The sequence below is a fragment of the Mesoplodon densirostris genome, chromosome 11, assembly GCF_025265405.1.
Source record: "Mesoplodon densirostris isolate mMesDen1 chromosome 11, mMesDen1 primary haplotype, whole genome shotgun sequence".
NCBI lineage: Eukaryota > Metazoa > Chordata > Mammalia > Artiodactyla > Ziphiidae > Mesoplodon > Mesoplodon densirostris.
In genome coordinates, this window is record NC_082671.1 from 27420062 (window position 1) to 27492150 (window position 72089).

Consider the following 72089-nt stretch of genomic DNA (forward strand, 5'->3'; position numbering starts at 1 on the left):
AGGCACTATTGCTAGTCGACTTAGAAAGTCAATCTCCAAGAGTCCCAATTTTCTTATCCCCTAGAAAAGCATCTACCTCACCAGGACCATTGTGAAGATCAAATAAGATTACACAAATGAGAGTACTCTTTAAATTATGAAGTGAAATGCAAATATTAGTGAAAGGTGAAAGGTTTTTACGGTAACTCTTCCATGTGTTATCCCGGGCTTAATGATAATTAAAGCAGACCCTCAAGCTCTAGCCAAGGAAAGACAAAGCAGGGTAAGTACCATAGCAATCTACCATTTTATCTTTAAAATTTTTAACAAAAAGTAATATGTACATTTAAAGTTCTATAGTAATATGCAGAATGAAAAATACCTACTACAACCCCTTTTCCTTAAAGCCAACACTATCAAGTTTTGTATATACTACCAGGAAAAAAAAATAATTCAAGGAATCACATATATGTGCTTTTAGGAATTTTTACACAAATGATATTTTGCACACACTGATCTATATTCTTCTGTTCTGACTTAACCAATTTCCTACTGAGGGGCATCTAGGTTGTTTCTCCAGTTTTTGCTGTTATAATTAATGCTATACACAATCTCTCTATGCATGTACCTTGGCAGAATTCCAAAACTACTTGTAAATTCCTAGCAGTGCAATTTCTGGGTTAGAAAGCATATACTTTCTCTCTCCAAAAAGTACTAATTTTATTACCATCTACACTATGAGTGCCCCTTTTCCCACATGCTTGCCAAAATACGCACTTTAAGACTTTACATATGCTTACTGATTTTTTTTTTTATATATAAGCACATATGAACTGTTTCTTCACTTCTGTGGCTCCTTTTTTGGGCCATCTTTTTGTTGATTTTCTCCCACTGCAGGCAGCCATTTGTCTTTTGACATTATGTCCCCTAACAAGTTTTAGGGGAAAAAATTCTATGTGTCAAATTTATCCATCTTTTATGGCTTCTGGGTTTTGTGCCCCAATTAGAAAGCTCTTCCCTACTTCCACATTGGTGCTCTCCCCACAAAAATCATGCTACTACAAACCCCAAAATCAACAAGCCCCACCTCTGCATTCAAAGCTTCCAATCATATTTAGGTGCCACATTCTTAAATATCAACAGTCAACAAATAATCACAAGATTCTGAGCAAATACAACAATACAGATATGAGACTAGGACAAACGAAGTACAGAAATAGACTACAGAGGGAAGAAAACTTTAAGAAAACCAACTATCCTTAGACAATAGTGCAATCACAAGAATGGAATACACATGTAAGGAACATTCAAGATAACTGATGTGTACTTATAAATTTTAAACGTAGCAGAAATCTAAACTCTGTAAAAAGGTCAGAAGACAAAATCAAGGAAATCTTCCAGAAAGTGAAAACTTAGAAACAAGAGAAAAGATGAGATTAAATAACTTGTCCAAGGAGGTTTAGCTTCTGAATAGTAAGATTTCCAGATATAGAACAGAAAAAAACAGAAGTGTAATAGAAATCAGAGAAATAACTCAAGAGATTTGCTCTCAGCAGATGAAATGGATAAAATTGATATACTTGATGTGTCTGAACATTCATCTTTGTAGCCCGTGAGCCAGGTACAAATCAGATAGATAACCCACCTATTTGGGTTTTATGGTAAATTAAAACCCACCTAAATTAATGATTTATTTCAACATATAAGGCCCTTGAAATAAAATGAGTAAAAGAATAATGCTTGGGGCTTCCCTGGTGGCACAGTGGTTGAGAGTCCGCCTGCCGATGCAGGGGACACAGGTTCGTGCCCCGGTCTGGGAAGATCTCACATGCCGCGGAGCGGCTGGGCCCTTGAGCCATGGCCGCTGGGCCTGCGCGTCCGGAGCCTGTGCTCCACAACGGGAGAGGCCACAACAGTGAGAGGCCCGCGTACCACAAAAAAAAAAAAAAAAGAAAAAAGAATAATGCTTAAGAAACTTACAATTAGTGAGCCTAAGGCCTCTTGATATTGATAATGGGTAACAATATTTTATCATCTGGCATTCAGCGTCTTGCACTGGTAGCAAGTGAGCTGTACCTATCACTTTGTCAACAATTGCCCAAAAGCTGAAAAATAAGGACAAAGATATCAGCCTAATCATTAAAGTGGCAATTAAGAATACCCCTGAGTGGGCTTCCCTGGTGGCGCAGTGGTTGAGAGTCTGCCGGCCGATGCAGGGGACACGGGTTCATGCCCCGGTCCGGGAAGATCCCACATGCCGTGGAGCAGCTAGGCCTGTGAGCCATGGCCGCTGAGCCTGTGCATCTTGGAGCCTGTGCTCCACAACGGGAGAGGCCACAGCAGTGAGAGGCCCGCGTACAGCAAAAAAAGAAAAAGAATACTTCTGAGATAACATTAGCAAGTGGAGAACCTGGAGAGACAACTCAAAATTTTTTCATCAAAATGAAGTGTTTGCTGTGGGAGCAGAGTGGAATTCATATGGAAAGACTTTAACGTCTATATGCCAAGAATTATTTGGCATATAAAATACTTTATATGCCTTGTAAAATACATAAAATATCATCCTAGTTATCACAAGGATCACAACAGAACATCAGTCAATAAAGGAATAAAACTTTGCAAACAGGGAAGACTGAAGTATAAAAACGCAGTATGTGATGTCAAAGCACTGTAAAATTGTAGCTATTATGGAGTTTAGAAAGTTTCAATTTAAAAATGGAATGGTTGGGCCTCCCTGGTGGCGCAAGTAGTTGAGAGTCCGCCTGCCGATGCAGGGGATACGGGTTCGTGCCCCGGTCTGGGAGGATCCCATATGCCGTGGAGCGGCTGGGCCCGTGAGCCATGGCCGCTGAGCCTGCGCGTCCGGAGCCTGCGCGTCCGGAGCCTGTGCTCCGCAACGGGGGAGGCCACAGCAGTGAGAGGCCCGCATACCGCAAAAAAAAAAAAAAAAAAATGGAATGGTTGACAAGAAAGGTACTTGGTATGGGAGGCAAGTGAGCAAACCTCTCAAAATTATTTCCTGCTTTAAATACCTGCATTTACTCACTAAATAACTTTAGAGGAGGTAAGAGTCAGTTGCTCACAATTCTTAAGGAAGAATTCATTTAACAAAAGACTAAAAGATTTAAAGTGAAAGGAAACTCAGAGGTGAATTTATAGAAAATCTATCTATAGAAAATAGAAAAACTTACTTTATCTCCACCTCCAGTAAGACAACTAAGAATCTATATATTCAGAGATACATAGTAATTTTATGGAATGCCTTTCCACTTCAGTCATAGCTACAAGATCCTCTCAGTAAAATATAAGTTCCTTATTCAAGGTCCCTAAATGTGCTTTACCTACCTATGGATCCCCATTACATCTCTTGCAAAGGTATCTAAAATCTGCATGTGTACATCTTTCTGTAAAGACATCTGGACTTTTACTAAAAGCTTCCAGAAGAACTGTGTCTTCAAAAGTTACACTGCTTCAGAATGAAAGATCTTGTCCATTCATTCCTTAAGTCTAAGAATAATTTTCGAGTTTATTGTCTTTACACTTAAGAGAAATAGTATTTCATTTAAAATACTCTCCTAAAACATGAGTTTATCATGAGGGGATACTCTAGTTAATGAATCTCTTCTTGTTGGACACTTACCTTAAAAAATATAAAGAGTCATTCACAATATTTTTTCAATAAATGTCGATCATGTGCAGGACAAAAGACTAAGCTGAAGACCCTAATGCAGAAAACAGTGGCTAAAAAAGACTAAGGCCTCATTGAACTTGATCAACAACTGTTCTTAAACATCAAGTTTTCCCCTCAAGCATTTCATCATATTTCTGCTTTCCTGCATACTTTTCATTTTGTGTTCTGGACATAAAAGCCATGAACTAATTTATAATATCCCTAACTCACAAAGTACTTACCATGAATTGAAAAAGTTCTGTTAAATAGTGAATCACATTACATCCTCTGTCTTGAGAGCACTGTACTAACACTTAACACCACAGAATTAAACATGGCTTAAGGATTTAATTGCTGAACCCACACCTAGCTCAAAAATATTAACCATAATAATTTAATGCTCTTACATCTTCCTGAGATTATTTAACAACACAGAGTGAGCGGAGGATCAAAACAAGAACTTTCTGTCTCAGCAAGTGACTTGCTTGGTTGCAGGCTAAGAATGCCCTTTCTCCAACCCTTAATAAACTCTGGAATATTCAATCAAAATGTTTATTTTGAATTACTATTCTTTAAAGTAATTGAGAAACATATTATTAAGTTCTTAGTAGTAAGAATCATATACAAACTTAAATTGAGACGTGAGGATGTATGTCTAGAATGGATACTAAACTCTGGCATTGCCTGATACACTGCATACAAGACAGTATATACACACACAGCACCCTAAAATATTCCGAATGAGAAAAACACAATTACAGCATCTAACATTTATTAAATGCTTATGTGCCAGGCACTGTGTAAAGCCTTTTAGATAAATTCTTAGTTGAACTTCACAACTGCCCTGAGGCTGTTCTATCATGCCCATTTTGCATTTCAGGAAATGGTCTTTAAAAAAATCTTTGAGGTATAATAACTTGCCCAAGATCAGTTACTAAGTGGCAAAATCAGCACTCAAATACAGCATTGCCTGACCACAGACCTATGCTTTTTGATGACTAAATATTTTACCTACTCAAATTAAGAATCCACTAGAAAGCATAAGCCTTACTGATGGTGGACCAGTAGTATTACCCATGTATCGCGTACTCTATCTTGTATTATTATTCATATAGTAGGTACTTGAAGATAGCTAACTAAAGGATAAAACACCCTACTGCAAAACAGCTTCAAGGAGAATATGTGATTTGGCCAGTGGAAAACAGATGAAATCTTTTGATGGATGATATGTATAACAACAGATAAAAGTAACTCTAAAAGGAGCTGTTATATATAAAAGGCTTATTTTAAAATAACAGTATGAACTCATGAATAGATTCCCATTCAAGAGTTACCAGTGCGAACACTAAAAATTAAACATTTTGCTTCTTAACTAAATGTTTAATCAAGTAAGAACACTGAAGGTGCATGTAACTTTTTTATTGAGGCACAACAAGGCATTATAACTTGCCTGAACTTGAGGCAGTTAGTTTAGTAAGCTGAACGTTAATACAGTTAAGGATTAAGTGCAAACAATATACATTCACAGCTTGACTAGCGAGGCTACATCACAATTTATAAAGTGCCAGATTAGTGCTAATTGTCATTCAGCTTGAAATTTTTCACCATGGGGAGGAAAACAAAAAAGTAAGGACCTCCTCCTTCCTCTAGGAATGAAAACATTTTCCTAAACCAATCTGTCAGAAGGGCAAGGACTACTTTTCCTTTATTCCCACTAATCAGAACACCATATCCTTTTATTGTCAATTCTGTACTGACTTTCAATCTTGGTAAAGAAGATAGCCTGAAAACGTAGAATATTTCCAACTACTTCCATAAATTGCTCCTCTGTGCAAACGTAACCATATCTGGTCTCCCTGGAAGAGCTGAAGAATTGCATGATTGCTAGCAGTTTCATGGTCTGGAGCACCATCATTGGCATAGGCAGATACCAAGACCTCTTCATTCTTCATGAGGTTGACATACAGTGGCACATTCACTGCCAGCTTTAGCATGTGAAAAATGAAAACATAAGTGCCATTCACTGGGCAATTAAATCTACCAAGCTGAAGATCAAAAGTTTCTCCCAAGTTGTTCAGAAGAAGATCAAACACAATAGGTTGGTCTAAAGTTCCAGGGGCAAGATTGGAGGTTCTGGCTGCTGAGAAGGCAACTCGCATCTGCTGAGGCAGGGGATACACGTGTACTGGCAGTATGGTGGCTGCTGGGTTTGTCACTGGCACATCCACAGGGGTCATGCTACGGGAGTCTCCTTGTCCAGAGTCACCACTGTTAAAGGTTTCGTTGTCTCTTTCTGGGCTGCTCACCTGAGAAGAATCACTCCACCCTGCTGTTTTATTAGCAACAGTGAGTTTCTCATAATGAAGCAGTTAGCTTTGAACACAATATTTAACATTAGTCGGCTACTGAAATACAGATAAAAATACATTTTATAGTAAATTTTTTTTAAAAAGCAATAAAGTATAGCTACAGTATACTCTTCTAGATTTCTCTGACAATAGGCTTTTCTACTACTATTCTAAAAGCCAGAAAGGACCTGGATGATTCTGTCCAGCAACCTCATTTTTTTTAATATTAAAAAAATGAGGCCCCCAACGGTTGGATAACTTAACAGTAATTATGGTTAGCAGAGTCTAAAACCCAGGTGTGAACACTCTTTAATTCTCTACCTTTCTCCCATAATTCTGAGTTCTTAATTCCTTAGTGATAAATCTACTCTAAGTATCTAACGGAGGAGGACTCAAGAAAACTGAGATTACATAAAAGTAGCAACTTCTGGAACTACTAGCCTACTAGACATTCAAACATATTTTGTTATGGTACTAAGCCCCATAATAAATGCTTGTTCGTTATTTCTAAGTTAATGTGGTATCATAAAATTTTAATGTTTTCAGTATTGTACAAAAACACTGCTCAGATAGAAGGCAAAGATAATGTGAATAGTGGCTACCTTCTTAAAAGGAAAAGTTTCTCTTTTCTTGTGAATAGTGGCTACTTTCTTAAAAGGAAAAGTTTCTCTTTTCTTGTGACAAAGTTAATCTTCAGTAATTCTTGATTTTCTCAGTTACACTGAACCTTTTAATAGTACCTTCACATTTTAAGAAGTATTAAAAGTATCCTGCTTTTGTTCAAGTCATTGTGTCTTAATTGTTGTTTATTCCTATCTATCAATGTACTAAGGAGCACTAGAGTATCTAAAAGTGCCCATTATTCCAAAACCACCGTCCTGAAATATCACCCGAAACTATATCAAGTCAGCATAGTGAATATGTATTGAAGGTTAAATTATGCTCTGGTGTCAAGCAAATTTAAAACACACACACACTTAAATTGACAAATGATTTCCACAGCCTTTCTAGTAGTCTAATATCTCCCTCAGATCTTCAGTACAACATTTAAGCAAACTGAAAACCTCAAAAGATAAATGCTAATACACTTTGGGGAGAACTTGACAAAGGATGAAGAAAGATCTAGAGGTGTGTTTTGGGTAAATAAACTCCTCAATTAATTATCCTTACCTCTCGAATTTGCCCGAGGACCACTAGATGTTCCTCCTCGCTTGTAACACTGCTGGAAATTATCCTAAAATGGACACATAATATTTACCTTAGCACCAAAAATGCAAAACAGTCATTAGTTATTATTGGCAGATAAATTTGTAAGACTAAGTCCTCCTAGCCCTTGATCTAGCCTTCTCCAGCAACCAAAGGGGCTCAGTTGACACCAAGAAAAACAAATAAAGCAAGAGTCACAGTAGCAATGTTTGCTTCATCAGTTAATTAACCTGACAAATTAGATATGTTAATACTTGCAAAAACAAGAAAGCACTTAGCGAACACTACATAAAAGACACAATGCTAGGTAATGAGGGAAATTCAGAAATATGTCCTGGTCCTCTGTGCCTCATCTCAATACAAAAGGAGATGATAAAGCAAGAATACAGACAGTTTCAGTCTTGCTCTATTTATAAACCAAAGGGTGAAGACAATTACAAACTATGTTAGGGTTTGGTTTTGTTTTGACAGGGAAATTGATAAGAATTTAATGTATGAACTTATTATTGCCTGGAATCTTTAAGAAAAAATGTTCACGAGGCAACATTTCAAACTGACTCCCAAGTATGGTGAAAGTCAGCCCCCATGCAAGTCATGAAAAGAATAATTAATGGTGTAATCAGATTAGTATCAATCCATGTAATAAAAAATTTAAACAGGACGAGAATGTATACAGTAAAAAGAATCATAAATTTTCCTACCCCAAAGGCCTAATCCTCTTCCCAATAGCACTACTATCATTGATACATTATGTTTCCTCAGGAAGAAATTTAAAGCAGCACACAAAAATACTAGAATACTGGTATTAAGAACAGAGAGCTCCATTACTGAAAGACCGCATTAATCAAAGTTTTCCCTGCACACACAGTACGTGACAATCAAGTAATAACAGTTAATATTTGCATCCTTGATATATGCAAAGCACTTATGTATGTATATGACTTCATTTAATCCTCAGAATCTCTCATAGTGTAATCCCCAACACTTCAGAGTAAGATAAGTAACTCAAACAGATGAGTCTTCACCTAACAGATAAGGAACTAAAGCTCCGAAAGTTTACGTAACAGGCCCAAGGTCACACAAAGAGGAAACTGGTGAGATCAGGGGTCAAACCCAAGTCATTTAGGTGACCTGGTGTGTTCTTCAATATTGCCTCTGTATAGACATCTATCTGACCTCACGTAACCATGAGGTCCTTTGTATATTAACAACAGAACTCAGTAAAATACCATATACATACTTAAAGGCTTGTAAAACTTCAAAACTGAAAATGCTAATGTAGTATAAATTCATATACATATATGACCAACGACAGGGAGTTCCCAAGGGCTGTTCAAGTGGAATGTCTACCATCGTCCTATCAGTCTTTTATCATATATAGTAAAGAAAATCTGCTGAACTAGTCAATCAAGAATAAACCAAAAAAATCAAACTGACAAAAAAGGACTTTCCTATACTTGATATCTAAAAAAGTTAAACTGAAGGCAAAATAGTAAAGACCATGGGCTCTGGAGTTAAAAAGAAACCTGCATCTAATCTTAGTTCTATCATTTACTTGCTGAGTGACCTTAGATAAGTTACTTGTTTCTGAACCCCAGTTTCCCTTATAGGATGATGGAGTAAATGAGTTAATGCAAACTTAATAAAGTCCTTAAGACCTCCTAAGTTCCATGTGACAGGCAGTTGTCATGTACCCTACTTGGGTTATTAGAAAAGCTTCCAGATCCACTCTCCATAGTTACAAGAGTGTCTTTACAAAACAAATTACGACTCTACTATAGTTTAGTCACCAGCTTCACGTCAATTGTACTATTGTTCAGTTATAACAATTATTCTTACCCTTTGGGAATAAGGTGTTCCAGGATACTCTCTAGCTTGGAACTGTAGCTGGCTATAATTTCCATTGGAAATTGAAGGAGGTCCTCTATAGGTATCAAAACCTAATAAATAAACAACTTACATAAAATTATGGGCAAAATTACACTAAACTTTTAAATAGTCTGTTCTATACCACTTGGAAAGTTAAATTGATCCTATAAAGCCATCATCAGATTTATGCCTTCTTTAAGCAAACTCCATAATACTGTTTCCACAATAAAACACACATTTATAAAAATATCACAGACTTCAAACAAGCAAACTGTGGAAATTTACTATTGCTGGGATGCAGGTGGGGTTGGGAAAGGATGGTGGTTAAGGCCTTGGTCTAGAGTACTTCTGCTAATACCAGCAGTGACTAGAATACTTGGAACCATATCTAACTTAAAAGCGTATCACTATTATTGTCTCAAAGTTTTCATCTGTGGTATACTCTGATAACTAGGAAATGGGCGCTGTCTTAAATATGACACGTTTTGAGCCAGCCAAGTCAATTAACAGAAAAAAGAAATTCTTCAAATATGAAAACCAAAATTCATCCCTGAAAAAAAACCAAAATGCTCAACCTTTCACTTCAGTAAGTCACAGGATCGATCTGTTTTTCATTCAAAGAGTTCCTCTGTTATAGACAACAGACATATTAGAAATACCATATTTTGCAGAAACAGGGAATTCTCTACTACATTATAAATGGAAACCACAAAAAGGAACAAGGTAAAGTAAAAACAGTTTGAGTCAAGTAAACATACAAATTTTATTCAGAGCATACCTTTATAACCACCAGGGGACCGATACGAATTGGTTAGTAATCTCCCACCACGAGTACATCCTCTAACAGATCCCCGGCTATTGACAAATGGTTGAGAGGGTCTGGGAAATACATTCGTCTGTGCTGGGTAAAAGGCAAGGCTACCATTGCTTACTTGAATAGTTCCATCAGGATAACTTGCTGCTTAAGGAAACAGTTTTAGAGTCCAAGAGTTAAATGGTAATAAAAGTTTAATATTCGTTATACTTAGAAGTCAGTGTATATCAAAACCTTTAATACAACTTTGTCCCTTTTTTAAAAAAAACAGATGCTATAGGTATGTATGTGTATATATAGAGAAAGACACAGATATCTCTCTCTATATATATGTATTTAAGTAATAAAATATATTCAGCCTTAGAAAGGAAGAAAATTCTGACACATTCTACAATACAACATGGATGAACCTTGAAGACATTATGGTGTTACAAAAGGTCAAATACTCTATGATTCCACTTATATAAGTTAAGTATTTAGAGCAGTCAAATTCATAGAGTAGGATGCTGGTTGCCAGGGATTACAGGAAAAGGGAAATGGGGAGTTAGTGTTAAATGGGGAAGATGAAAAATTCCTAGAGATGAATGGTGGTGATGGCTGCACAACAACCTGGATGTACTTAATGCCATAAAACCTGTACACTTAAAAATGTTTAAAATGATGAATTTTATGTTACGTATATTTTACCACAATTAAAGGAAAAAAACAGGCTAATATGCCAGATCGAGGAGTAAAAGAAAATGAACTCTTATTAATACTGTAATTGAAAAGGAATATGACAAAAAGTATCCTTTATGTAAATGACCTGCCCTATGTTTTCACAGTACAGGTGAGAAGAGCATGAGGTCATTTGTGGCTAGGTCCAGGGATTTACATTTACTACCTCTTGTGATTAACCAAGCAATTTGTTTGCTCCAGCTTAAGTTTTAGAAAACCCAATAGGGGCCTGAAATACCAACACTAAAAATCTACAAGTGCTTCTTAAATTGGGAAATAACTACAAAGTTGCTATTCTTTCATGTACTTATTAGAATAGCATGAACGATCAAAAGTGTCTCCCATCTCTAAGCAAAGAGTAGAATAAGCATACTAAATTATATCCTCACATTAATCAATGATTTATTACAAGAGGGAAGAAAAAAGGCCAGATAGCCATCCGTGCTAACACGGAGTTAACAGAATGGTTTCAAAACCTTCATAAAAGCAGCTGGATAGTGCCTCATAGCACCTCTACCACTGTTGATGGTAATCAAAGCAATCAGATTTAAAAATAAAAGCCTACTTCAAGGTTAAATCAACCATCTAAGTTCTACCTCTACAAAAGTTAAAAGTAATAAGTGAACTTAACTAAAGAGATGAAAAAGCATTAAGTGTTTCTCAATACTTGAACATGTGAAAAGATAAGGCTTACTAGTCAAGAAAGAACCTCTCAAGTGTCACTACAGACTTGCTTTCCATTTAATTAGCTCTCATCTAAGTCTTCAAAATATGATACACAAAGGTCTTACCAGTCTCTTGAGAAAGAACAGTTTGTTCTACGTGTATAGCTGGCAGTTGGCACTGGGGTGGTGTCTGTGTACTTGCTGTAGTAAAACTTTGATTGTAGCCAGGTGAATAAGGGGATTCTTTTATTTCTTGTTCTTTACGTGGAGGCAGAGGTGCATTAACATTAAATACCTTAAAAGACAGGGTACACTGAGTCATTTGTGAAGTTTTATAGAAAACAATTACAGGTGACATTCAGCAAAACTCTGCAACATTCAAAAACTTCTATTTGATGGGCAAAGGACTTGAATAGACATTTCTTCAAAGAAGATAAATGGCCAATAAGCACATGAAAAGATGCACAACATCATTAGTCATTAGACAAATATAAATCAAAACCACAATGAGATTCCACTTCATACCCATTAGGATGGCTATTACTTAAAAAAAAAAAAAAGAAAAAAAGAAAACCTAAGTATTGCTGAGGGTGTGGTACAGTTGCCACCCTCGTGCAGTGCTGGTGGGAATGTAAAATGGTGCAGCCACTGCAGAAAATAGTACAGCGGTTCTTCAAAAAGCTAAATGCAGAATTCCCATTTACCAAGTAGAATTACCAAGTAGAATATGATCCAGCAATTCCACTTCTAGGCATATACCCAAAAGAACTGAAAGCAGAGACTCAAATAGTTGTACACCAATGTTTATGGCATTATTCATAATAGCCAAAAGATGGAAACAACCCAAGTGTCCATCAGCAGATGAATGGATAAACAGAATGTGGTACATACATACAATGGAATGTTATTTCACCATAAAAAAGAATGAAATTCTGATCCATGCTACAACATGGATGAACCTTGAAAATTCTGTGCTAACTGAAATAAGCCAGATATAAAAGGACAAATACCGTGATTCCACTTATATGAGGTACCTAAGAATAGGTAAATTCAGAGAGACAAAGTAGAATAGAAGTTACCAGGGGCTAGGACGGGGGAGGGGATGATGAAAAAGTTCTGGAAATAGATAGTGGTGATGGCTGTACAACACTGTGGATGTACTTAATGCTGTTGAATTATACATTTAAATACAGTTAAAACAGTAAACTTTATGTTTATGCATATTTTACCACAGTAAAAAAAACAAATTTCTATTTGATTTCTGACAGAAGTTAAACCAAGTACAAAAATTAACTCTCCTGCTATTACATTATAATAATGCTTACTGAGAATGAAAGCTATATAGGGGAAAAGGGTACTTTTTCAGAAACTGAAAACAAATGAAAAAATATGCCATTTACTGAATTTCTACCATGTAGCAGGCAATGATCTGTCCAGACTCTGGTCATCATCTATAATACAGCACTTCTGTTACTCTCTAGCCGCCTTATCCTGCTCCATTTTTCCTCACTACACATAGCATCTGATATAATATATATATGAATATTTTTCTCTCTAGCCCTCCCACCTCCGTAATAAAGTATAAGCTTCTTAAGCACAAATACCTGTCTATTCTCCATTGTTACAACCCCTAAGAACAGTGCCTGGCTTCATAACTACCTGTTTATTGAATAAATGAGTAAGCAAACAAATAAGAACCAATTTATACTGGATAGAATCCAAACAGGTAGAGAAGACAGATTGGCATGAGCAAAAAGGTATTGTGATGCAATGTGGCACCCTGCATGGGATCCTGGCAAAGAAAAAGAACACTGGTGGAAAAACTAGGGAAATCCAGATAAAGTCTGAAGTTTCACTTAAAAAACATAAAAATAAAGTAGGATAAGTGCTATTAAAAATTTCCAAAATACAATGAGAAGACACACCAGGAGCAACTAATCAGGACACAAAGATTCAAAGCAGAATAAAAATCTGGATGTAATTTTTTCACTGAAAAACCCAAGGTACCTGCCTCTAGAAACAGGCAATTATCCTAAAGGTTAACTGACTTGTTTTATTGTTGCTGTTGTTATTATCATTTATCATTTTTGTCTCTCCCTTGCTACACACACACACACACACACACACACACACACACACTAGAATGTAAGCTTCATGATAAAGGGGACAAATCTGTATTATTCACTTCCTTACCCCCAGTATCTAGAACAATGCCTGGCATACAGTAAAACAATGCCTGCCTCGAAAATATATACGGTGAGTGAATGAGCGAGCCATAGAATTGGAAATACCATAATTTAGTCAATCATTGCCCAGTTAACAGACGTTCAGACGGTCTCCAATTGAGATTGGTTTTGTTGCGATTGCCTTCTAGTGCCGTTATATACAACATATCTTCAGCTACTGAAGCATATCCTTAGCTACTAATCCCTTTGTTCCTGTAGTATAGATTCCTCAAGGTGAAACTTCTGTCACGGCTTTATGCCCCCTTCTTAAAAAATTTTAACAGGAAATGCCTTTCCTAAAAGGTTGTGACGACTGACTGCCACATCAGCAGTGTATAAAACTTTCTTATTTCTTTCCCCACTCTAGATGATAACTGTTTTAATATTTTCCAATTTGTTGAATGAATAACTGTATTTCATTTCAAATTAAAATTAAAAATCTTAAAACACACACCACACAAAAAAAGGTATTGTGACAAGAGTGTACAAAGCAAGCCCGGGGGACTAGTCTGGCAAGTTACACCAGACTTCAAAAGTTACTGAGTGTCAGGCAAAGGACTTTCAATATCATTCTATAATGGACCAATATTTGCTTTTAATTAGGAATAAGAAAAAGTTAGTAAAACCAACGTGGCAATACCGTGTAGGATGGATTGACAGGGATAGAGGGAAAGCAAGGACACAAAGCTGTGCTACGTGGCCAAGCAGGAAGTAATAAGGTTAGTGAATTCAGGGGTGTGAATTCACCAGACCATCTCCCTGCATTGTGCCTGCTTTCCACTACCACTCCACTGGCCCCATCCCACCACCATCACACGAAAGTACCTGGAGTGGGACCTTAAAGCACCATCAGGAAAGGTACTTATTGGCTAAGACTTTTTGCTTTTTTCTAAAGAAAAGTTTTATTCTTTTCTACGTTTAGAGAATAAACATACAAACCTAGTTGAAATATCACCTTAAGAAGTTTTAAACTACAATTTGTAGCGGAATATGTAATTCAAAATACCATAGAAATCTGAACAATTCTCTAAAACCCAGATGAGATGAAGATGAGATCAAATGAAAGTTTCAGCAGTGATAGAACACACAAGTATGTGTCCTGTATTTCAGGTTATTGATGCCATGGAACATTACTACTGTGATATTAGTAATGGTTAGTATTATTAAGCGATTTACAGAAAATTATGTTTCTCACTCACATTTCATTTATTTAATATGGGTCCTCAGCTTTGCCTGCCACTAATTTTCAGAGGGGAAAAGGCCCTGATAAAAACTTCCATTCAAAATTATTGAGGCTTTGGATTTAATACTCTTCCCACACAAACAATATTTCCATTGGACAAATGCAAATTCTACCAGCCCCAAAAAGAGTAATAGAAAAGGCAAATTTTTTCACATAGTACCTAATGTAAGAGATGTAAGAGAAACAATAGCTTTTTAACAGGAATAATGAACTGCAATCATCATTCACGTTTCATACTCACTGTCTGCATGGCTTGAAAGGGTGCTGTGTTAATGGTTACTGAACTACTACTTGCTGGAGGTGACTGGAAGCCCTGTTCAGAGCCCTTTGACATGGGAGGATTTGGAGAAGCTAGTGAAGACGGTTTCTTGCTTGGGGGAACTGCTGCCTAGGGAGGAGAAATGCAATATCAGCCAATCACCTGCCATACAATAAACAGTTAACTTACACTAAACCCCAGACTGGCATAAGTCAGCAAGTCCTATAGGACGACATTTGGACACAGGAATGCAGAAGAATAGCTTTTGCTTACAATTTCAAATCTCAATTGCTGAGGATGCACACTAGCATTTGCTTTTGCACAGCTTGCTGACTAAGTGAGAATCTTACTATTAATCAGTCTAACAGACGAGGGACTGAACTTTTTATGAGTACCTAGTCCTTTTCAAACCCTGTAATGGTATTTTCCAGTTCAGAATCTAGTATTATTCCAAATTCATACAGAAGAATTAGGCTTAAGAAAAACCTTGGGTTAGTTACTTAGTCAGTGTTAATTTTTCTCTATTTTAAAGTCTTATTAGTGGATTCCTCAGTCAGCTGCCTAAAAAAAGAAAACCAAACCTGAGCTAATCTAAATAACTCTTAACTAAGGGAATAAGCAAGTCCTTCATATAGTAGATTATAAAGCCAAATGCTTTAAAAGATACGAAGAAACCAATACCAATGAGATTCTGAAGCAGACAGCTGTGACTCACTAGGTGGCAAACACTTCCTCTTCTTAAAATAAGGAACCAAGCAATTTTAATTTAGACCAAGTCAACACCATAAAAACTAATGCTTACCTTTATTTTCTTATACAAAGAACACAAATTCTCATATAATAGTTAACCAAAAAATAATAATAAAACCTAAGAATTGCTAAATTAATCCAAAAAATCATCCTATCTTGCTATATCTATCTCAAGGATTTGCTCAAACACAGCGAAAACTTTCACTTGAGAATCGAGAGGAAAAACGTAATACTGTCAAAATGCTTTGACAAAATTAGGCAAAAAGAGAATGTAACTCATTCCAATTGAGTCAGTGCTAATATTAAAACTATAAAGTTATTGAGTCTTCTGTTACCTGGATAAAAAGATTTTTCTCCTAAGGAGTCCTTCAATATGAATATAGTGAGAAACTTGAACTAACCCTACCCTTACCTAGAAATTTTCACTTTTTTTTGACACTAGCAATTTGGATATATTTATTGTATCTGAAAAGGCAAAACACTATTAAGTCCATGTATACGGTAAGGTCACAATAAAGTTAAAGTTACCTGTATAAGTTCCAGGACTACAACATCTATAGAAAGCAAACATTAGTAAGGTATAAATGTTAAATCATTAAACTGATTATGCCTGTCATTCATACAATAAACTGGTTCTGCTATTCTTTAAGACAGAAAAGAAATTAAAACAATTGGTCTCTTATTACCTCAGGAGTCTCTGAGGTCATAAACTCTGTTTCAGATCCTGAAGAGGCCTGATCGGTAGTGACCAAGCAAGCATTTGAGCTACAAGTAACTGGAGAAGAAGCAGCCTAAATACAGGAAGATATAAAACATTGTAAAAGGCACATGTTGTTCACTTTATATTTCTTGGGCCCTGGGCTTCCTAACACATTACTCTCGTGGAGCAATCACTAGTGCCAAATGGTATGCTAAACACTTTTAACACATATTAATATATTTAATCCTAACAATAACCCTGTGCAATAGGTACAACTATTCCCATTTTATTCATAATCAGGCAGAAGCAAAGAAAGTTAAGTTATTTACCCAAGGTCACACTAAAATTAAGCAGAAGAGCTAAGATTCAAATCCAAGTAGTCAGCTACAATTGCCTTTCCAGGCCTAGTCACCAGAGCTACACATCTGATCCCATCCTCATTTATCAAGACTCTTGGCCCTGGAAATCTGGGGTCAGATTTTCTCCCAGGCTCTCAATAGCAGTTCCATGGGAGATGAGCCCAGGGCACATTAATGCTCTAGGCACGGGCCAGCCAGGGATCATGACAACTATGCTTTTACTCTAAGTGCTCTCAGTGTCTTACAGAAGTTGGCAGAAGTATAAATAGAAAGGATAAGCTCTATATAAATCACAATAGCACCAATATTCTAAGAAAAATTAAAGCTAATAGGTATAAAATACAGGTTGGGAGAAAGCACAGTAGGAAGTAATGCTGTGACAACTGTAATCCATTAAAAACTACGAGTAGCTAGGAAGGAAGGCTATGGCACAACAGGGACTAGAACATAACAGAGATCCATAAAGTTCTAGCAACGGCAAGGTCTGAAGTGGCGGTGAACCCACTCCTTTTATCTAAATGTTTCAATGGGGCTCTCAGAAGCCCAAGTAATAAAATGGGTTAAACAGAAACTAACTAATGGTAACCAAATATCAGAACAGTTATGTTTCGGTGACCTTCTAGAAGGGTTCATCATGATTTGCCACTTCTTGATAAGGAGATGGGGACCAAGTTCTAAAAAGTCTCATGGAAGACCTTTAAAAGGTCTTATGGAGAAAATTTTGAAATCCTTTAGAGCATTTAATGTACCTAAATAAATAGGTATAGTTTAGATCTGACCAAACTATTAGAATTACTATAAAATGGTAGTGTTTCTAAAAGTAGGTCTTTCTTCTGGTCCTCTCATTAAAACAATGAGACAACCACCCAAAATAAGTGAGACTGGCTATTGTGGGGACATAACTAACTCTATCGCCAAAGAAAAATTCAAAGACACTAAGTTAAGGCAACTTGGCCCACTTGATAGTTAAGCTTTAAAAGACTTTGAATTTTAGTTAAAACGTTAACTTAACAGAAAAGATAAAGAAACATTCTTTACATTAGTATTTATTTAGAACTTATGGCAGTTCTTGCTTCCAAATTATTGCTCTTTAAGAAGACCAGAGTTCATTTTAAGTACTGCTGAGTAAGCATGATGTTTGAGGCCAGTGGTTCCAAAAAATGGATGTGCAGATTCACCCAGGGAGCAGATTAAAAATACAGATGACTAGACGACACCCCTGGAGATTCTGACCCTATAGGTCTAAGGTGGTATCTAACAACACAGTCATCCCTCAGTATCCACAGGGAATTGGTTCCAAGACCCACTATGGATACCAAAATTCGCAGATGCTCAGGTCCCATAGTTGACCCTTCATACCCGTGGTTCCCCAACTTTGGATTAAACCAACCGCAGATCCGTAGTACTCTATGTATTTAGTGCTCACTTCGGCAGCACATATACTAAAATTGGAACGATACAGAGATTAGCATGGCCCCTGCGCAAGGATGACACGCAAATTCGTGAAGCGTAGTACTCTATGAATTTAGTGGAAAAAACCCATGTATAAGTGGACCCAAGCAGTTCAAATGCATACTGTTCAAGGGTCAACTATATATACTTTTATTAAAGTGACCAAGTGATTCTGATGTAGCCATCCCACAGGCATGCCCTGAGAACTACCAGACTATTGGTTTATCAAAAAAAAATCTTAGGGGCCTCCCTGGTGGCGCAGTGGTTGAGAGTCCGCCTGCCGATGCAGGGGATACGGGTTCGTGCCCCGGTCTGGGAGGATCCCATATGCCGCGGAGCGGCTGGGCCCGTGAGCCATGGCCGCTGGGCCTGCGCATCCGGAGCCTGCGCATCCGGAGCCTGTGCTCCGCAACGGGGGAGGCCACAACAGTGAGAGGCCCGCATACCACAAAAAAAAAAAAAAAAAAAAAAAAAAAAAAAAAATCTTAAACTTGTCACTTGAAAGCCTCATATAGAACCTAATAGCTAGACCAGATAACATGGAATTCTTTAGTTAAAGCAGTGACTGGGGTGAGGGACCCTGCTTAACAAACACATTTTGAAAACCGAGCTACATCTTAAACTAAATATAAACCACTGTAAACAAATGGTATTTATTCATAAGTTTTTGGAAGGGAAGGCAACAACTGCTGAACCACCTGATCAAAATATTTAACCTACTGTCAAAGCAGTTGCTGTCTAGAAAATTGCCATAAGGTTTTCAGAGGGATCCTGAGGAAAAAAAAAATTTTTTTAAGTAATGACCAGAAAACTAGAAACTAGTTTTTAAGTAATGACCAGAAAACTAGAAAACTAGCAAATCTTGAACTTACTATTGATGGAAATGCAATGTGGCATTTACAGATCTCAATGATCTGGTCCCTTTATAACTTTAAGTGTGTTCTGTGAAAATTAGTTCATCAGAATGTCAGATATATGTAGGCGGGTGGGACTGGCTAACCATGAGTTAAGCAAAATTAGTCTCTTTCTTTACACCCTTTACTCTGCCAATATACTAAGTGACTTAGGTAGCTCAACAGCAAAGTAAGATTCCCAAAGTACCTCCGAATTCTTCAGGCTCACTCTTTCCTTACTAACATCAGCTAACCTTCTCTATTATAACAGATGACTTCCCCATGTTTATTACGGAATCTTTTGAGAACCAGCTGTACTTAATCTAAAAAACTAGGTATCCTTAGAACATTTGCAATAATTTCATTAGGTGTATTAGAATCAGCGAGTCTGAGCATTCTTGCCAAAGCAAGAGTTTCCTCCCTGAATAGCAAAGAAGAGTAAATGAAAGATCAGTCTGGAAAAGTTACCTGTAATGGCTCTTGAAGAAAATCACTTTGATTGGATAGATTTTGTTCTGTAGATGCTGCAGAGAGTGAAATCAACAGTAAACTACTGAGGGAGGAGAAAAGTTTATGCATACCAACTGGGTGGAAACTAAAGTTTATACTTTATAAAACAAAGCAGTATCTGGAAGAACTAGCTCTCAAGTCCTTTCTACTGTAGTAGAGCTCGAAAAAGAGTCAGAGAGATTACAGAAGAAAAGGATACTAGTTCCATCAATGGACAAATGCAGCATTTCAAGGCTTCCAAAAGAAAAGAACTATGACTTTTAAAAAAATGGTAATTGTAATCTGGATGATAAATCCTGAGCTATCATGAGCAGTAATTAGCTGATACACTTTAAGTTACAGGTGCAGAGGTCATCTGGCTCTTCAATTTTTTTTTTCTCTTTGATCATGTAAATTAAATATACTTTTCAATTACATAGCTTCAGTTGGGTTTCTTCTTATTAATCTCTATCACTTTTGTTAAGTACTCTCTCTTCCTTCTCCTTACCCTACCCAGGAATTACTGGACCAGTCTTCTGGTTGGTGTCTACTGCTCACTGCAGCTGAACTATGGCTTTGATTATGTCATTCCACCTCTGAGATAAACTAGTGTAGAACAAAAAGCCTAAAGTCTGAAGCATCAGACCAGATTCAGATCTGGGCTGCATCATTAGTTACTGTGTTAAACTCTGCACTAAATACCACTGATGTAATTTCACTCATAGTTAGGATCCAAAAGCCTCCACACTAGACATACAGAGTTGAAAGAAGTCAAGCAGGTTCTAGTCAGAATTCACTCCAAGAAGAATATAAAAAGTAGCAAAGACAACTAATATTGTGTACTTCCATTCACCGATCTGGAGACCTTCTCTAAAAGGCAAACAGGTCAGTTAAGTACACTAACATCCTCATGGTAATTTACCCGTATGTAACTCTGATAACATATATACACATTTAGAAAAAGTTAACACAGAGACATAGTTTAACCTTAAGATAATCTAGAGTAAAATTATATGTAAAAGAAGTAATTGGAAAAACAGCTGTAGGTCTAACAAGTCTTAAGAATGAGGACATACCTACTGGGCTACCTGGAGTAGCTGAAGGCGGCTGTGATGATGGAATTGCACTTGGAGGTTTGTCAAAATCCAGAATAGATTCCTAAAGACAAGAGTTTAAATAATGAGTGAAAACAAAGATTATCATTTGTTGGTAAAGCTATTACCATTAAATTATTTATGATGTCAACTGCTTATTAGCTATAGGAATCTAGCTAATAACCATCTCAAGATGTTAATAACTTAGTCTTTATAGGAGAAGAAACTGAGAATTAAAAACGAAATCTAAAGTAACTGTCAAACCTTACAAATGTGTCAGGGGCTTCCCTGGTCGTGCAGTCATTAGGAATCTGCCAGCCAACACAGGGGACACGGGTTCAAGCCCTGGTCCAGGAAGATCCCACATACCGTGGAGCAACTAAGCCCGTGCACCACAACTACTGAGCCTGTGCTCTAGAGCCACAACTACTGAGCCTGCATGCTGCAACTACTGAAGCCCACATGCCTAGAGCCTGTGCTCCACAAGAGAAGCCACCACAATGAGAAGCCCACACACCGCAATGAAGAGTAGCCCCCACTTGCCACAACTAGAGAAAGCCCACACGCAGCAACGAAGACCCAACACAGCCAAAAATAAATAAATAAAATAAATAAATTTATTAAAAAAAAAAAAAGACAGACTGTGTCAGGACTTCCCTGATGGTGCAGTGGTTAAATACCCACCTGCCAATGCAGGGGACACAGGTTCAAGCCCTGGTCCGGGAAGATCCCACATGCCACGGAGCAACTAAGCCCGTGCACCACAACTACTGAGCCTGTGCTCTAGAGCCTGCAAGCTGAAACTACTTAGCCCACGTGCTGCAACTACTGAAGCCTGAGTGCCTAGAGCCCGTGCTCCACAACAAGAGAAGCCACTGCAATGAGAAGCCTGCGCACCACAACAGAGTAGCCCCTGCTCGCCACAACTAGAAAGCCCATGTGCAGCAACAAAGACTCAATGCAGCCAAAAATTAATTAATTATTTTTTAAAAAGACTGTATCAAGTGTTAAAACTCTAATAGTAATTCTAAGGCCAAATTAGGAAAAGAAAACTCCTGACTTGAAGTCTTAAACGTTAATCCTAGCATAGACTGAGCCCTCATTTTTATTATAACCAATGAGAGGGTCTAATTATTTTATGAGAGGGTCTAATTATTTTATCTCAACCACTAAACTAACTCATGCTCTTAGAGACTTTCATGACAAGAAGGCATTCTCTTCTCCCATCTGCCTATCCTGGTTATCCTAAAAATATTTCCAATGTTTTGAGTACTTAACTTATATAGTTACAGTGATCATTTTAGGTCTTTTATTTATCAAATAATCTGAAGAGGTATGCAATTCCCTCACTTTACAAATAAGCAGAAGGTTGGAGGTTAAATAACTTGCCACAGATTATACAACTGGTAACTGGTAGAAGTGGATTTAAATGCAAGTCTAATTCCAAAGCTCAAAACCTTTTTACTACACAAAGATCTCTTATCTGCCTACTTCATCCCTCAGTAATACCATACTATTCTGAAATTCTGTAAGAGTCTGTATGACACAATTTAGCATGTGTCATAATGAATGTCTTATGATTATCTACACACGACAGCAGCAATATCATTTGAGCACTTTAAGCTTCTTACATGTTTAATTCATTTTATTACTCACAACAAACAGGAATAGGAACTATTATCATTTTTTCAAAAAAGAAACTGAGGCAGACAGTTAAGTAACTTGCCTAAATTCTCAGAGCTAGGAAGTGGCAGAACCGAGATTTGTACTCATTCTGGACACCAGAATCTATGCTCTTAACAACTTCATTTAATGCTTCAGATCAGAAGCTAGTAGCCCCATGACTATCATTTAAGATTCACTTAATAATGACTCATACTTGCATAAAGTTACAAGTTCCTTGAATCTGGGTCATCAGATCCTGCAGTTTTTCTTTCCTCAATACTGGATCCTTTGGAAGGGTAGAGGAAGAACCTACAGGCTGATGCATAGGCTTAGGCACCTGTAAGATAAACCCATAACGTATAAGAGTGAAATTCAAATTCAAAAGCCTAATTCAGGAAACTAAGCTTATCACTACATCTTAATGTAATCAAAACACATAGCAGTGCTCATTTACAGATTTATCTCAGGTAAAGAATTTCCACATAAATGCATTTTCTAAGTAATTTCAGCAAACTTTACATGTTTCCTCCTTCAGAACAATTTTAATGGGAAATGTTTCTAAACATCATCTTTTTAAAGGGAAGGCCCAGAGCAACAGACCTTCCGTGATAGAAGTTCTCTCGTTATGGACATCAGTTACCCTGTGTCCTCTATGATAAGATGCCACTGACTCTAATATAAAACACATGATTTTTTTCTCCAGGGAACAAAATTACTACTACCACATTAAATATGCATCCCATTTTTAACACGTATCTGATTTCAGAAACAGTAAGATGTGAAAACATATACATGTATATCCTAGAGTTGAGGAAATACACTATTATATTCTGTTATACGGTAGGTATACTTTGCGGGGGAGGGGGCTACTGATGTTTGGAAGGTGGTTCGCCCTCCTGCTACATTTCTTAAGGCTGCTGAATACCCTGAAATAGACCCCATGTTCATGGTTATTTCTTCAGGCATCAGCAAGCCTGTCCCTACCAGCTCCACTTCTCCACCTTATAATCCACTGGGAAGTCACACAGCTAAGCTTGTCAACAGCGTCATAAAATAACTGTTAATAGACCCTAAGGGAATATATGAAAGGCTCTTTTAGGAGAAGAGTATGAACTTTAGTGATTTATTTCATGTTATCTAGTCTTTTGGCTTTGAACTCTATTTTGCCCTTGACAGTACTTGGTCATGTTCCAAACAGCTGAGATTTCAATACAGACAGAGGCAAATACTCTACTATACAGAGAAGCGTCCTCTCAGTCACTGAGAGACCCTGTAACTTCAATATAATGATGTCTGTGCCATAAGGCACATTAAATGAGTTTTGACCTTTCCAATTAAACACCCTTAATTTTAAATACTATTCAGCAAACAGCATGGTATCAATATTCTGGTACAGTAAACGTTCAGCACTGCTATACCTAGTGGAATTTTTAACTGCGGTTTTTTAAACAGCTTTATTGAGGTATTAAATTGGGTTTTTAGATATAAATCTCTCAAAATAGTTGCTATATTACAATTACTGTCATATGATATCTAGTTAATGAAAAAGGCTATCAATCTTCTGCAGGGTCAGGAAGAAGCTAAAATTGTATTACCACTTAAAGAGGAAGAAAGGAAAATAAAAGGAGACAAATAATTCTAAAATCCTCTTCCCATAAGGTAGAATTGAGGCAGGGGTACTTTATAAAATGCAATGCTTTGAATTCCCTAAGCAAAATGTTTTTCTCCCCCCACCTTTTTTAATTGAAGTATAGTTGATTTACAATATCATGTTAATTTCAGGTGTACATCATGGTAATTCAGTTTTATGTGTGTGTGTGTGTATTCTTTTTCCGAGTCTTTTCCCTTATAGGTTATTACAAAATATTTCGTATAGTTCCCTGTGCAATAAAGTAGGTCCTTAGCATAATGTTTTTCAAACTGTTAGAGGACCAAAGATTTCCAGGCATGCCTTTGGCTAAAATGGCGTGCAAGTGCAGGGAACACTACTAGATGTATATGGAGAACACTGGGAGGGTAGCAAGTTCACATTTCTTAGCAAACAAGCTGGTAACAAGTCTTCAACGAAGTGTGCAATGAAACAGTGGTAAATAACTTATACTTTAATAAGAGACAACACTAACTAGCACTGTATGCAAGATTACTCATTATAAGGCTTCTTATCTTACTGACGTGGGTTATTTATCACTAGCAGAATGAGGCCTTATATTTGAACTAAATCTCATACTCCAAAACCTAATTACAGAATATTTAATGCCTATACTTTTCATCTGCAGAAAATTCTTTTGAAACAGAAATAGATAACTAATTCAGATCCTTCCCCAACTACTGCTTCTTCTGAAACAGGACATGAAAGATTCCTGTTTCTCCTCCTGACCATCTGTATCCTCTTCAAAGAGGACAGGCTAATCTGAGTGACTATAAATGAAAGAGAAGGAAGAGAATACAGAAAAATGTAACTTCTGTCAGAAAAAGGTCTCCTGCCTTTCGACATGCATTTACGTTTCTCACTTCTTCAACATTATGGTCTTTCTTGAACTATCCACTATTTTGATGTTGTATCATGTCATTAAAATTTGAGCATTAAAACAATATTTTCTAATTGTGGAAATTTCACTTCAGGCTAGGCGCAAATGACAGATTAAATGTGCTTCCAATTTTCTAGGGAAAACAAATTATGCATTAAAGAGCTAAGTGAAATACTTAATACATTAATTAAACATGGGGGGCTTCCCTGGTGGCGCAGTGGTTGGGAGTCCGCCTGCCGATGCAGGGGACACGGGTTCGTGCCCCGGTCTGGGAAGATCCCACATGCCGCAGAGCGGCTGGGCCCGTGAGGCATGGCCGCTGAGCCTGTGCGTCCGGAGCCTGTGCTCCGCAACGGGAGAGGCCGCAACAGTGAGAGGCCCGCGTACCGGAAAAAAAAAAAAAAAAACGTGGGTTTTACTGATCTTTTCCTAAAGAGAACTTTTAAATTATCACTACCACAAATCTCTATTTATGCCTACATTGATAGGAACAAACTGATACAAATCAACTCACATCTTTGGGTTCTGTATTAAACTTCCTGGGCAGCAGCTGGTCATTTGGTATGAGGCTTGCTGTAGCTACCCCCCAGGACTTTGGAGAAATCTGTGATTGTGGTGTTAAAGGGTGTTTTTGACTCTCAACATTGTTTTCCCAGGATTTTGGAGTCTCTGGTGGTCTTGAATCCTGTTCTTCACACATGGGAGTGGTCCATGACTTGGTGATGTCCTGTTCACTCTGCACAGAAGGTGTCCAAGACTTTGGAGTTTGCTTCTTTGGATCCTGTTCTTTCTGCAGCTGAACTGGCCAAGGCTTTGGTGTCTCCTGCTTCTTCTGTTCCTCCTGAATGTATCCCACTTTGGATTTAAGAGCTTCTTGCTTCCACTGGCTAGGAGTTGACTTGGTTTTCGAGACATCCTGCTTCTTCTGCTCTTCCTGCAGAGTGGACCTGAGTTTTGGAATCTCTTGTTTCCTCTGTTCTAAGGAAACTGCAGGCTTTGATACCTCCTGGTGCTTCACAGAAGACTCCCAGGACTTGAAGGATTCCTGTTTCTTCTCCTGACCATCTGGTTCGGTAAGCACATCCCAACATTTGGGGAGATTTGGTTTTCTAGCATAATCTGCTTCCCAAGATTGCTCTTCATCTTGTTTACTTGAATAATCTACTTCTGTCATGTAGCGTCTGTTAAGAAACTAAACCACAGGGAAAACGTGCTCAAGTCACAGTCTGTAGAAGACCTTGAAGGGAATACTGAACTCCTACGTACACTGGTCTGAGCCACTGTGCTAACAGGAAACTTGTGACCTTATCCTACTTGAAAAGAGTATTCTACTTTTATGTCCATTCCTTTCCCCTCAATTAACAGAAAGACAAACTTCAAAAGTCTACTTCAAAAGTAGCAACCTATATTTGATTCACCTAAGACTGGTAAGCAGTGCACACCGTGGTGCCACATTTGCTCGACTCAGGCTCTTTTACCAAGGTTACTCTGCCTCTGCCAGGCTTAGGACCACCTGACTCCCTTCAAGTTAAGGCAGAGGGTAGTTCAACTACACAAAGTCCTACTCTTTACACTGAAGCCTTATGTTTCCTGAATTACCAGCCTTTTCTTTATTCCCATTATATATCAATCATACTGTGATTTTGCTTCTTCCATTCTCTTCGGCTTCCATGAATTCCGATGTCACTTCAGAAAGAGAACAAATGCCCTCTTCTATTACCAATATGAGTAAATTCTGGAAAGAGCAAAATCCCACCCATCTTCAAATTCCAATACAGGGACCAAAACCACCACCACCACCAGCTAACACTTGAGCCGTTCTGCGTGCCAGGCCAAATTGTAAGTAATTCAGATTTAACTCCTTCAAACCTCACAATAACCATATGAGGCAGGCACTGTTATTATCCCCATTTTATGTAGGAGGATAACAGACACAGCTGGGCTACATATCTTGCCCAAAGTCATTAAGCTAATAAGCTGCAGAGCCAGGATTCAAGCTTAAGCAGTCTAGCTCCAAAGCCTTAGCTCCTAACCCCAACAATATACAAAAGTCTCAAAAACCACAACTGACTGAAAATTACCTTTCGGTACCTTACCTCTTGTGGTTGTATCTCTGGCTGTGCAAGTTCCATAAGAGACTCTGAGAAGATAAAAGGAATATTAAATAAGTACTAGGTAAACTACAAGTTTTTAGACTGATTACACTGTAATTCATTCTAGCGACAAATTTCAGAATAGTAACAGAAAAAGGATAGTGCAATTAAGTACATTCAGGGCAGGAGTAATTCTCACTATTGGGTGCTGGTCAAAAGCATGTGGTCTGAGGCTAGTTGAAGCTAGTAGCTCTGCTTATATAAGACACTTTTCTGAAGTCAGGTTATAGTTAAAAACTGATTTCTGATTGAAAACAGGACTATCTCCTCTTACCCACAAACACAGCTTCTTTCAAGTTGGATTTATAGCTCTGGTGCCATGGGGTAAACGAGAAATACTCGAATCTTGCTAGTGGCTACCAGAAGCCTGCTTGGACTACCTCCTTAGAAGTAATATTTCTTAAATAAATCCAGCCTCAACAATAAATAGCAAAGGTGCCATTTACTCAAAGTATTTCTTCCCCAAGAAAAGTGGAATTTTGAAAAATATTATTTCTTTTACTGATTTTGGCAATTTTTTTCCTAAATCAATATGTTAACCTTAGATTATTTACATTCTTGCTCTATACAGTATTGGAATGTACTGTAACTCACATTTTAAACAACGGTTTTAAATGGAATGATCTTAATAGCTTAACAAAGAGTTAAACTTTAATAGTTTAACAAAGAATTCAAATTCCATAAATGCCTCATTTTAACAGTGTACTCTCTTGTAACAAAGTATAACCTAATGTTTCTATTAAGGTTGACTCTGCAAATCATGGTAGTAAAGCCTAGAGATGTGTCCTAAATCTAGGCTTATCCTGGGGCAAGTAAAGATTTCCATGCATGTAGAAAATAAAATTAAAATAAAGTAATCATTTTACAATGATTTAACTCATTTTGGTTAAGTGTTAAAAATGCAACCACTATAAAGAATTTCAGAGGTCACAACAAACCTGACTCTTTGACAGATTCAGTCTTCGATAATTGTTTTTTCTTCTCTGATTTTATTAGCATTTCTTCCTCCAATGATACCTCTTTTTCCTTAGCATTTTTTGGAACTGGGATACTTTCAAAATAGCCTGAGTTCAACAATTTAGATAGTAGATCTTTCATGTGTTTGTCTAAGAAAGAGTGATTAAGACTTAGTTATCACATATCCTAATAGTTCATGGCAAATTATTTGGAATAGAAATCCTAATATAATTTTATCCTAGTTGTAGTATGTCATTATAACAGTCTACACTGGGGGTATTCAAAGAACTGGTCGTACCATGAAAAGGAAATATGCAGTCCATCGTTACGTCATGCTGAATCAATATAAATTTTAAAAATCAGAATCCCAAAGTTTAGCACGTCACTTAAGTTTCCCTGGGCCTCCATTTCCACCATTTGAAAAATGGCTAAAAATCAGAGACTCCAATCAAGGACTTTATCTAGTATGTTATAAAAGCACACATCTATTCCCTGAGCTGGGAGAAAAGTGATTTCTCCCATCTGCCCCCAAGACATCACAAAAAGCAATTACTCTACCTTCCCCAAGTAATTAGGCTTTAAGAAAAATAAACAACACAGTTCCTCAAACATTAACTTTAGAAAAAGCTATTTTGGACAACCTCTAAAGAATTTTTAAAGTATAAAAATTCCATGATTAAGATTTTACTCTTGAGTTATGCTATATTTCACTCCTAGCACATCACCATTTGATGATCAAGAAAAATCTTAACATGATGTTATTAAAGTCACTGTACCATAAATAGGTCTAAAGTCTATTCTATTTTTAATATCCACTAAAAACATAATTTCCAAATTAAGCAGACTTCGCATACTTGATTTGGGTCTACTATTCCTTTCACAGGAATACTATGACACAGATGACCTTTTTTTTTAATCAAATTTGAGGTATAATTTACAAAATTCACATTTTAAGTGTACAGTTTTAACAGATGTTAACAGTCAAGTTACTTCCACCATAACCATGATACAGAACATTTTAAACAACTCAAAAAGTTCCCTTATGCCCCTTGTATAATCAATCTCCTCCCTCTACTCCCTGGCAACCACTGACCTGCTATGGTTCTAGTTATGTCTTTTCTAGAATTTCATATAAATGGAATCATACAATATGTTCTCATTTTTTGTCTGGCTTCTTTCATTCAGCATAATTATTTTGAGATTCATACATGCTGTTGCAGTATCAATAGTTCATTCCTTTTTTCATTGCTGAGTAGATTCCATTGCATGAATATATTACATTTTGTTTATTAACTATCAGTTGGTGTACATCCGGGCTGTGTTCAATTTGGGACTATTTTGAATAAGCTGGTATGAACATTCATGTACAAGTACTCATGTGAATGTATGTTTTCAATTCTCTCCGGTACTAGAAGGGTAATTGCTTGGTTATATAGTAAGTACATGCTTAATTTTATAAGAAACTAACAAACTAGTTTCCAAAGTGTTTGTATCATTTTGCATTCTAGCCAAGCAATAAATTTCTGTGGTTTAAACTTGAAAGGACTTAGAAATTGAGACAGTTATTCATACTTAAATATTTTTAAAAAGGAAGCAATCACTAGTAACAAAAATGTTTACCAGCTTCCAATGAGTTTTCGTTATCCTACACTAGTACACAAAACTCTGTACTTCATGGCCAAACATTTGTACTTGGTCATTTGGCCAAAGCCTGTCTAGGAAGCCAAAAGGACTCTTTCTCTCCAGATCATTTCCAGACCAATAGACAACAATGTTTCAATAGACTACGTAGCCAAATCATTCTTATTTTCTTAAGCAGATCTGGTAGATAAGCCTTGATATTAACAATATGTGGATTTAAGATTTGTAAATAGAACAGGTACTAACACGCACAATAGAGAACTGAACCCCAAAATGGTCAAGCACTAGTCCCTAGCTCTTGTTCCCAAATCACAGTGACTCATCACCTCAAAACTCTCCCTAGGCTCCATTTTAGCGAGTACAATTGTACAATAGCTGCTTTTAACAGAACTAAACAAAGATATCATTCTGCCGATGAATCTAGTATTGTCAGACATGTAAGTTCTGATGGACTGACACAGTTTTGGCCCTCAATATCATACTAAACTCCTAGATATAAAGTTTAGTATTTACTGCATAAGTCCAGAGTAGAGAAAACTCACATGTCGTTCCTACCACTGCTTTCTCACTACCTTCCAAAAGGTCCCAAAAGTACAAGGATGACTGCTCCATCTGGTCTTCAACACTGACAAGGAAAAGCAGCAGCAGAACAAAGTGGCTTTAGAGGCACATATATTTATATATGGAGCAGTACAATTTATACAATATAACCCATCAACAATTAAGACATTCAAGGTTAATTTTGTGTTTTTTTACTCTTTGGAAGTGAAAAATTGAAATTTTATAAAGATGACTAAATACCCATTTATGGATTTCAAATGTAAGCATTTTTCATTAAAACAACTAAAATAAAGATTTTACCAAATACAGCTATTAAGGAATAGACCAAAAAGAGTTTAAAGCAATCAGTGTGGTATCCTTCATTATCAAGTATATGCCCTAGATAAAAAATAAAAAAAAAAAACAGTGGAATGGAAATATTAAGAGCTGCATTTGTCTTTAAAGAGAGCAGCTCATTTTTCAAATTGTTTCACTTACATTTCACATATTAAAGTAAGCTACATTCCTTGGATCTACCAAAGTGAAGCAAGAGAAGGAAGCATCCAAATAGGTAATGATGATGGAATAGACTATTGGGATGGGAATAAATATATATATATATGGCTATATATAGGTAATTAAGAGTTTTATCAGGTTTCTTCCTGCACTGATAGGGCTAATTTCTAAAGCAGTTGAAATCTAACTGCTTTTGCATGGCTAACAGACACAGCATTGAAACAACCTGTATCTAACAAACCAAAAGCATAGAGCTTCTGCTCATTAGCTGATTTACTCCATCTAAGCAAAAACAGTAAAGAGATACTGTAGGAGAAAAAAATTGGGTTGGCTCAATTTGCTGGTTTTATGTTTTAAATTATCAGACTTGTTTCTCAGTATTTACTCACAGCCTAAGAAGAACACTAAATAATTCTTACTTTGACAGTTTAGTGATACTAATCAAGTTAAATTTTATTCACCTCCACTTAAGTACAGCAGTAGTAAGGAGGCAAAGACTCTCAGGTAACACAACAACCTGATATAATTACAAAAAAATTTTTAAGAATATTCATAATTAGTATTATGGTTAATACCTATATAAGGTTAAAACTTGATCAGACATTTTAAAAATCAGTGTTGAAATAAAGAAGCAAGTCAATGAGATCATTCAAATTCACTTTCTTACTAGACAGGCTATCAACCTCATGAGAGTCTGGGCAGGCCAACGTTTCCAAAGCTGAATATATATATATATATATATATATATATATACACACATACACACATACATATACATATATACATGCTGAAAAGCTAGACTAAAGTGTTATGTGTCCTGTTTCAGGAAAATATTTTCATGAACTTACCTCAGACTTTCATTTCTTTCAGGACAGGTCAATTTTGAAAATTTAATGAGGTAGTCAAGTTCTTTTAAAGGCAAATACACTGCACCATTCAAGCCCCCTTTGAAGTCTTTCTGTACATGTTCCTGCATCAAGTTCTGTAATACATACTGAACTTGAAGTATAGTGCGAAGCTTTTTCTTTTCAGCCTCAAGTTTTAGCATGTGCTCCCTTCTCTGGGCTTTCTTCTGTGCTTTAAGCAGCTGTGAAAACAAACGCTAATTAAGGCTGACAACTCTCCACAACCCATACTAGCAATCCATTAGTCTACAAAAGTACAATCCCAAAGAGTTGAAATTAGATGGTAAATCTCAAATATATAACACTGACTGTGAAACTGACAAGGTCATTTAACCGCCTGCTTGCTTTTTGAGCTAAAGAAGTCACCGAGTACTTAGCTGGTTTGTCTCAGCTAATCAAAGCTAAAGAAGTCCAAATATGTGACTCCCAACCCCAGGCTGAATCTAGTACCTCTACTATCACCATGATGAGAAGCAAAGTACCTATCGTTAATGTCCATATTAATCACAAGGTTTTACTTTTCCATATTATGTATACCAAGCCTTTTTAGGCTAAATATTTTAAGAAAATGCTTCAGTTTAGTTTGGGTTCTTTTTTAAATCTTATGTTCCAGGGGAAGAGTATTTAAAATGGTTGATTTTCAACCAACCAAAGAAGACTGCTTAAAGCATAAGGAATTGAAAACCAAACAGAAATAAAATGTCTTACAAATGTAATGCCAAAAAACAGCCACAGCAAACAGGGGTTTTTTTAGGAAAATTGAGAGAGATTTTCATAATAGTTTGTCATGGAAACACACATGGAAAATTAGTGGAATTTAAGTTTTCCCTCAAATGACTGAGTGAGTGAGTGAGTGAGTGAGTGAGTGAGTGTGTGTGTGTGTGTGTGTGTGTGTGTGTGTGTGTGTGTGTGTGTGTGGACTGAGCAGCTCCAAGTCTACTCTAAAGCTTACAACTGTAAAACCTTAAAGTCTGATATAATACGTGGGTCCCAAAAGTGGCTTCTCATTTATAAAATACCAATAACAAAAAGTACCATCTATTTCCACTGAGAAACACAAAAGGCCTTTTCTCCCCATACGTGTTTTTCTGTCTGTAATGTTTCCATCGTACTGGATATTTTCCAAGGTATGAAAATTAAGACAACAAAAAAAAAACTTTTAGAATTTTCCTATAGATGAGTTAAAGTACTTTGATTCAGCATCAACATTTAAAACTCTACAAAAGAAATGTTCATAAATCCTAATCAAGATGGGGGTAAAGATTCATTATGGCATTATTAATTCCTTTCTACAGGGTATGAAAGCAACTTAATAAATATGACTTGTGCTACTACCAGGAACAAGAAACAATGGCTGAAGATAAAATTTTAAGAGTGAGAAATGGACTGGTTGGGGGTTACATGGGCAAGGGTATTTTCTTCAAGACGGCAAAGGCTCAGAAAAGCTTTTTCCAAGACCTTAATATGGACTTACACCAATAACACTTACCAAACTCAGCTTCTGCTTGAGAGGAGGAAAGACGATAGAGGTGGCAATTCTAGCTCTCCAAGACAGTGGGATTCCCTTGGACACAGATTCATGATGGTATAAGAAAAGGCAATTGGTGCTGAGGACATCTTCAGGACTATATCACATGATTACCTCAGATCTCTCTTTGGCCACCTCCCAGGGTTGGATTAGGTGTTCTTATGGGCTCAGGTCACCCTGAACTTCCCCTATCAAAGTATCTATTACATGAAAGGCTTATCTTTTTCTTTAGCTGCATCCCCCTTACGCTTCAGCTCCATGATGACAGGGACTATATCTCTGTTGTTCACCAGTATATCACTAGTACCCAGCATAGAGTCTGACACATGACAGGACCTCAAATATTTATCGATTCTATCAGGTATCAAGTAAGAAACATGCTGTCTCCTAGGTCATAATCAGGTGTCATGAAAATCACTGACAGCAGCCTATTCTTATTTATGTGGAAACTAAGAAATCAGGTTACTTCTCTTCTTTCAGTTGAAAACTGATTTAGAAAGAAGAAGATACGAAGTAAACTGCTGTCAAGCAATAGCACCGAACCATAAAATTTATTTTCTGAACCATGACTTAGAATGATAAATCCCCAAAGGACAAAGCTCATATCATGAAGATAAAGAGAGATGTGGTGGGCTGAAGGCTTCCAACTTTAGTTTGAAGGGAAAGAAGAAAATGTTACACAAACTGCAAAACAGGCTATCATAGAAGAGGTCTGACAAAAGAAAGAGTTTAGTTTAAAAAAAAAAAAAAAAGCCCCCAAATTCCTAGGCTGGAAGGTACTTCGCTATAAAAATAGTGAACCTTGGACTTCCCTGGTGGTGCAGTGGTTAAGAATCCGCCTGCCAATGCAGGGGACATGGGTACCAACCCTGGTCCAGGAAGATCCCATATGCCACAGAGCAACTAAGCCCGTGCTTAGTTGCAACTGCGCCACAACTACTGAACCTCTGTTCTATAGCCCACATGCCACAACTACTGAAGCCCGGGCACCTACAGCCCGTGCTCCGCCACAAGAGAAGCCACAATGAGTAGCCCCCACTCGCCACAACTAGAGAAAGCCCGCGCACAGCAATGAAGACCCAACGCAGCCAAAAGTAAATAAATAAATCTATTAAAAAAAAAAAAATAGTGAACCTCCATAGGTGCCTGGCACATGGATGGTGTTTTAAAAAAGATTTAAATCTAAAAAGAACATCATACATTGAAAAAAAAAAAAACACCTGAGTGGAAAATGAAAATTTGATAGGGTAAATCACAAAAGATAGTTAACAGAAATTTTTAAGTATTATAAAAATATACTTCAAACCTCCAACCAGAAGGCAGATATAAAAGATCTTTTTTTTAGCACAATGGACCAAAACTAAATAAACTTAACATATGGGGGGTGGGGGGATGGGGAATCAATCACACAAGAAAAAAAAATGACTAAGAAGTATTGTATCTAAAATAGCCTAAAAATAAATAAATAAATAAAAATTTAAAAAATAAATAAAATAAAATAGCCTAGAAGTATTTAACAACTGTGAAACTAACAGAAAGTATTATAATTAAGTGATGAATAAGTAAACACGAGTTAAAGTGTGCTATGGATAACAAAGCTAATATCAACTTAGACTTGCATTAACAGAATTATCCAGAAAACAGAAGGAAGTGTCTCTATACTACACTATTTTAGGTTTCACAATACCTGTTAAAAGTTAATTAAGTCAGACATCCAGAAGAGAGCAACTCAGAACTATATTTTACAAGGATTAAGATGGCAGCTGTCTTCAGCTTCAGAATGATGGTTTGGGGTTTTTATTTTTTTATTTGTTCTTTTTTGATGCCACAGGAATGGAGAAGAGAATTTTAATTCGCCAAACAAGAAAATATCCAAAAAGTAGAAAAGACTATCTTATGAGGCACGCTCCCCATCTCAGAAATGAATTCACCAAATTATTTCCTCAATTGGTAGAACATGATCTTTAAAGGGCCATCTAACACTAAGATTCTAAAACAATGAAGAATACTTCATTAATGAATGCTTAAGACTTCACTATTAATTACTGATTAAATCTGTGGAAGAGAAAAGTTTTGAGTTGCCAACACAGAGCAACTGAAACAAGCAGTGGGACCAGACTTAACGCTATTTAAATTTAAGATGAACCATAAATTTTCCTGGTAATAACTACCACGCTCACAAGAAGAGTCTACCAATAACGCTAAACTTACAAGCCTATGTAATATAAATTTTCAAGCCTATATTCTAAAATGTCTTTAATAAATGTATGTGTCAAAATAGTTTTCATTCCCCTTCTCAATGATTTCCGTAATTCCACAGTGCCTCATATTCAGATAACATTTGTGTTGAGACTCTAGAAATCTGAAAACACTAGTTCTTCAGAAACTATACTCCACCCCACCTCCCCCAATAAAATATCAGCAGGAATTAGATGAACAATAACCAAACACCATTATCAGACACTGATATTTTCTTCAAGATCAGTGGTTAAATTCGTTTTAGGAAAAGCAAAGAAAACATACTCACATCTTGGCTCAGTCCAGAAAAGGTTTTCTGAAGCTCCTTGGCAAATTCTAAGTTATGTAGCACTTCTTCATATTTCTCAACTGCTTCCTACCGAACAGGATAAAAAAAAATCAATTCTGTGAACTTCTAAGTACAAGTATCTCAAAATAGGTTCCTTAATAACAGCAAAGGAGATTTAAGACTTTAGGAACTAGCCTATACATACTCAAAAAAAGTAAGGAGAAAGTATTTAATAGAAGTTACATAAAGTTAAATTTAAAAATTCAATTGTTTATGCTAGAAATCTGAACCATAATAATAATAATAATAAAGCTGACTATCTATAAAGTCTAAGGTCAGAGAGGCCTGTGGGTTTTAAGAGCACTGAGCCAATAGGATTCCTCTGTCAATATTCATTCACTACACAAATATATTACACAAGTAGCACAATGAGAATCACACAGATGAAAGCAACCTCAAGAAATTTATACTATGGTAGGAGAAACTTGTAAATAATTACCTATAACAGACAAATTAAGTATTGTGACAGAAATATTGTTTTTTTTTTTTTTTTTTTTGGCTACACCGTGCGGCTTGAGGGATCATAATTCCCCAACCAGGGATTGAACCCAGGCCCTCAGCAGTGAAAGTGCAGAGTCCTAACCACTGGACTTCCAGGGAATTCCCTGTAAATTTAAAAAGGGAAATTTTCTTTGAGATTTCACAGATGAACAAAGATGATAATTAGAGAAGGGGTAGGTTGTTTTGTTTTTTTTTTTAATTGGGGTATAGTTGTTTTCCAATGTTGTGTTAGTTTCTACTGTACAGTGAAGTAGAATTCCCTGTGCTATGAAGCAGGTTCTCATTAGTTATCTATTTTTTTTGGTGGGACTTTACCTCAAAGGGCCATTATGAAACAGAACAAGATGGGGAACTTGTCCAATCAGACAAAGGCATGTTACAAAGCCTCCATGGTTAAAATAATATAATATTCCACTTCTGGGTATCTACCCAAAAGAAATTAAAACATATGCCCACTTAAACACTTGTAAGTAAATTTATATAGTACATTATTCATTATAGCCCAAAATAAAAGCAATCCAAATATTCAGCAACTGGTAAATGGATAAGCAAAATGTGTTATAACCATACAAAGGAATTCTAGTTAGCAATAAAAATAAATGAATTACTGATACATGCTATAACATGGATGAACCTCAAAAACATAATGGTAAGTCAAAAAAGCCAGATGCAAGACTTTATTTTATATGAAATATACAGAAAAGCCAAATTTATAGAGATAGAAAGCAAATAAGGGCACAAAAGAGAACTTGAAGGGGTTATAGAAATGTTCTAAAACTCGATTGTTGTGATAGCTGCATAACTCTACAAATTTACTATAAATTATTGAATTGTACATTCACAATAGGTTGTTATATTTATGATACCTCAATAAAGCTGTTTTTAAAATAATCTGATAGTACTACGTCTTTATAAAGGTACAGAACAATAGGAACTCCTGTGTACTACTTGTCTTAGCATAAATTGGTACAATAGTTTTGGAAAATAGTTTAACATTTTTATTATGAAGTTAACTATGGGTATACCCTACAACCCAATGATAGGTATACACCCTGAAGAAATCTTACACCTGTATCTCAATAACACATATAAGCCCAATCAAAGTAGAATGCCAAAAAATAAACAACTCAAACATCCATCTATTTACAGACTACTACTAAGTAGAGAAAAGCAAATGAAATATAGCTACTTGCATCTATAAAAATCCTAACCATAATGAGTAAAAATGATAAACTGAAGATTATACAGTATAACATTTATCATAAGTTTCAAAAAAGCAACCCTAACAGATTTAAGGACAACAAATTAGTCCTGTTAAAACAAAAGGAAGGGAATGAGGGGGAAAAAGTTCAAGGTCAGGTTACAGGAAAGAGTTCTGCAAAGGAGCTTCAGTGTTGTTGGTAATAAACTATTTGGGTTGAGTAGTGGGTTCTGACACTTGCTTTATTATGCATTGTAACTTACATGCAATACTTTGTTTGGACTACATATTTCTTAATAAAACAGGTAGAGAGGCCTTCCAAATATAGAACCAAGAATGCACAGATAACATAACCATATCATACAGTCCTCAAAGGGATGTAAAACTAAAAAGGAATACCGCTTCATATCTACTCCCAAATGGTATTAACTTTGACTCAAGAAAAGCAAAATCAAATGGGAACTACCTCGACTTGCCATTATCAAATGTGGATCCCTCCTTCCTTTCTTTCTCTCTTTCTTTATATAGTGGAGGAGATGTCCTTCCACCTGTGCCCTGATCGTATTCAATTCTGCCTTCATGGGAGGTCTTACTCTGGTTTTCTTTTTTTTTTTTTTTGCGGTACGCGGGCCTCTCACTGCTGTGGCCTCTCCCGCTGCGGAGCACAGGCTCCAGACGTGCAGGCTCTGCGGCCATGGCTCACGGGCCCAGCCGCTCCGCGGCATGTGGGATCCTCCCGGACAGGGGCACGAACCCGTGTCCCCTGCATCGGCAGGCGGACTCTCAACCACTGCGCCACCAGGGAAGCCCCGGAGGTCTTACTCTGATCCCCTCTTTAATGTCTTGAGCCTCTCCCTCTCTGTTGATGCTGAAACCAGCACTGAACAAGTTCAAGTCTCCCCCAACCTAAATAAGAAAAATAAAAAGTGCCTTTCTGGCAACCACGTCCTTCCAGTCTCAGACATACATCAAAAATGCCTACAGTTTCCATTTCCTCATCAGCCCTTATCAACCTGAATTGTTTCCACCATTCCACCAGAACTGTCCTGGCTAAAGTCAGCAATGTCAGTCCCATCCTTTAAACCTATGGATCTTGTAGAGCTCTCATTTTGGTTAACTTCTCAGAAGACTTCAACATAAAGGCATCCTCCTGCTCTACTAAGATCCCTTGTTTTTTCTGTAACGCTAACTTCCCATTTCTCCAGCTTTTTATTTACTGGCAATTTTTCCATTAACTATTCTCACCTCAGTTTTTAATCACTTATAAAGATAATAGGACCTACATCACAGAGATGTGCAATTTAAATGATTTCATGTTTATAAATCACTCAGAATGATGCCTGGACCCAAAGTAAGTTCACTATCAATATTTTTAGCCATTATTATCCAAACATGAAATGTCAGATTTCTTTAGCATTCTGTCTTAACGCTTCTGTTCTGCTTTCTATACTCTCACCTGTGATAGTCTCATCTTTTCTCATGGCTTCAATTAGCAGCCATACAGGTGATAGATCTGTAGACTAAACTTCCCTATGCTCCAGACCTTCTCATAAATACTTACTAGTTATCTCACCCTTTAATGTTTCACAGGCACATTAAAATCAATGGTCCAAAATTGAGCTCTTTATCCCATCCTCCCAAAACATTCTTCTCTCCCAGTGTTTCCAAGCCCAATAAATGGTTTTGCCATCCACCCAACTGTTCAAGCTAGAAACCTGGAAACCACTCTTGGTTCTTCTCTCTATTCCTACACAGTGCCAAGCTATGTTGATTTTACCTCTCAAATCCAACTACTTTATTCAAACCCCTCTGCCAGTATCTTGGTACCAGCTCCCAAAAGCTCTGACCTAGACTACAGGTATAGCAGCTGAAAGCATCAAGTACCCTTGCCTTTTGCTCAAGCACTCACTTGAGTCTCGGTTCTCCATTTCAAATCCAGACCTGAATCAAAATAGATATTAAAGTTACAAATGGGACTCTAAAAAACTTCATTAAGACACTTTTCTTACCATTTTAAAGGAGAAATCTAAGTTTATGTTAGCAATAGTGAAATCTTAGAAGTCTATAGCTTAGTCTCAACAGGTTACTTAAGAGTTACTACCAAAAGAGGTTACATTAGCTAGGCACATATAATCATGCAGATCATAGAAAGCTTTATTTACAGCATTACAAATATCTGTTGGGTTGAAGAAGAAATACAAACTGAATTACAAAATTTCTAGCCAACAATACCGAAAACAGTATCAAATCAGATCTATAGTATCAGCTAAAGCAGTGCTTGAAGTAACAGTCACAGCTTTAAATACATATAGGTTATTGGGGGGGGGGGGGGGGGAACAAATTAAGCACTCAGCTTAAAGATAGAAAATGAAGCAAATAAACCAAAGGAAAGCAAAAAGATAAAACGCGTAGGAGAGGAAAAATAAAAGCTGGCTTTAAAAAAAGAATTTTTTTAAGATACTCACTAACTTAATTGAGTAAACGAGGAAATACAACCACACAAAGTTAGAAATAAACAAAGTAATACAGAAATAGGCTTTTATAAATAATTACTTTGTCCCAATCTTTGCAAATAATTTTTTAAAACTGAATGAAATATTAGTGATTTTCAAGGAAAAGTTGTAAAAAGTTGACTCCAAAAACAATAAATATCTAAATAGATCAATTTTCAAAGAAAAAATGGAGAATACTTTCAAAGCACTCCCACCCAAAAAAGAACCAGGCTGACAGTTTTTAGAACATTTCAACCAAACTTTAAAGTATTATGGTAACACTGACACCATATTAATAAAGGATGAACAGGCAGAGCACAGATGTTTAGGGCGGTGAAACTATTCCGTATGTTACTATAACAATGGATACATGCCATTACATATTTGTCAAAACCCACAGAATGAGTTGAACGCTAATGTAAGCTATGGACTTTGATGATGACGTGTCAATGTAGGTTCAATTGTAACAAATGTACCACTCTGGTATGGAACGGTGACAGCTGAGAAGGCTGTGCGTGTGTAGTGGGGTCAAGGGGTATACAGGAATTCTCTCTACTGTCGGATCAATTTCTAAAGCTGCCCAAAAAATAAAGTACACTAAGAAAAAAAGAAGCAAAAATAAAGGCCCCAGAAGTATCTATATTAAGCTAAACTGTATACAGGCTTAAAGAAACTATGGGCAAATACAAAGTAACCTATTAGAATCATTATTTTGTAAGATGAGAAATGAACAGAGGAAGGACAGTGTGAAAGAAAAACTGTTATCTTTTTTAATATTTCCTGATTTCTAAACTATGTGAATTACTTCCAACTTTAAAAACTAAACTTAGAGCTTTTAAGTTAAGTACTATACTACTGACAACAGTTCTGAGGGGTCAGATTATAGATTTTTTTTCTTCTGACTCATCTGCATTTTCTAAATTTCTACCTTAAGTATATATTCCTTGTATGAGGAGATGTTATTTCTCAAAAGTACCACTAACTATATACTTAATCACACCTAAAAACCTAACATTCAATCATTTTATATTTAGTAAATCTATATGTAATAAATATTTAAATGCCTACCATATGCTATAAACCATTCTAAGTACTAGGAAAACAACAGTGAACAGACAAAAATCTCTACTTTAATGGAACTTACAGTGTAAGGGAAGGAGAGATAAAACTTTACAGTTTGTCAGAGAAGCACTTTTATTAAGAAAATTAAAGCAAGGAAGGGAGCAAAAGAGTGGGAATGGGGGAATGGAGGTATGGTATTGTCAGGACATGCGTTACTAAGATGACCTTCAAATAAAAAGCTGAAGGAGGTTGGGAATGGAGCCATTTAGACATCTGGGAAAAAAGCATCCCAGGCAGTAAGAACAGCACATGCAAAAGCCCCGAAGTAGAAGTGTGGCTGGGATGTTTGAGGACCAGCAAGAAGGCCAGTGTTGCTAGGATGAAGCCAGCAAGAAACAGAAGTGCAGGAAATGCAATAAAGATGCAAAAGGAAGTGGGGAGCATATTCCGTAGGGCCTTATTAGGACATTTTGCCACCATGATGGGAACCAATAGGGAGGGACTTTTGAGCAGAGAAATGACCATCTGACTTGCATCTGAAAAGAATTACTGAGGCTACTATGTTAAGAATAGACTTGGATAGAGAGCAGAAATAGAAAAACCTGTGAGGAAGCTGTTACAGTAATGCAGATGAAAGGTGATGTGGTGTGGAACAGGAAGGCAGAAGCAGAATTTATGAGAAATGGTCTGTTTCTGGATTTATTTTGAAGGCAGAATTGACCAGACTTGCTGATGGGCTAGATATGAGGTATGAGGAGAAAAACGAGAAATTCTCCAAGGTTTTGGGCAACTCCATCCTTCCAATTTATCAAGCCATTAACTGACATAGTGAAGGTTAAAGGAGGAACAGGTTCTGGGAAGCAAAATGAAGTCAAAAATGTCAAAGACAACTGGGCATAAGAATCTAGAGTTCAGAGGACTCATCTATTGGCAATATAAATTTGGCATTTGTCAGGATGTTACCCAAAAATTCCAAGTTAATACTCTAGAAGCAACATGTAGTTGTGAAGGCAGTAATGAAATGATGAGATTAAAGTTTACCTGGCTGGAGCTCTGAAATATAGCATATCCTCGACATTTCTTACAGAGCTATCATGAGAACCACCAACCTCCCCACTCCCATCTCCTATGTTTCCCCAAAGTCAAAAACACTACTGTAACAGAACATTTCCTCCAAGGGTATTTACACAAAGGGAAGTTTCATCACTTTAAAAGTTATCGAATATACCATGACTACTTAAAAACAAAGCCATGTTGAAACGCTGAAATGTCCAGCTAAGTCCTTTCACCAGCTATCTAAGCCCATCATTCTCGGAGCTCAGACAATTCAAATCTGTGCCTCAGCAAAACTGTAATTTACTACATCACAAAAATTCGAGGTCAGTGAAGAACAGCCAATATGGCAAGGGAAAAGCCCTTGAATACCAGGACCTATGATTCACAACCAAAAATTTTAGTTAAAAAAGATAAAATACAATAGATCTACAAGCTAGATTGAATAAGTTTTAGATTAATTTTGTCCCCATCTTAGCCAGGAGATGTGATCAGGTCAAAATGGCAAACATCAATAAAGCATCTTTTAAATTTTCCATATTGCAAAAACTCTCCTTCACCACATTAGATAAAATTTGCAATTACCAGGTATACCATGGGCAAGGTAAACAATATTTTTAAATGTGGTGAATAGTAAATATTTATAGTAAGATTTAAAAAAAAAAAAAAAAAAAAAAAAGCCCAACATCTATCTATCAGATAAACATGCCTCCTGAGAAGGAACATGGCAGTTCAGGATAGAAAAGCAGGGAGAAACCATCAAAGGAATTAGGGGGAAGCAACTAGAGAAAACCAAGGCAAGCTGTAGTGAATATCCTTTTATATTTCAGAGCAGAGATGTTAGGTTTAGAAAAGTAGAAAGCTAGATGATTCCCTGCTCTTCTCCTTTAGTCCACTCTAGTGAAAGGTTAATTTAAATCCATACGTTAACTCTCAGTGATAGGCTACATTTTCCCTCTTACTTGACAACACACACACCCATCCGTAAACCATCTACTAGTGCAAAAGAAGTAAAGTCAAAGCTATGAGATCTAATAGGTGAAGACAAAGTCTTTTGAAATATCCAGTGGATTCTCACTCTTCTTTTTTAGCCTATCAAATCTTTGGTCTCCCCCAAATTCATCTAGAGTTTTACTAAGAAAAGAAAATCAGTAGGTCTGGCCAAAGGATCATAAACCACTTACCAACTGGTCTGGATTAAGTTGCTCTCCATTTTTCAGGCGATCCTTGTAATCTTCCAGTTTGAGCTACAAAAGAGAAACCTGATATAAAATTCTGAAACAAACTAAATACCAGACTGTTCCTTATGAAAACAAAGTTCTTGAAGTTAGCTATCAATCTGTAAGAATAACATTTTAGTACGAGGCAAGCAGCAATTGTAGGTGAGTTCCAGTCAGGGAAAAAAATATTACACACAATCAACATTAGTCTGGAATTACAGAAGTTAAGCAGTAATAAAACCCTTTTCTCTTAATGGCCTCTATAATTATAATTAGACTACGTGACACACAGGGATTTAATCAATCATATGCTCCTAACCCAGTGGTGCTCAATCAGGGGCAAATTTTGTCCCCCAAGGATATACGACAATGTCTGGAGACATTTTTGGTTATCACAACTCGGAGGATGGGAGGGAGGAAGAAGGTGCTACTGGCGTCTTGTGGGTAGAGGCCAGGGATGCTGCTGAACATCCTACAGTGCAAAGGACAGCCCCCCACAACCAAGAATTATCCAGCCCAAAATGTCAATAGTGTTGAGACTGAGAAGTCCTACTCTAACCTCATACTGAAACTGTTACCTGTTGAATTATGTAGGCATTTGTTCAATAGGAAACTTCCTAATGGAAGTACAGAAATGTAAAATACTTCTTTTCTAGAATTATAGTAGCCTCAACTTGAAGCTATTTTTCATATAAAATTTGATATTTAAGTAAATAGATGACAAACAAATTGCATTTATTGTCCACATAATAATGACATGACCCTTTATGGTATTCTAAAAGCAATGTTTAGGCTCCTTCCATATTGGCTTGATAGCTTTAAAATGCTCTTCCAGAAGCTTGAAACAAATGTATAAGTACTGACCAGATTGGTATTCAAAATTAAAGAGGCACTATAGTTAAACTGAAGAGCATAATTATACATATATATGTAGTTCCTCCACCTGGGGTAAGACATTAATGAGTCTCTATCAAAAGATCCTGCTTTGACTAATTTCCCACAGTGGCAGGGAATTTGTGCTGACCCAGGCACACTCACCTTATCACACTTGTGATCAACTGCATGCATTCAAAAGACAACTGGTGAGAGCTAGGGCTACAGAGAAGCTACTAGTAACTGGCTCTTCTTCACTACCTTCCTAGTGTGTGTGTTAGTGGGGGCGGGGGGGTGCCGAGGGAGGGGAGAAGGGGGAGGAAAAAAGAGTCAACCAGACTCTTAAAAATCGCTTCACCCTCCTCTATTAAAAGCAACTTTCCTAAGGTTTAACTAGGTCTTGGCATAAAAATATTTAAGAGTTCCTAGGTCCAGATAGTTATTAACTCACCTTACTATCACAAGCAAAAGAGAATCATGACATAACAAAGCTACGTGCAGTACCGTTTCACAGGCTACATGACTCAGGAAATGAAGAATGATTTGGATCTTTACATCAGCATTTACTGTAACGTTAGGCTGACTATAACCCTGAGTATCTTCACAAGGTTCTCTACAATGCTTTCACCTACCAATCTTAAACGATCACCTAGCAACACAAAAATTAGTGCTAAAATATTTTCTGGCTCTACCATCATTGAAGCTTCCAAAGACTGCAGCAGCTATACTGCAATATCAACTGCTGCAGAAAGTCACAAGGAAAACAAGCTAAAAAATTCAGACTATTACTCATTTATGAAAAGAAACATTAATACTACACTCAAGGAGTTAATCTGACGTAAAGTAGCCAGCTTTTCAAGTATTTCAACAGTAGCATGCATAATAATTTTACTATGAAGAATATTTTTATTCAGTTATTCTGACAAATCAAACAGAAAGTGTTTAATATAGCCAATATTTAGCCCACTTGTACATTTTAGCCAGCTAAATCTCAAGGTTACTTAAATCTTCAGGAAAAAAATCTTTAGGAAGAATACCTATGAGCCCTGATAGAAAGCAAAAATGCCAGTTCCTTAACCCTTATTTAAGATGGTGCATATACAGGGCTGGGGCAAAAAAAAAAAAGTTACCTTCTTTTTCTCGATGTTTCTGATTTTGTGTTTAAGGCATATGAGTCCATTATCAATATATGTCTCATATGCTTGGGAAGGAGAAGCAGCAGAACTGAGAGCAGGCTGCAAGGGGCTCATGGCCCGCTGGCTTTCCCCATGCTGACTGTGGTTCACTTGCGGCTTGGCTGACTTCATATTCCCCTCCTTTCCCTCCGCCGAATGGCCTGAAGGTGACTGGTAACCAAAAGGAGATGAAGAGAGTTGCACCATTGAAACAGATGAGGCTGAAAGAGGGAAGGAAAAAAACTAAGTATAAAAGTCAATTACGACTAGAGGCTTTAAATTCCCTGAAAAGTCTAGACCCACGCCCTCAAAATTCTCTTCCACAGAAGTGAGCTCAAAACCTAATGATGCTTTAGATACCACACTTCCATTTCACTACCTTGAAGGCAATTAGTGCCACGCACTGGCGCCTTTACGTAGGCAAAAATCTACAATATGGGGGACGTTTCCAGAAATTCAATTTCCCACATAGGGAGGAAGAGCCGCTCATCAAGCAGTGGCTTCAGAGCTGAGGGCAATCCACATATTGAATAATTTCTATGGTCAAGTGATGACACACAAAAAATAAGCCTTCCCCATGGGGACAAGGCAGCCATTCGAAACTCTCTACATTATCCCTCACCAGCAGCCCCGACCCCAATCACTAACAACGACTTTTAAAAGAAAATCCCGAACACACACAATTCTTTTAGAGTTCTCATTCACTAAGTGAAGAGAAACTTCTTGAACAAGAATGCTAACTTCCCTTTAATTGCTCTGGGGCCTATAAGGCAAGTCCGTCACTACTGGACATTTGGAGCGAGGTACTCTCTGAAGCTGCGACCGCCCCGAGTAGGTATTCAGTTTTGTTTGGACTAACCGGTAACCACTCACATCCAACCGGTTTAAGAGCTCATCCTGGCGAGTCTTACACCGCCCCGACCGTGACCCTAGCTCCCCCTCCACCCCCGCGCATCGGCACTATTCCCCCCACTCCCCTTGAGGAGCATCCTCAAAGCAAGGGCACAACAGGCCCCAGGCAGCCGGCGCGGATCCCAAGCCCCTGCAGGGCCCGGGCGAGAGGCGCTTCTACGCGACGGGCCCTCGGCGCCCCGAAGGCAGCGACCCCCGCCCTCCCCACAGTCCTCCGGACGCCGAAGCACACGGCCGGGGCCACTTCTGTAGGTGCCTCTAGGAGGCCGACCTGCAGTAAGACGCACGGGCCACCTGCCCTCCAGGGCCCCGCCCCGAGGATGCAAAGCCGCCCCTGCACTCACGGCGGCGACCGCCCAACCCTGCCCACCCACGCGGGCCGGCACCTGTCCCCGCGCCGCCGACCCAGGCCGCGGCAGCCAGACTTCACCTCCGCAGGCCGCCGAGGCCGCTGCCGCCGCCGCTGCCGCAGCACGGGCCCGCCTTCGAAAGCCGGCGGGAGCCAGGAGAGCTGCGGAGGTGGACCGGCGCCACCCCACACTCGCGTCTCCTCCTCCAGTCTCCTCCCTCTCCCTTCCCAGGCCTCGCTGGCCGGGTCTGCGGCGCCAGGCGCTCCGCCGACTTAGCCGCTCTCACCTAGGCCCGCCCTCAACCCCGCACGGGGCTTATATAGGCGCGCCCCGCCCCCACCCGCTCTCCCAGCCTCGGGTCGCCGCTGCCTCCTCCTTCCGGTTCCCCGGCCCTGCAGCCGCCGGCCTCCGCCCGGGGGGCGTTTGCGCCAGGCCCAGCTGCGGCGCGAAGTCGGTCGCGAGAGGGCGCGTTCTCCCAGCGATTGCGCAGACTGCGGGTCACCAGGTGGGCCTGCTGAGTCGCCTCCGGGAGCTGGGGGGTCGCAGACCTGGCAGCCCTACCCGACCTTGCTGATTGCATCCAGTAACAATTGGATGTGCGACCTTGAACAGGTGATTTCGATCACTCGAAAAGCGAAGCGAGCCCTTTGTGGAATTGCCAGTTAAACCGAGCTTGAGCCTCTGGTGGTTTAGGTGGGCACTCTTGAAACGCAGGGATGCCTTTGCCCCCCAGATTCCATCCTTCACAGTAGGATGGGGGAAAAATCACCGTTTCCTCAGAAAGGACAGCATGTAAGAGCAGAATGCTCCAAACCAGCATTGCCATAAAAACGGAGTGGGTGACTCCGCAACCTTCAGTAACAAGATTTTATTTAGGCTGTGTCATTTGTTGCTTTGAAACAGATTAATTCGTTGTCACTCAGAGAAAAAGCTGATAAAAATCTTGGTAAGGTTGCATCAAATTAAGAGAAAAGGCTGGAAATACATCACTGTTTCTGAAGGAAGGTATGGTGTTTCTCATACCAAAAGAATAAGAGGGGGTAAAAAAAGAAAAACAGGAATACCTACCATGTGTCCAGCTATTATACCAAATAGAATTGTTTTAGGTCCTGTCCTTGGGGCTCTGATAAAAGTTATTTAGACTAGCAAGAGAATAACAGAGAAAAATCAGAAGTATAATCAAAGAAACCAAAGCCCAGTTTAAAAGTGTTGGGGAAACCTACACAAAAATTATCATGATTTTTAACATTTATTGATACAGTATTTTGCCAGTTATTATCTGTGTTCTTTTCAGTCTCTGGTAACCTATTGTACCTTAATGTTGCATTTTAGCTTTGAATCTCTGAATCCCATATGTGACCTTGAGAGTCAGACAAATACTACATTGTCCATTTGTTTCGTTGTTTACAACCAGAGATAGAGCAGAAGCTGCTTAACGTGAGGGGAGGAAGCAAAAAAGTGGACAAAGTTAAAAAAAAAATGTGAAGGACACACTTTTGGATCAACAAGCAGGCTCAAAGTTACAACACAGGTTATGCTGTTGTAGCCTGAACTAATAGTGAACCTCAGAATGGTATTTCAGACATATTAATCATTAAATGTTTGCCTTCTAATTGACAAATAATAAACTATCCCTTGGGTCATATAGATCTAGCCATAGATCCTAAATATTCCACTAAATGGAATAATTCTGAGTAAATCTATACAGTTTTATTTCCCAACATATTTCAGAAAATGAATCAAGAATGCAAAAGCAAACATAATTAAATTTCAAGTCTGGTAAGGTACCATCTGTATAAGCACAGCATAACATTTGTAGGAGATTGTACCTCATAGATAATGTTGCAGTGATGTTTCCTGAAAAAAAGGAAAAAGGTGATTCAGAAAAAAGCTTTCCTGCTAGAAAAGATCTTTAAAACCAATGAATCCAGTTTATTTTGAAAGCACGTGCCCCCTCAATGTTTACTTGTTAGGGCTTGTCTTTATTTTCCCCTCCCCCACTCCCTATTTTCTACACCTTGATTTGCCTTGCCAACAGTGAGGCAGTATTTGTGGATAGCCACCTCTAAGCTTAGCAACGAATTACTATATTTAAATGTGATTTTTAAAGTTGTTTCAAATCAATGGGGGAAGAATACATTCATTCAACAAATATGTTTGTTATGTTAGTTATATCTCAGTAAAGCTGGGGGGAAAACCAGATATTTATTGGGCACCAGATATGTGTTGGGTGATAGGGATACAATAAGTGAGACAAATATAGCCCCTGCCCTCATGGAGCTGAGTGGGAATTCAATAAAAGCTGCAGGAATAAATAGCAAAAACAACAAACTCAAAATAGAAAAACAAAAATACTGAAGACTTATAATGCATCATCTCATTTCTGTAAAAACAGCCGAACTTTGCATACCTTGAAAATGTGAAGGTTTTAAATATGCATTGTCTAGCAAATGCATGGTTCCTATAGGAATGGTTATGCTGTAGTCACTTAAAATTAATGTAGCTACATATTGTTGAAGCTGGAAAGATTACTTCACCAAAGGATGTTGAAGCTGGTAGCATATGAGTGGAGATAAGAGAAATTATCTTGCATATTTTGTTACGAGCGATAGAAATCTGCTTCTCTTTGGTTCTGCAAGGCTTTCTGGAGTGTTGCCACAAAAAGGTGGGGAGAGGAGAAAGAGAGAGAGAGAGGGAGGGAGAGAGGAGGAAGGAAGAGAAGGAAGGAAGGAAGAAAAGGCTAAGAAAGATTCTCAGGGAACAGATAACATAGTAAAGTTATTTTAAAATATTGCACTTTCACATATTTTCAGATTCATTGGGTGTCTCTTCAAATACTTGAGGAGAGATAGTTATGTAAGTGAAGGACTGACCAATATAGCCTTCAGTTAGAAAAAAAAATTTTTTGCCATAATTCTTTGAAGCATTATAACAGAATTCTTAGAGTTTCTAAGGTCATATTTCTGTGGGCTTATTATTTCATGAAATTATAGCACCACATTCCCAGAGGTTTTGTTTAAACTATTTTTATGGTATTGGAATTAATACATTAACAGTGTTTCACCAGTAAGTCCCTTTGAAATAAAACTTCTTTGGAGAGAAATGATCAGTTTAGAACTTGTGAATGTGTGTGTGGTTAATAATATCAAGAGCATAAAAATATTCTTTGTGTCCAACTTTGAAATCATTGTAAAGGGTCAACAGCACAGATTTTGGAACCACGCACACCTGGATCTGATTCTTACTAGTTCACAGTGATCTTAGGCAAGTTACCTAAGTTCTCTGGGCTTCAGTTTCTTCAGCTCTAAGAGAAAGACAGTAATAGCTCCTTAATGGTGTCATTAAGGACTTCATTTCATTTATGAAAAGGCATATCCTCTGCTGAGGTATCTTCATGTGCTTCTTTTCCAACAGTGTGAAGCCCAGCATTTCTCCTGGTATCCTGAGGAGAACTAGAGAATCTTAGGGCTGTGAAACCTCTCCCCATATTTTAAAGATAAGGTAAATAAAGCTTCTAGACATTTGGGAGTTTTCTGAGGACCTAAAGAATCAAGGTCTCCTGCCCACTAGTGCAAAGTGCATTCCAAGCAGCTTCAACCCTTTTCCTTGCTGCTTCCATAGAGAATAAAGGGTAGAAACAGAATTACACTGACAAAGCTAGAAGCACAAAGAATAAGCAATTAGTGTTACTGTTTCATCAAAGGAATTTTTTTTTATGTTTTGGCTGCACAGAGTGGCATGCAGGATTTAGTTCCCCAACCAGGGATTGAACCAGTGCCCCCTGCAGTGGAAGCGCTGGGTTTTAACCACTGGACTGCCAGGGAAGTCCCCTTCAAAGGAATTTATTGAATAAGACATTGTAAAATAGTCATATCTTTTGATCCAATAGCCCTTATATTAGGAATCTCCCCTATGGAAATAATGAGAGATGCAGACAATAATTTATTTATAAAAATGCTAATCACAGCCTTTTTTAAGTGATGGAAAATTGTAAACAAAAACCTAGGCAAAGTAGGGAAATAGCTGAATAAGGAGACTCTAACCCATGAATTATAATTCAAGCAGTACAAATCTTTTAAAATAATATTCAATGGCGTGGTATTATACAAAGTAAACAAAGGCAGGATAATAATATAAGACATTGAATACAGTTGTGATTTTGTAAAATATTTAATTTTAAATATGCATGGAAAGGCTAGAAGATATTTTCCTCTTTATTTTTATAGCATATGTATATTTTATTTAATTTTTAAATTTTTTTTTTTTTTTTTGGCCACACCACGTGGCTTGTGGGATCTTAGTTCCCCAACCAGGGATCAAACCTGGACCCTCAGGCCATGAAAGTGTGGAGTCCTAACCACTGGACCACTGGGGAATTCCCACATATGTTTATTTTAGATAGCAAAGTAGACCCAAGAAATTTCCCCAAAACATGAAAACTACTACTCTTAATTTTTTGCTTACATCCTTCCAGACTTCATTTCCAAGCAATTATCTGTACTTTTTACAAAAATAGGAATGTACTAAAAGCATTTGGCAATATAGTCATTTTCACTTAACATATGGTACATATCTTTTTATTAAAACAAATTTTAACTTTGTTATGTTTGAGTGCTAGAATTTTGTATGATGTTAATTATCTTCTTTTTACTTTCCTGTGAACAAGTTAGAAATTAGAAAAATAATAAATAACACTTTACTTGAAGTATCACTTAGATACCTCATTATTTAACAGAAATGTTAATTGTCCAAATGGAACCACAAAAATAATATATAATAATAAATATTTGAATAAATGGTAATCTGTATAATTCTTCCCCCCATAAAAGGACAAGAATCCTAAATGAAACATGAAAAAGTTACCCTAAAAGAAAGCCTAAAATAGTACAAGTTATTTTGTCACTTGAAAAACTACTTTTTATCCACCATCATATTGTTACCTCAGAATTTCTCACATAAATTATTTACTCATCTTTAATAAGCAATACATCTTTAAAAAGTTCTATTTTTTTACATGTGACACTGAGAGCACAGCAAAAAAAGAAGAAAATAAATTAGACTTCATCAAAACTGAAAAGTTTTTGTGTTTTAAAGGACACCATCAAAAAAATGAAAAGACAGTTCACAGAACTGGAGAAAATGTTTTCAAATCACATACCTGATAAGGTACTTATATCACCAATATATATTATATATATACAATGTTGTACTTTTTTTTCTGGTTATCTCTTTTTTTTTTCTTCATCTTTATTAGAGTTTAATTGCTTTACAATGTTGTGTTAGTTTCTGCTGTACAACAAAGTGAATCACCTGTATGTATACATATATCCCCATATCCCCTCCCTCTTGAGCCTCCCTCCCACCCTCCCTATCCCACCCCTATAGGTCGCCACAAAGCGTGGAGCTGATCTCTCTGTGCTATGCAGCTGCTTCCCACTAGCCATCCATTATACATCTGGTAGTGTATATATATCAATGCTACTCTCTCACTTCGTCCCAGCTTCCCCTTCCCCCCCATGTCCTCAAGTCCATTCTCTACCTCTGCGTTTTATTCCTTATATAAGAATATACAAAGAACTCTACAACTAAATAATTTTTTAAAAACCAGTTTAAAAATGGGTAAAGAATCTGATTTGGCATTTCTGCAAAAAAGATATACAAATAGCCAATAAGTACCTGAAAAGCTTCTCAACATCACTAGTCATCAAGGAAATGCAAATCAAAGCACAGTGAGATACCACTTCATACCTACTAGAATGGTTATAATCAAAAAGACAGATAATAACAAATGTTGATGAGGATGTGGAGAAATTGATTGGTATTCTCGTGCACTGCTGGCGGAAATTTAAAATAGTATACCCTCTTTGGAAAACAGTTTGGCAGCTCCTCAAACAGTTAAACATACAGCTTCCATATGACCCAGCAATTCCAAGTATATAGTCATATATATATATATATATATACACTCAGAACAAATGAAAACATATTTCCATTAAAAATTTTGAACACAAATTTTCACAGCAGCATTATTTGAATAACTACAAATTAGAAACAACCCAAATGTCCATCAACTGATGAGTGGATAAATAAAATGTGGTATACCCATACAAAGGAATATTATTCAAGCATAAAAAGGGATGAAGTGCTGATACATGCAAAAGCATGGATCAACCTTGAAAACATGCTACAAGAAAAGAGCCAGACATAAAAGGCCACACACTGTATTATTCCACTTATATAAAATGTCCAGAATAGGCAGATCTATAAAGACAGAAAGTAGATTAGTTGGTTGTCCAGGGCTTGGGGGAATTTCTAGGGGGAAATGGGGAGCAACTGCTAATACATGGTTTCTTTGTGGGGATTAAAGTGCTGTAAAGTTGATAGTAATGATGGTTGCACAAGTCTGTGAATATACTAAAAATCAATGAATTGTACACTTTAAATGGGTGAGTGGTTTGATGCTATGGGTTGATTTATGTCCATCAAAAAATATGCTGAAGTCCTAACTTCAAAACCCATGAATGTAACCTTAGTTGGAAATAGGGTTTTTGCAGATATAATCAAGTTAAGATGAGGTCATACTGGATGAGGGTGAGCCCTAAATCCAATGACTGGGGTCTTTATAAGAGGAGAGAGATTTGAAGACACAGAGGAGAAACAAGAAAGAAGGCCAGACCATGGAAGAAGAGAGAATTGGCTACCGGAGATCATGGAATCTGCTGAGCCTGCTGCAGTCAAAAAGCTGATGAAAGCCGAAGGCTTTCAGAGCCATCAGGCCATTAGGGTGATATAAGCGTTGGAGCATCTGGTCCATTACTTTTACTAAGCCACTAGAGGGAGGAAGACCAAGATGGCTGACAGGAGGACATGGAGCTCACCTCCCCCCACAAACACATCAAAAATACATCTACACGGCTTCCCTGGTGGCGCAGTGGTTGAGAGTCTGCCTGCCGATGCAGGGGACACGGGTTCGTGCCCCGGTCCGGGAAGATCCCACATGCCACAGAGTGGCTGGGCCTGTGAGCCATGGCTGCTTAGCCTGCGTGTCTGGAGTCTGTGCTCCGCAACAGGAGAGGCCACAACAGTGAGAGGCCCGCGTACTGGAAAAAAAAAAAAAAAAAATCTACATGTGGACCACTTCTCACAGAAAACCAACTGAAAGTTGGCAGAAGTGCTCCTATACAATCAAAGCTACAAGAAAGGGCTTCCCTGGTGGTGCAGTGGTTGAGAGTCCACCTGCTGATGCAGGGGACATGGGTTTGTGCCCTGGTCTGGGAGGATCCCACATGCCACAGAGCAGCTGGGCCCGTGAGCCATGGCCGCTGAGCCTGCGTGTCCAGAGCCTGTGCTCCGCAACGGGAGAGGCCACAACAGTGAGAGGCCCACGTATCGGGAAAAAAAAAAAAAGGAAAGAAAAAAAAGCTACAAGAAAGATCTCCACATAAAGAGGTAGAACGAGGGAAAAAGAGGCATCAGGACGGACTGGCGCCCCTGGGAGGGATCTGTAAGAAAGAGAAGTTCCACATGGACAGGCTCATACCCTGGGGAGCCGCCTTGCCTGCTGGGAAATCTACTTGGACAGATAGAGGGGCTGGAGAAGACGAGATTCTGCTCACAAGGAGTGCTTGCATGCGAGCAATCAGGGCTGAGCGAGACTCGTGCTGGTGGCTGCTGCCTCACTGCTCTTCCCAGTCTGAAGGGGTGAATGCCCAGCCCCACTTGCTCAACACCATAGCCTAGCATGAGATCATGGCAGAGATTCAGTCTAGCTGTGCAGAGACAGGCAGGGACGCCTGGGGTGTGATCCAGGCCCAACCACAGAGACCATTGTCAGCACATGCACTGGGCAGTGCCACAAGAATGTGCAGTGGCCTGGCACTGAATCTCAGGCAGACAGGCCCCAGGAGAGGACTGGATGCAGCTGGGGTGTGGTCCAGGGAGAAGAGCAGAGGGAGCCCATTGTTAATGCATGCACAGCAGCAGTGGGTCCAGAATGTGCAGAGGCTGGGCACTGAGTCTTGGGCAAACAGGGCCTGGCACGAGTACACATTGGTTTGTTTCTGTGAACTACGAGCACTCCAGCTCCTCCACTCCACACCTCAGCTTGGAGCTGGATCTGGGGTGAACAGATCCTGGGAGAAGTTTGCCACTGTGGCAGCCCAGGACCTCAGTGGCAGCACAGCCACCTCGACCTGCAGCAACAGCACTCTGGTCCCCACCCCAGCATACTCCACACCACAGCCTTGCACTAGGTCTGGGAAAAACATAACAGAGAAAGGGATGCCACCTTGGGCTACTTTTGGGCAGAACTGCAGACACCTGCATGGGTAACACATAGGTTTGCTGTGACCACACAGGCCTCACATGCTTCAACAGCACCTCCTTTGGGGCAGGGCATGCACTCAAAGGCAAAAGAGCCTTATCGAACCCAATCCTCAGGGCTTCTACTCCTACAACTGGGGAGAAGAACCCACTCCTGCCAGGGCAGTGACAGCTGCAAAGAGGAAGCCTTGCCACACATCCAGCACAGACTCTGGATACCACAACACAAATCACATCCCCTATCAAGGGGATAACAACTGGCACACTATAAAGAAAGATATGGCTGGCATCCATACCAAAGCCAGCTCTTGCACCAAAAGAGTTGGAGTCACAGAAGTCTAGGCAGGGATGCTCCCACAAAAAACACCAGTTCAAGACCACAGTAGCTAACTGTTTCTCCTAAGTTCATAGAAAGAGAAAAAGTTAAGTAAAATGAAAAAGCAGAGGAACTACTCCCAATTAAAAGAACAAGAGGAATCCCCTGAAGGAACAAATAATGAAACAGACCTCACCAGTCTACTAGAACCAGAGTTCAAAAAGGAGACAATAAAAATGCTAAAGGAATTAAGAAAGATTATTGAAAGAAATGCAGATCACAGTAACAAGGAAATAGAAACAATGAATATGAACCAATCAAAATTAGACAATTCAATTGCTGAGATAAAAACCAACCTGGAAGCAATGAATAGCAGACTAAATGACATAGAAGAAGGAATAAGTGATCTAGAAGATGGAATAATGGAAATCACCCAATCAGAACAGCAGTCAGAGAGATGAATGAAAAAAAAAATGAAAGCAACATACAAGATGTATGGAATAATGTAAAGCATGCCAACCTACACGTAATAGGGGATCTAGAAGAAGAAGAAAGAGAAATGGGGATCAAAAATGTATTTGAAGGGCTTCCCTGGTGGTGCAGTGGTTGAGAGTCCGCCTGCTGATGCAGGGGACATGGGTTCGTGCCCCGGTCCGGGAAGATCCCACATGCCGTGGAGCGACTAGGCCCGTGACCCATGGCCACTGAGCCTGTGCATCTGGAGCCTGTGCTCCACAACAGGAGAGGCCACAACAGTGAGAGGCCTGCGTACTTCAAAAAAAAAATGTATTTGAAGAAATTATGGCTGAACACATGTAAATAAATGAAGTTAGAACACACCCTCACATCATACACAAAGATAAACTCAAAATGGCTTAAAGACTTATATAAGACATGACACCACAAAACTCCTAGAAGAGAACATAGGCAAAACATTCTCTGACGTAAATTGTACCAATGTTTTCTTAGGTATGATAGTACTAGATACTGTCAGTATCCCAAGACAATATAAATAAAAACAAAAATAAACAATTGAGACCTAATCAAACTTACAAGCTTTGTACAGCAAAGGAAACCATAAATGAAACAAAAAGACAACTTATGGACCAGGAGAAAATATTTGCAAAAGATGTAACTGATAAGGGCTTAATTTCCAAAATATACAAAACAGCTCATGCAACTCAGTAACAAAAAAGCAAACAACCCAAATGAAAAATGAGCAGAAGACCTAAATCGACATTTCTCCAAAAAGACATACAGGTGACCAATGGGCACATGAAAAGATGCTCAACATCTCCAATAATTAAAGAAATGCAAATCAAAACTACAGTGAGGTACCAACTCACACTGATCAGAATGGCCATTATTAAAAAGTCTAAAAATAACAAATGTTGGAGAGGGTGTGGAGAAAAGGGAACCCTCCTACACAGTTGGTGGGAATGTAAATTGGTATAGCCACTGTGGAAAACCATATGGAGGTTCCTGAAAAATCTAAAAATAGAGTTCCCATATGATCCAGCAATCCCACTCCTGGGCAAATATTCAGACAAAACTCTAACTCAAAAAGATACATGCACTCCAATGTTTGTAGCAGCACTATTCACAATTGCCAAGACATGGAAGCAACCTAAATGTCCATCAACAGATGAATGGATAAACAAGATGTGGTACATATATACAGTGGAATACTACTCAGCCATAAAAAAGACTGAAATAATGCCATTTGCAGCAACGTGGAAGGACCTAGAGATTATCATACTAAGTGAAGAAGGTCAGAAAGAGATAGACAGGGGCTTCCCTGGTGGCGCAGTGGTTGGGAGTCTGCCTGCCGACGCAGGGGCCATGGGTTCGTGCCCCGGTCCGGGAGGATCCCACATGCCGCCGAGCGGCTGGGCCCGTGAGCCATGGCCGCTGGGCCTGCACGGCTGGAGCCTGTGCTCCGCAGCGGGAGAGGCCACAACAGTGAGAGGCGGCCCGCATACTGCAAAAAAAAAAAAAAAAAGAGAGAAAGACAAATACCATTTGATATCACTTATACGTGCAATCTAAAATATGATGCAAATGAATTTATCTACAAGACAGACTTACAGACATAGAGAACAGACTGAGGTTGCCAAGTCAGGGGGGGAGGGTGGGATTGGGAGTTTGGTATTAGCAGATGCAAACTATTATATACAGAATGAATAAACAACAAGGACCTACAGTATAGCACAGGGAACTATATTCAGTATCCTGTGATAAACCATAATGGAAAAGAATATGAAAAAGAATGTATATATATATATATATATATATATATATATATACACATATATATATACACATATATATGTATATATATATGTGTATATATATATATATATGTATAACCAATCATTTTGCTATACAGCAGAAATTAAGACAACATTGTATATCAACTATACTTGAATAAAATAAAATTTTTTTTAAATTATGGGGTCTTCCCTGGTGGCGCAGTGGTTGAGAATCTGCCTGCCGATGCAGGGGACACGGGTTTGAGCCCTGGTCTGGGAAGATCCCACATGCCGTGGAGCAACTAGGCCCGTGAGCCACAACTACTGAGCCTGTGCATCTGGAACCTGTGCTCAGCAACAAGGAAGTCTGCGATAGTGAGAGGCCCGTGCACCACGATGAAGAGTGGCCCCCGCTCACCACAGCTGGAGAAAGCCCTCGCACAGAAACGAAGACCCAACACAGCAAAAATAATTAATTAATTAATTAATTAATTAAAAATGAATATCTGCTTATAAAAAAAAATTATGGCTGAAAACGTCCTAAAATTAAAAAAGAAAACAGATATCCAAGTATGGGAAGCACAAAGTGTCCCAGACAAGATGAACACAAACAGACCTATACCAAGACATATTATAATTAAAATGGCAAAAGTTTAAGAAAGGATTCTAAAGGCAGCAAAACAAAAAAAAATGAGTCAGTTACAAAGGAACCCCTATAAGGCTTTCAGCTGACTTCTCTGCAAAAATTTTGCAGGCCAGAAGTGGCGTGGCAATGATATATCTGAAGTCCTGAAAGGAAAAACGTGCAGCCTAGCATACTCTACCCAGCAAAATTATCATTTAGAATAGAAGGAGAGATAAAGTATTTCTCAGACAAACAAAAATTAAAGAATTCAGCAATACTAAACCTACCCTAAAAGAAGTATTGAAAGGAGGGAGGAGATATGGGGGTATATTTATAAGTATAGCTGATTCACTTTGTTATAAAGTAGAAACTAACACACCATTATAGAGAAATTATACTCCAAAAAAGATGTTAAATATATATATATATATATATATATATATATATATATATATATATAGAAAGGTCTTCTCTAAATAGAAAAGAAGCAAGAATTTATAGGAAAGGAAAAGTCACAATAGGAAAGGCAGATATATAAAACGATTGAAGATCACTTAAATAAGCCAGTACCTAGATTAAAAAACAATCAAAACATTTTGTAAAAGCGATTATATCTACAAGCAATTACAACAGCAAAAGGATAAGCATGAAGACGTAAAATAGGACATCAAAATCACAAAATGTGCAGAAGGGGAATATAAAAATATAGATCTTCTAGAATGTGTTTGAACTTGCATGGCTATTGATTTAAAGCAAGTAGATAGGGACTTCCCTGGTGGAGCAGTAGTTAGGAATCCGCCTGCCAATGCAGGGGACATGGGTTCGAGCCCTGGTCCGGGAAGATCCCACATTCCGAGGAGCAACTAGGTCTGTGCATCACAACTACTGAGCCTGTGCTCTAGAGCCAGTGAGCCACAACTACTGAGCCCGCATGCCTAGAGCCCGTGCTCCGCAACAAGAGAAGCCACCGCAATGAGAAGCCCGTGCACCACAATGAAGACTAGCCCCTGCTCGCCACAACTAAGGAAAGCCCATGCACAGCAACAAAAACCAATGCAGCCAAAAACAAACAAACAAATAAATAAATAAAGACTATTTATTTAAAAAAATAAAGCAAGTAGATATAGTTATGGATCAACATACTTGAAATCCAGAATAACCATAAATCAAAAACATACAATAGATTCAAAAAATCAAAGAGTAAGGAAGTCAAGCATACTACAAAAGAAAATCATCAAACCACAAAAGAAAAAACAAAAAGAAGAAGAAAGAAACTAAGAATAACTACAAAAACAACTGGAAAACAAGGCTTAAAATGGCAAAAAGTACATACCTATCAATAATTACTTAATGTTCTGATCAAAAGACATAGAGTGGCAGATTGGATTAAAAAAAAACCAACAATATGCTGCTTATAGGAGACTCACTTTAGGGCAAAAGACACACATAGATTGAAGGTGAGGGGATGGAAAAAGATATTTCATGCAAATGGAAATGACAAGAAAGCAAAGGTAGCAATACTCATATCCAAAAAAATAGACTCTAAAACAAAGTCCATAAAGAAAGAAAAGAAGGGCATTATATAAAGGGACAAATACAAGAAGGGGATATTATACTCATTAACATATATGCACCCAATGTAGGAGGACCTAAATAGAAAAAACTGATACTAACAGACATAAAGGGAGAAACTGACAGGAATACAATAATAGTAGGAGACTTTAATACCCCACATCAATAGACAGATAATCCAGATAATCTATAAGGCAACAGAGGTCCTAAATGACACAGTAGACCAGTTGAACTTAATTTATATCTACAGGATACTATATTCAAAAAAAAAAAAACCAAAACACACATTCTTTTCAAGCACGCATAGAACATTCTCTAGGATAGACCACATACTAGGTCACAAAACAAGACTTAACAAATTTAAGAGGATAGAAATTATTTCATGCATCTTTTCTAACTTCAATGGTATGAAACTAGAAATCAACACAGAAAGAAAATGGGAAAAGAATGAACACATGGAGACTAAACAACATGCTACTAAAAAACAATGGGTCACCATGAAATCAAAGAAGAAATCAGAAAATACCTTGAGACAAATGAAAATGAAAGCACAGTCTCACAAAATCTAGAACTGCAGCAAAACCAAGATGGCGGAGTAGAAGAACTGCAGCAAAAGCAGTTCTACAAAGGAAGTTCATAATGATACAGGCCTCCCTCAAGAAACAAGAAAATCTCAAATAAACAGCCGAACCTACCCTCCATAAGAATCAGAAAAAGAAGACAAAACAAAACCCAAATTCAGCAGAAGGAAGGAAATAATAAAAATCAGAGAGGAAATGAATAAAATAGAGATTTTTTTAAAAACCAACAATAGAAAAGATCAGAAAAACCAAGAGCTGGTTTTTCGAAAAGATAAACAAGATAGATAAACAACTAGACAGACTCACCAAGAAAAGAGAGAGGACCCAAATAAACAGAATAGGAAATGAAGGAGGAGAAATAACAACTGATACTGCAGAAATACAAAAAAAAAAAACTCATAAAAGAATACTATGAACAGTTAGTTATATGTCAATGAATTGGACAACTTAGAAGAAATGGACAAGTTTCTAGAAACATACAGCCTGACAAAACTGAGTCAAGAAGAAACAGATAATTTGAACAGACTTATCACTACAAGTGAAATAGAATCTGTAATAAAACTCCCTGCAAACAAAAGTCCAGGACCAGATGGCTTCACAGGGGAATTCTACCAAACATACAAAGAAAAACTTATACCCATACTTCTCAAACCATTCCAAAATATTGAAGACAAGGGAACACTCCCAAATTCATTCTATGAAGCCACCATCTACCCTAAACCAAAACCAAAGAAACTGCAAAAAAAGAAAATTAGGTCCAATATCTTTGATGAATATAGATGCAGAAATCCTCAACAAAATATTAGCAAACTGAATCCAACAATACATTAAAAGGATTGTACACCATGATCAAGTTGGATTCAATCAATGTGCTACACCACAGTGACAAAAGGAAAGATAAAAAAACATGATCATCTCAATAGATACAGAAAAACTCATTTGACAAAATTCGACACCCATTAATGATTAAACAAACAAAAAAAAAACTCTCACCAAAGCGGATCTAGAGGGAACATATTAAAAACCATTTACAACAAACCCACAGCCACATAATAATCAATGGTGAAAAGCTGAAAGCCTTCCTGCTAAATTCAGGAACATGGCAAGGATCCCACTCTCACCACTTCTATTCCACATAGTATTGGAAGTCCTAGCCACAGCAATCAAACAAGAAAACGAAATAAATGGTATCCAAATTGGAAGGGAAATGTAAAACTGTCCCTATTTGCAGATAACATAATACTCTATGTAGAGAACCCTAAAGTCTTCATACAAAAACTATTAGAATAAATGAATCTAGCAAGATACAAGATTAATATACAGAAATCTGTTGCATTTCTTTACACTAACAATGAAATATCAGAAAGAGAAAGTAAAAAAACAATACTGTTTAAACTCATAAATAAATAAAAAAACTTAGGAATAAACTTAACCAAGGAGGTGAAATACCTATATAATGAAAACTGTAAAACACTGATAAAGGAAATTGAAGATGATTCAAAGAAATGGAGAGATATACCATGCTCTTCAATTGGAAGAATAAATATCATTAAAATGGCCATACTACCCAAAGCATAATGCAATCCCTATCAAAATACCCATGACATTTTTCACAGAACTAGAGCAAATAATACTAAAATTATTATGACACAGAAGACACAGGATTGAGCCCTAAACCAAGATGGCAGAGTAGAAGGACGTGCTCTCAATCCCTCTTGCGAGAACACCAGAATCGCAACTAACTGCTGAACAATCATCAACAGGAAGACACTGGAACTCACCAAAAAAGATACTCCACATCCAAAGACAAAGGAAAAGCCACAATGAGATGGGAGGAGGGGCCCAATCACAATAAAATCAAATCCCATAACTGCTGGGTGGGTGACTCACAAACTGGAGAAAAATTATACCACAGGATTCCACCCACTGGAGTGAAGGTTCTGAGCCCCACGTCAGGCTTCCCAACCTGGGTGTCCGGCAAGAGCAGGAGGAACTCCTAGAGAATCAGACTTTGAAGGCTAGCAGGATTTGATTGCAGAACTCTGACAGGACTGGGGGAAGCAGAGACTCCACTCTTGGAGGGCATACACAAAGTAGTGTGTGCATCAGGACCCAGGGGAAGGAGCAGTGACCCCAGGGGGGACTAAATCAGATCTAGTGTCAGAGGGTCTCCTGCAGAGGCGGGGGTGGCTGTGGCTTACCGTGAGGACAAGGACACTGGCAGCAGTAGTTCTGGGAATTACTCCTTGGAGTGAGCCCTCCCAGAGTCTGCCAATAGCCCCAACAAAGAGCCCAGGTAGGCTCCAGTGCTGGGTCACCTCAGGCCAAACAACCAACAGGGAGGGAACCCAGCCCCACCCACCAGCCATCAAGTGGATTAAAGTTTTACTGAGCTCTGCCCAGCAGAGCAACAGCCAGCTCTACCCACCACCAGTCCCTCCCATCAGGAAACTTGCACAAGTCTCTTAGATACCCTCATCCACCAGAGGGCAGGCAGCAGAAGCAAGAAGAACTACAATCCTGTAGCCTGTGGAAGAAAAACCATTTTCACAGAAAGATAGACAAGATGGAAAGGCAGAGGTCTATGTACCAGATGAGGAACAAGATAAAAGGCCAGAAAAACAACTAAATGAAGTGGAGATGGGCAACCTTCCAGAAAAAGAATTCAGAATAATGATAGTGAAGATGATCCAGGACCTCGGAAAAAGAATGAAGGCAAAGATCCAGAAGATGCAAGAAATGTTTAACAAAGACCTAGAAGAATTAAAGAACAAACAAACAGAAATGAACAATATAATAACTGAAATGAAAACTCCACTACAAGGAAACAATAGCAGAATAACTGAGGCAGAAGAACGGATAAGTGACCTGGAAGACAGAAAGGTGAATTCACTGCTGCATAACACAATAAAGAAAAAAGAATGAAAAGAAATGAAGACAGCCTAAATGACCTCTGGGACAACACTAAACACAACAACATTCGCATTATAGGGGTCCCAGAAGGAGAAGAGAGAGAGAAAGGACCCAAGAAAATATTTGAAGAGATTATAGTCGAAAACTTCCCTTACATGGGAAAGGAAATAGCCACCCAAGTGCAGGAAGCAGAGAGTCCCATACAGGATAAACCCAAGGAGAAACACACCGAGACACATAGTAATAAATTGGCAAAAATTAAAGACAAAGAAAAATTATTGAAAGCAGCAAGGGAAAAACAACAAATAACATACAAGGGAACTCCCATAAGGTTAACAGCTGATTTCTCAGCAGAAACTCTACAAGCCAGAAAGGAGTGGCATGATATACTTAAAGTGATGAAAGGGAAGAACCTACAACCAAGATTACTCTACCTGGCAAGGATCTTATTCAGATTCAATGGAGAAATCAAAAGCTTTCCAGACAAGCAAAAGCTAAGAGAATTCAGCACCACCAAACCAGCTCTACAACAAATGCTAAAGGAACTTCTCTAAGTGGGAAACACAAGAGAAGAAAAGGACCTACAAAAACAAACCCAAAACAATTAAGAAAATGGTCATAGGAACATACATACTGATAATTACCTTAAACGTGAATGGATTAAATGCTCCAAGCAAAAGACACAGGCTTGCTGAATGGATACAAAAACAAGACCCATATATATGCTGCCTACAAGAGACCCACTTCAGACCTAGGGACACATACAGACTGAAAGTGAGGGGATGGAAAAAGATATTCTATGCAAATGGAAATCAAAAGAAAGCTGGAGTAGCAATCTCATATCAGATAAAATAGACTTAAAATAAAGAATGTTACAAGAGACAAGGAAGGACACTACATGATGATCAAGGGATCAATCCAAGAAGAAGATGTAACAATTACAAATATATATGAACCCAACATAGGAGCACCTCAATACATAAGGCAACTGCTAACAGCTATAAAAGAGGAAATCAACAGTATCACAATAATAGTGGGGGACTTTAACACCTCACGTACACCAATGGACAGATCATCCAAACAGAAAATTAATAAGGAAACACAAGCTTTAAATGACACAATAGAACACATAGTTTTAATTGATATTTATAGGACACTCCATCCAAAAACAGCAGGTTACACTTTCTTCTCAAGTGTGCACAGAACATTCTCCAGGATAGATCACACCTTGTGTCACAAATCAAGCCTCAGTAAATTTAAGAAAATTGAAATCATATCAAGCATCTTTTCTGACCACAATGCTATGAGATTAGAACTGAATTACAGGGAAATAAATGAAAAAAACACTAACACATGGAGACTAAACCATACGCTACTAAATAACCAAGAGATCACTGAAGAAATCAAAGAGGAAATAAAAAATACCTAGAGACAAATGACAGTGAAAACACGATGATCCAAAACCTATGGGTTGCAGCAAAAGCAGTTCTAAGAGGGAAGTTTACAGCTATATAAGCCTACCTCAAGAAACAAGAAAAATCTCAAACAATCTAACATTACACCTAAAGGAACTAGAGAAAGAAAAACAAACAAAACCCAAAGTTAGCAGAAGGAAAGAAATCATAAAGATCCGAGCAGAAATAAATGAAATAGAAAGAAAGAAACCAGAAGCAAAGATCAATAAAACTAAAAGCTGGTTCTTGCAGAACATAAACAACATTTATAAACCATTAGCCAGACTCATCAAGAAAAAGAGAGAGAGGACTCAAATCAATAAAATTAGAAATGAAAAAGGAGAGGTTACAAGACACCGCAGAAATACAAACATCCTAAGAGGCTACTACAAGCAACAGTATGCCAATAAAATGGACAATCTGGAAGAAATGGACAAATTCTTAGAACAGTAGAACCTTCCAAGACTGAACCAGGAAGAAATAGAAAATATAAACAGACCAATCACAAGTAATGAAATTGAAGCTGTGATTAAAAATCTTCCAACAAACAAAAGTCCAGGACCAGATGGCTTCACAGGTGAATTCTATCAAACATTTAGAGAAGAGCTAGCACCCATCCTTCTCAAACTCTTCCAAAAATTGCAGAGGAAGGAACACTCCCAAATTCATTCTATGAGGCCACCATCCCCCTGATACCAAAACCAGACAAAGATGCTACAAAAAAAGAAAATTACAGACCAATATCACTGATGAACATAGATGCAAAATTCCTCAACAAAATACTAGCAAACAGAATCCAACAACACACTGAAAGGATCATACACCATGGCCAAGTGGGATTTATCCCAAGGATGCAAGGATTCTTCAATAGATGCAAATCAATCAATGTGATACACCATATTAAAAAATTGAAGAATAAAATCCATATGATTATCTCAATAGATGCAGAAAAAGCTTTTGACAAAATTCAACACCCAGTTATGATAAAAACTCTCCAGAAAGTGGGCATAGAGGGAACCTACCTCAACATCATAAAGGCCATATACAACAAACCCACAGCAAACATCATTCTCAATGGTGAAAAACTGAAAACATTTCCACTAAGATCAGGAAAAAGACAAGGATGTCCACTCTCACCACTCTTATTCAACATAGTTTTGGAAGTCCTAGCCACAGCAATCAGAGAAGGAAAAGAAATAAAAGGAATACAAATTGGAAAAGAAGAAGTAAAACTGTCACTGTTTGAAGATGACATGATACTATACATAGAGAATCCTAAAACTACTAGAAACTAGTACAGAAAACTACTAGAGATAATCAATGAATTTGGTAAAATTGCAAGATACAAAATTAATACACAGAAATCTCTTGCATTCCTATACACTAATGATGAAAAATCTGAAAGAGAAATTAATGAAACACTCCCATTTACCACTGCAACAATAAGAATAAAATGCCTAGGAATAAACCTACCCAGGGAGACAAAAGACCTGTATGCAGAAAACAATAAGACACTGATGAAAGAAATTAAAGATGATACCAACAGATGGAGAGATATACCATGTTCTTGGATTGGAAGAATCAATATTGTGAAAATGACTCTACTACCCAAAGCAATCTACAGATTCAATGCAATCCCTATCAAATTACCAATGGCATTTTTTACGGAACTAGAACAAAAGACCTTAAAATTTGTATGGAGCCACAAAAGACCCCGAATAGCCAAAGCAGTCTTGAAGGAAAAAAAACAGAGCTGGAGGAATCAGACTCCCTGACCTCAGACTATACTACAAAGCTACAGTAATCAAGACAATATGGTACTGGCACAAAAACAGAAACATAGATCAATGGAACAAGATAGAAAACTCAGAGATAAACCCATGCACCTATGGTCAACTAATCTATGACAAAGGAGGCAAGGATATACAATGGAGAAAAGACAGTCTATTCAATAAGTGGTGCTGGGAAAACTGGACAGGTACATGTAAAAGAATGAAATTAGAACACTCCCTAACACCATACACAAAAATAAACTCAAAATGGATTAGGGACCTAAATGTAAGACTGGACACTATAAAACTCTCAGTGGAAAACATAGGAAGAACACTCTTTGACATAAATCAGACCAAGATCTTTTTAGATCCACCTCCTAGAGTAATGGAAATAAAAACAAAAATAAACAAATGGGACCTAATGAAACTTAAAAGCTTTTGCAAAGCAAAGGAAACAATAAACAAGACAAAAAGACAACCCTGAGAATGGGAGAAAATATTTGCAAATGAATCAACAGACAAAGGATTAAACTCCAAAATATATAAACAGCTCATGCAGCTCAATATTAAGAAAACAAACAACCCAATCCAAAAATGGGCAGAAGACCTAAATAGACATTTCTCCAAAGAGGACATACAGATGGCCAAGAAGCACATGAAAAGCTGCTCAACATCACTAATTATTAGAGAAATGCAAATCAAAACTACAATGAGGTATCACCTCACACCAGTTAGAATAGGCATTATCAGAAAATCTACAAACAACAAATGCTGGAGAGGGTGTGGAGAAAAGGGAACCTTCTTGCACTGTTGGTGGGAATATAAATTGATACAGCCACTATGTAGAACAGTATGGAGGTTCCTTAAAAAACTAAAAATAAAATTACCATATGATACAGCAATCCCGCTACTGGGCATATACTCAGAGAAAACCATAATTCAAAAAGACACATGCGGACCTCCCTGGTGGCGCAAGTGGTTGAGAGTCCGCCTGCCGATGCAGGGGATACGGGTTCGTGCCCCGGTCTGGGAGGATCCCATATGCCGCGGAGCGGCTGGGCCCGTGAGCCATGGCCGCTGAGCCTGGGCGTCCGGAGCCTGCGCGTCCGGAGCCTGTGCTCCGCAACGGGGGAGGCCACAGCAGTGAGAGGCCCGCATACCGCAAAAAAAAAAAAAAAAAAAAAAAAAAAAAAAAAAAAAAAAAGACACATGCACCCCAATGTTAATTGCAGCACTATTTACAATAGCAAGGTCATGGAAGCAACCTAAATGCCCATCACCAGACAAATGGAAAAAGAAGAAGTTGTACATATATACAGTGGAATATTACTCAGCCATAAAAAGGATCGAAATTGCGTCATTTGTTGAGACGTGGATGGATCTAGAGACTGTCATACAGAGTGAAATAAGTCAGAAAGTGAAAAACAAACATCGTATATTAACGCATATATGTGGAACCTAGAAAATGGTACAGAAGAACGGGTTTGCAAGGCAGAAATTGAGAAACAGAAGTAGAGAAAAAACGTATGGACACCAAGTGAGGAAAGCAGTGGGGGGTGGGGGTGGGAGGGTGATGAATTGGGCAATTGGGATTGACATGTATACACTGATGTGTATAAAATTGATGACTAATAAGAATCTGCTGTATTAAAAAAAAAAGAAACTGACATCTATGTTGATAAAAGAAAACAAATGTCAAAAAAAAAATAAGAAGGGCAACCTGACTTTTCCATAAACCTATCACAAACTGTACCATGTGAGATGTACAAAACAAATTGCTCTGATACCATGTTTCTTCTCCTTTTGGCTTCTTAGTGTTGTGACAATACCAGGGAGATAGACGCTAGTGTGACTTTCAGAATCCTATGCAATTTTATTGGCCTCATGTTATTTATGTAGATGTTGCTATCACAGAAATAGGTGATATTTAATTAAAACTTAAAGCAAAATGGGAAAAAATTAGTAGTATACACATTTATTTAGATATATGGATCTAATCTGGTTGTATACCTAAAAGAGTTGAGGCTATTGCCTCTAAAGAGTAGGCCAGAAACTGCTTTTCTCATTACAAGCCTTCTAGTATATGTATATATATTTTAAACTATGCATGCACATTATTTTAGTTCAATAAACAACGTTAAAACATTAGCATATAATTTGGGGGTGTCTGCAGTATCTCGAAGTTTATCCATTGCAGGTAAATAAAGAAATCCATTTTGAAGGGCTCTCTGGGCCTTGATGACAAAAAAAAAAAGAAGACACAGAATTGCCAAAGCAATCCTGAGGAAAAAGAACAAAGCAGGAGTCATACCCTCCCAAACTTCAGACTATACTACAAAGCTACAGTAATCGAAACAAAGTAGTTTTGGCACAAAAACAGACATTTAGATCAATGAAAGAGAACAGAGAGCCCTGAAATAACCCTACACACCTACAGCCAATTAATCTATAACAAAGGAGGCAAGAATATAATGGAAAAGAGACAGTTTCTTTAGCAAATCGTGTTGGGAATGATGGACAGATACAGGTAAATCAACGAAATTTGAACAGTCTCTCACACCATATACGAAAACAAACTCAAAATGGTTTAAAGACCTAAATATAAGACATGACACCATAAAACTCCTAGAAGAGAACATAGCCTAAACATTCTCAGACATAAATTGTAGCAACATTTTCTCAGATCAGTCTCCCAAGCAAAAGAAATAAAAGCAAAAATAAACAAATGGGTCCTAATCAAACTTAAAACCTTTTTCTACAAATAACAAATGCTGAAGAGGGTGTGGAGAAAAGGGAACCCTCCTTCACTGTTGCTGAGAATGTAAACTGGTGCAGCCACTATGGAAAAAAACATGGAGGTTCCTTAAAAAACTAAGAATGGTGCACGCTTCCGCAGCACATATACTAAAATTGCAACAATACAGAGAAGATTAGCATGGCCCCTGCACAAGGATGACATGCAAATTTGTGAAGCATTCCACGTTTTTAAATGTAAAATAGATAGCTGGTGGGAAGCAGCCACATAGCACAGGGAGATCAGCTCCGTGCTTTGTGACCACCTAGAGGGGTGGGATAGGGAGGGTGGGAGGGAGAAAGAAGAGCGAGGAGATATGGGGATATATGTATATGTATAGCTGATTCACTTTGTTATAAAGCAGAAACTAACACACCATTGTAAAGCAATTATACTCCAATAAAGATGATAAAAGAAAAACAAACCTAAGAATAGAATTGCCATATGATCCAGCAATACCGTCCTGAGCATATACCCAGACAAAACTCTAATTGGAAAAGGTACATGCACCCGTATGTTCATAGCAGTACTATTTACGATAGCCAAGACAGGGAAACAACCAAAATATCCATGGACAGATTAAAAGAATAAAAATGAGGTACATATAAATGTGGGGGTATATATATATATACACACACACATACATACACACACATGTGCGCACATATATATAATACCATGGAATATTACTCAGACATAAAGAAAGAATTAAATAATGCCATTTTCAGCAACATGGATTGACCTAGATATTATCATACTAAGTGAAGTAAGTCAGAAAGAGAAAGACAAATACCATATTGTATCACTTTTATGTGGAATCTAAAATATGACACAAATGAACACATCTACTAAACAGAAACAGACTCACAGATATAGAGAACAGAATTGTGATTGACAAGGGAGAGGGGAGGTGGGGGAGGGATGGATAAGAAGTTTGAGATTAGCAGATGCAAACTATTATAAATAGGATGGAAAACAACAAGGTCCTACGGTATAGCACAGGGAACTATATTCAATATCTTGTGATAAACCATAATGGAAAAGAATATGAAAAAGAATATATATATCACCTCACACAGGTCAGAATGGCTATCGTCAAAAAATCTACGAACAATAAATTCTGGAGAGGGTGTGGAGAAAAGGGAACTCTCCTACACTGTTGGGAAAGTAAATTGGCACAGCCATTATGGAAAACAATATGGAGTTTCCTTTAAAAACTAAAAATGGAGCTACCATATGATCCAGCAATTCCACTCCTGGGCATATATGCAGAAAAGTTGATAACTCTAATTCAAAGAGATACATGCACCCCAACGTTCATAGCATAACTATTTACAATAGCCAAGACATGGACTCAACCCAAGTGCTTAAGAAGATGTGGTGTATATATATATATATATATATATATATATATACACACACACACACACATACATATATACACATACACACATAATGTGGTATGTATATAGATATATATAATGGAATATTACTCGGCCACAAAAAAGAATGAAATATTGCCATTTGTAGCAATGTGGATGGATGTAGAGAATATTATACTTAGTGAAGTCAGACAGAGAAAGACAAATATCATATGCTATCATATGCTGTCACATATGCTATTCCACTATATGTGGCATCTTAAAAAATGATACAAGTGAACTTATTTACAAAACAGAAACAGACTCACAGAGATAGAAAACAAACTTGTGGTTACCAAAGGGGAAGGGAGTGGGGAAGGGATACATTAAGAAGCATAGGATTAACAGATACAAACTACTGTACATAAAATAGATAAGCAACAAGGATTTACTGTAAAGCACAAGGGACTATATTCAATATCTTGTAATAACCTATAATGGAGAATAATCTGAAAAAGTATATAGATGTATATAACTGAAAAAAAGAAAGAATGTCATGTGAGGACAGAGACATTGATTGAAACCATGGAGGTAAAATTAAAGAACAGCAAGGATTGCTGACAGCCACCAGAAACTAGGGGGAGACAAAGGAATCTTCCCCAGAGCCTTTGGAGCAACCATGGCCTTGCTGATACCTTGATTTTGATTTTGCACTTCTGCTCTCCAAAACTGTAAGAGAATAAATTTCTTTTGTCCTAAGCCTCCTAGTTTGTGGTACTGTAATTTGTTATGGCAGCCCTAGGAAACTAATACATATGGTATGTGAATTAGATCCTAATAAAGGTGTTCTGTTCTGTTTTGTTTTGTCTTTTAAGGGCTCTGGGTTTAGTTTGTCATAAGTGGAAATTTATATACTCTTGTGGCAGAGAGCATTGGACGTCTAAAAGACAAAAGATGGCCCTAACCATGTAGATTTCTCCCAGGGGGACATGAACTTATGTTTTATTGCATATGGAACTGTCTTGGCTGTCGGGCAGTATAATTCAGTCATTCCTAGGTCTTTTATTCTTCCTTATCTGAGAAACCTTCTCCCACCTCCATTTAATTCTGTAACTGGGCCACAAACAAAGAAATCTTGTTCTCTCCATTTCCTTACTTCATTTATTTTCTCAGTTTATCATAGGTTCTCAGATCTCCTAAGAACAGACTGTACTAGAAGACAGTCTAAGATACTCTGCATTCTCCTACACATGCAAATTTCCCCCAAGTAATGTTCATTATCCAAAATTGGACACTGTCTCATTTGTACCCTTGGGATTTTAATTTACAGAGATGACTGAGCGATAACATGGAGAGGTCAGTGCATTGAAAGAAGATTTGTGTTACCTGCATTTTCTGAGAGGAGGGGGGTCACCACATGGTAAGCACCAGGTTTGATAAGAAGGCAGAAGCAGGAACAAGGGGAAGGCACAGGCCAGAGCCTTAAGTGGGGTTTCTGCAGGAAAGGCAAGGTAGGGCAGAGCAAACAGTTTAGGA

At 37.9% G+C, this 72089-nt stretch overlaps 1 protein-coding gene, 2 non-coding genes and 1 pseudogene across 31 annotated transcripts; 3 read left to right on the forward strand and 1 right to left on the reverse strand.

Annotated features, from left to right (window-relative positions):
* Positions 1 to 5077: 5077 nt before the first annotated feature.
* On the reverse strand, positions 5078 to 46913 carry CAPRIN2 (caprin family member 2). Of its 29 annotated transcripts, none has more exons than XM_060112628.1 (20): positions 46878 to 46913; positions 45285 to 45550; positions 43246 to 43308; positions 35693 to 35779; positions 33127 to 33201; positions 31581 to 31819; positions 30219 to 30301; positions 28017 to 28184; positions 27022 to 27065; positions 25440 to 26117; positions 22612 to 22734; positions 20715 to 20796; positions 19618 to 19673; positions 16432 to 16536; positions 14978 to 15124; positions 11395 to 11563; positions 9851 to 10033; positions 9043 to 9143; positions 7168 to 7231; positions 5078 to 5978 (listed from the first exon to the last, which is right to left on the reverse strand). In XM_060112628.1, exons 2-20 carry the CDS (start codon positions 45534 to 45536, stop codon positions 5410 to 5412), a joined length of 3288 nt encoding a protein of 1095 aa, XP_059968611.1. In that variant the 5' UTR covers positions 45537 to 45550; positions 46878 to 46913; the 3' UTR covers positions 5078 to 5409. The 29 variants fall into 29 exon arrangements, with proteins under 29 accessions (XP_059968611.1, XP_059968626.1, XP_059968614.1 ...); XM_060112643.1 differs by lacking the exon at positions 46878 to 46913 and adding an exon at positions 46672 to 46867; XM_060112631.1 differs by lacking the exon at positions 46878 to 46913 and adding an exon at positions 46628 to 46667 and having other exon boundaries at positions 9851 to 9973.
* Positions 18223 to 18326, forward strand: LOC132499699 (U6 spliceosomal RNA). The gene has a single exon (XR_009533927.1). It is a non-coding gene; the product is annotated as a U6 spliceosomal RNA (small nuclear RNA).
* A 22365-nt stretch (positions 46914 to 69278) lies between the features above and the next one.
* On the forward strand, positions 69279 to 69385 carry LOC132499675 (U6 spliceosomal RNA). Its single transcript, XR_009533905.1, has one exon. It is a non-coding gene; the product is annotated as a U6 spliceosomal RNA (small nuclear RNA).
* Positions 69386 to 71901: 2516 nt separating this feature from the next.
* LOC132499485 (large ribosomal subunit protein eL38-like) overlaps positions 71902 to 72089 on the forward strand; it is a 22899-nt pseudogene continuing 22711 nt past the window's right edge.

Coding starts and splice junctions, on each gene's coding strand:
- CAPRIN2 (XM_060112628.1), bottom strand. CDS start 45,536: ATGGTGCAACTCTCTTCATCTCCTTTTGGTTACCAGTCACCTTCAGGC. Junction 26,118..27,021: donor CAGAGATACAACCACAAGAG/GTAAGGTACCGA, acceptor CCTGTGGTTTAG/TTTCTTAACAGACGCTACAT. Junction 7,232..9,042: donor GAACACCTTATTCCCAAAGG/GTAAGAATAATT, acceptor TGTCCATTTTAG/GATAATTTCCAGCAGTGTTA.